General features: G+C 39.3%; 2 protein-coding genes and 1 long non-coding RNA gene across 3 annotated transcripts in view; 1 reads left to right on the forward strand and 2 right to left on the reverse strand.

Moving 5' to 3' along the window:
* Positions 1 to 3,564, reverse strand: part of LOC121510372 (lactose-binding lectin l-2-like) — a 12,223-nt gene extending 8,659 nt beyond the window's left edge. The window contains exons 1-4 of the mRNA XM_041788389.1: positions 3,513 to 3,564; positions 3,008 to 3,091; positions 1,608 to 1,637; positions 711 to 767 (exon numbers count right to left, since the gene is read on the reverse strand). Of these exons, the coding sequence (XP_041644323.1) occupies positions 711 to 767; positions 1,608 to 1,637; positions 3,008 to 3,068 (148 nt within the window). The 5' untranslated portion in view covers positions 3,069 to 3,091; positions 3,513 to 3,564. The remainder of the gene's footprint in view (positions 1 to 710; positions 768 to 1,607; positions 1,638 to 3,007; positions 3,092 to 3,512) is intronic.
* A 26,331-nt stretch (positions 3,565 to 29,895) lies between these two features.
* LOC121510322 lies at positions 29,896 to 30,811 on the reverse strand. The gene is made up of 2 exons (XR_005991930.1): positions 30,515 to 30,811; positions 29,896 to 30,180 (listed from the first exon to the last, which is right to left on the reverse strand). It is a non-coding gene; the product is annotated as an uncharacterized LOC121510322 (long non-coding RNA).
* Positions 30,812 to 39,939: 9,128 nt separating this feature from the next.
* On the forward strand, positions 39,940 to 44,288 carry LOC121510370. The gene is made up of 3 exons (XM_041788386.1): positions 39,940 to 40,062; positions 42,991 to 43,195; positions 43,312 to 44,288. Exons 1-3 carry the CDS (start codon positions 39,958 to 39,960, stop codon positions 43,614 to 43,616), a joined length of 615 nt encoding a protein of 204 aa, XP_041644320.1. The 5' UTR covers positions 39,940 to 39,957; the 3' UTR covers positions 43,617 to 44,288.
* Positions 44,289 to 66,278: the final 21,990 nt, after the last annotated feature.

Here is a 66,278-nt window from a genome sequence, read left to right on the forward strand (position 1 = left end):
TAAAACAAACAGTTTAATATCGTCGTGAAATAAAAGTACTTGAATATTATTCATCCAGTCGTGTTGACTTTGTAGAGAGTTCAGATTATGTTATGCTGTTCACAGTCACATTTCCTCGTCCTGAAGAGACTTTAGGATATAAAAATCTTAATGAGCTCAGATTTATCACAGAGGTTTTCATGTCTTATTCGATGCTCATAACAACACAGAGAACGCACCGAGTGGTGGATGTGACTTTTGTAGTCCATCAACATTAAATTGTAGTTTTTACACAACTAACACACGTCACGTCTGTAACATTCACCTAGGGAAAGTAAAGTCAGATTTCCTAATCACCACAGTTCTTCTTTCCTGTCCTCTTACTCCCACCTTTCCTTGATCCTGTGACATTTTCCTCCAGAGTTAAGGAAAGGGGATAGGAAAGGAAATAGGAGGCAACTTTTTGAACTTATCGAGCGGATCAATGGTCTTGTCTTGGTCTCGGTGCAGTCTGGTCTGCTGATTATGATAATTTAGTGTTAAATCACAAAAAAATAAAAATAAAAAAAAAAGTTTTTTTCTATTTCCTGAAAAAGAGTGATTTTGGAGAGAGTTTATGGCCAAAAATCAAATGAACTTATAAACAGCATCTTTAATCATTATATAGTATATGAACCAGTGATGCTTGGGGTCGTATCATATTATCATATTATCATTAAAACTGAACTCACCACGATGCCGATGTCTACGTAGAGGAGGAGGAGGAGGAAGTCGAGGATGAATGATAGCTGGACACAGTAGGAAACAGCATTTTTAATAGATCATATTTAACTTAGTGATGGAGCTAAAATAGAATAAACTAACTAAATAAATAAATATATTCTTGATTTCTATGATCACTTCCTATTGAAATTTAAAAATGTTTTTATCCACTATGCCAGTCTTTAAATAACAAAAACAGACATCAACAAACCTACTGTAAAGCTGTAAAGAACACATGAGGAAAAAAAGTCAAAACCACAACATTACATCTTCATTCTTTCTTTTACTTATTTACAGCAAAATTTGTAAGATTGACAACTTTAGAACAGAATGAGATCAATGGAGTTTAAAGTCAAGAGGATTAATCGTAATAAAATCAACTAAACATTTACAGGTATGATGACAGTGTGGTATTTGCCATTGTAAATTATATGAGCTGTTTATAAGAAGAACAAAAATATGAACCCCTGGTCTGTCCACAATCGCCCCAAGAATCAGAAAAATCCCCCCCTCTCTTTCTCCACCTTTGAGGAAATGTGTGCTGAAACAAGCTGTTCTCAGATTTTCCCCTCATGATGTCATATGGAGAGTTAGCCCCACCCCCAGGTGTGGTTGGCCCTCCCCGCTTGGTAGAAAATTCCACCTCCTCCTCTCCTGATCATTTTTCATGTGAGTAAATCTGAATGACTTTATTGAATTTAGAGTTTATGAACTAGGAAAGGTGGAGTTAAACCCATAGTCTCTTTTCAGTAGAAGAACATTTACTACACAGTTACTTCCTCTGTATCTTTAATGAGTCTCTACAGTCGTCTTATTTCAGTCACTTTGTGAATCGGCACAGATAAAGTTGTTAAAACTCAACTTACCTGTCCTCCCCCGACGAAGGCGACGGAGAGCTGTACGAGGCAACAGATGATTTTTATTACAATTCAGGGAAATTATTCCATTGAGATGCATTAATCAGCCTCTAATGGTCTGGAAACAACAACAACCACATCTACTGTATAAACCACGGGTGTCAAACTTAAGGCCCGGGGGCCAAATCCGACCCATGGAACAGTTAAATCCGGCCTGAAAGATGATCTGATATTTCTGTTCTAACTGGCCCATCAGTCTGAGGGCTGCAGATTTCCTCAAGTATAAAAATGTGAACTTATCCTGATGGTTTAAGAAATTCTTGTTCAGTCACAAAATCTGAAAAAGTAAGAAGTAAAAATATTTAGATAAGAAGTCAGGAATGTGGGAAAAGAAATTAATTTGTGTTTTAATTTCACATTTTCAATTTGGCATCTCACAGTTAGAACTCAAACTTAGGATTCTGACTTTTATTTCATACTTTGAGCATTTTTTGACTTCTCATATAATATTTTGAGCTTTAAGATTCATAATTTTAATTTTTAAGTGATATTTTGACCTTTTTAACCAATTATTCTGTATTTACCTCACATTTTCAGCTCCAAACTCTGACTTCATAATCCCATAGTTTGACCTTTTAGATTCACAATTTAAAATTGTGAATCATATTTTGACTTTTAATTTTATGATTACAAATTTTATTTCATATTTTGACCTTTTAAACTCATGATTTTGACTTCTTTTTAATATATTTACCATTGAAAAACATTATTTTCAATTTTAATTTCATTTTTGACCTTTTTAAACTAATAAATTTACTTTTATTACATTGTGAGCCTTTAAAACTATCTTTTCAACCTTTTAAATGTGAAATTATATATCATCAGTGTTAGGGTTTGTTTTTTTTTTCTTTCATATTTTATGACTGGTGAAACAAGGTTGACAGTTCTGGTTAAATGTTGACCCTCTTAGGCCCTCAGGTTAGTCCTGAATCCAGAATCTGGCCCCTGCTGTGATTGAGTTTGACACCCCTGGTATAAGCGGTCCTAAAGGTGAGTGATGAGGTGAGTCCTGAGCTCAGATCAGAGATCAGAACTTATGGAGTCAGGACTGACAATTACAGACGCTCAAACCGGGATTCAGAGCTTTTTATGTTTCAGAGGATTTTCAAATAAGTTCTTCAACTTTAATGATTCATCCACTGCAGTTTCTGTGAGACTAGAGCCAGAGCTGCTAGCTTAGCTTCACTGAAATAAAGGCATCAAAGTGAACCGTCATGAGAACAGCACTGAGAGTGTGTTCTGTCTTCACACATATCTCAGCATTAAAGGAAATAAGGAGAAACACTAGAGTTTAGAAAGAAGTCATCAATTATTGGACTAAACTGGCAAATAAGAGCGTTAATGCTCACCAGCAGCTTGGGCCAGAGCGATCAGGACACAGATGAGCAGAGAAACGGTCAGCAGCTTCATGGTGTAAAGATGAAAACCAAAACCTTTGAAAACAAACACACACATATTAGGAATGCACAGCGTTGGATTTTTCCAATATCTGATATTTACAAAATCATTTTAGGCCACATGTAGTTCAGACCTCAAACTTCTTTAAAGTTTTAAAAGAATACATTTTGGTGCTTCAAACAGAAAGTGTAAAAAATGATGATGAATAAAGAAACAGAGCTCAGCTGTAGTCTGTCTGTTTGTCCGGCCTAAATCTTCACTAACCTTTCCCTTCATATAGCCGACAGTTAGAGCAGATAAAGGCCAAAATATCAGCTGTAAATGATACCCATCATTCACTTTGCTGATATTCTACAGATAATAGAACAAATCCTTCAAACATGTGATTAAATCTTTAGCAGCAGACGGGCGGCTCAGACTGATTCTGTCAGTAAGAAAGAGGAAGATGAACCAAACCTGCAGCAGAATGATCCTCTCAGCTGTTCAGTGTGGAGCTGATGAAGTTCACAGAGTCCGGCCCTTAAATGCACCTCAGTGATGAAACGTGACAGCGAGGCCACACCAGCAACACGCCCAGAGCAAATATTTCTCCTACATCAGGGGTGTCAAACTCAATCACAGAAGGGGCCGGATTCTGAATTTAGGTCTAACCTGAGGGCCCAACAGGGTCCACATCTAACCAAACTGTCAGCCTCATTTTCACCAGGAATAAATTATGGAGACAAAAATGAGTAATAATGAAAATTATTTTGAGATTGAAAAAGTCAAAATGACAAGTTAAGGCGCAAAATCTGAGATAAAAAGTCAAACTTATTTGTTCAAAAGGTTCAAACACAAAGTTAGATGTTAAAATAATTTAAAAAATGATTTTAAAAGGCAAATATAAATTTAAAAAAGAGAGTCACAATCATGTTTTCAGGGCAAAAAATATGGCTTTAAATTGAAAATGGGGCACCTGAAAGGTCCAATTATGATAAAAAGGTAGAAAAGATAAATTGAAAAGATCAAAACATTAGATAAAAAGTCAAAATAATCAAATGAAAAGGTTAAAATTTGAAATAAAAAGTGAAAATAATGAATTGAAAAGCCATAAAATTAGATAAAGTCAAAATAATCAATTCTAAATTGTCAAAATATGAAATAAAAGTCCAAATAATAGATTGAAGTCATAATTGTGCAATTTAAAATTGAAAATATGAAATGAAAACAAATGAATTTGTTTTCCCACATTTCTTTTTAACTAGTTATTTTTACTCTTTAATTTTGTCACATTCTTTTGACTTCAGGATATTTCATATTATCAAGGTTAAGTTACCATTTCTATACTGGAGGAAATCTGTAGACCTCGTATTTTAGGACCACTTATAATAAGAATATGATATGATTTTGCAGGCCAGGTGTAAAGGTCTTTACACACTAGGTCCGTTTTTTTCGGATGTTTTTTTCAGATCCGTAATCAGAAAAATAGTCACGCACTTGGACACTGCACACTGGGTCCGATGCAATTTTATTTGCCTTCACTGCGAAAATTTGTAGAAGGTGGCAAATAGTTTTGTACTGCAAGCCTGTATCTGCGTCACTCCTTTAAATCCCGCTGGATCCATACAGAGAGCTTCATTCAGCACCCATTCATGCATCTAAGCGCTGAGCCATGTTGGAGAGATGGAGAGCAACTTTATAATTCTGTCTCTGTTATGAGCTGTGTGTAGGCTACAGATGTATGCCTTTATCTGTTATATTTCCATAGCTGATATCCACGTTACACAGGGAGGGAGGGAGGAGTTGGATGGGGGTGCGTGAGCGAGAGAGAATTAAGTAAGGGGCGCTGATCTGAATCATCAATCACCCATCTATCTGTTATATTTCCATGGTTTATATCCACATAATAAATGAGCAAACTTTGTAAAAGTGAGGTTTCAGGAGGAGATAGAGAGAGGGAGGAGGGGTCCACAAGCGAGGAGGAAGCAGTGGGCACTGTTTTGAATCATCAGTCACCCATTTAAATGACTTGGACTGATGCGAAATTTCGCATAAAATCGAGCCTGTTCCGAAAAAGAAAGGACGGACTAAAATTTCCGGCATCAGTGTGCAACCTTGACTGAAACAACATGAGCTCGATTTTATATTTAATGTGCGAAAAATTCAGACGAAATCATCAGACCCTGTATGCAAAGACTAAGGTCTTGTACCGTACCACGGGCCGGATTTGGCCCCTGGGCCTTGAGTTTGACACCCCTGTCCTACAGCAAGAAAATAAAAACAAGCCTTAATCCTTTCCAGCACAGCAGCTTGGCTGACAGTCACATGGCATCAGTGAGAAGAAAAAGACAAAGAAGAAGCACCAGTATTGAGTTTTTAAATAAAATCTATAACTACATGTACAGTTTTTGGATCATGTGACTGCCCGTTCAGAAAGAAGAAAAGGCCAGAAAAAAGTCCAAGAATTCAAGAATTCATAAAGAATTTTCAACATGGCGCCCATGGCAGCCATTTTTCAAAATGGCCACCAATGATATCCGTTTTGGTATCAGTTTTCTTATCAGGAATGGATATTTACTGATATTAGTGACCTAATTAGTTTAATTTGTCTACCATACCATTGGAGAGGATGGAGGTTAGGTGAAAAAATTGGCGGGGCTTAGATCAGAAATGTGGGTGTGGCTTAAACAGGGGTTGTTTTATTTTTGCAATTTCATATGACACATACACTGCCTGGCCAAAAAAAAAAAGTCGCTACCAAAACCGCCTTTTGCTTTAATTACAGCACGCATTCGCTGTGGCATTGTTTCGATAAGCTTCTGCAATGTCACAAGATTTATTTCCATCCAGTGTTGCATTAATTTTAATATTGATGATGGGAGAGTCTGACCACTGCCCAAAGCCTTCTCCAGCACATCCCAAAGATTCTCAATGGGGTTAAGGTCTGGACTCTATGGTGGCCAATCCATGTGTGAAAATGATGTCTCATGCTCCCTGAACCACTCTTTCACAATTTGAGTCCGATGAATCCTGGCATTGTCATCTTGGAATATGCCCGTGCCATTAGGGAAGAAAAAATCCATTGTTTAAGAAATGAGAAGTTACTCATTGCATCAGCTGGGGTTAAATAACTTGTTGCCAGCTGAAAGATAATCGCCCATGCAGTAATTATCCAGTAGGAGGCTCGTACCTCTTTGCTTAGTTAAATCCAGGTGGCGACTTTTTTTTGGCCAGGGAGAGTAGAAATGGATAGAAAAGGATAGAATGGAAATTGAGTTTGAGGTTGTTGTTTTTTAAGCCTGAAATTGATACAGTTTGAACAAAAGTTGCTACCTGCTATATTTTGTTTATTAGAAAATTAGAGACACCTCAGAATCGAGCTTCAGTTCAATTCTTTTGATCTCAAAGAGAACCATTTCAAATTTACACTACATTTTATATGAACTTGAAACTTGAATTAAGTTTCAGATCAATGTTTTTGATCACAAGAGTAAAATAACTATTTACAATTTACACTAAGTTTTATATAAACTTGAACTTAAAATAATCTTAAGTGAATCAATGACAACATTTTCTTTAGTACTTTTCTCTGGGAGAGGGAGGGAAAAGGAGAGTGAGGGGAGTGAGGTGTTTTTTTAAGTGATGTATAAAACGTGGTTAAAAAATGAAAAGAGAGGGAAAGTGCTTCTGTCTGTCACAGCAGTCTATTCAACATTCTCCTTCACAGAAACAAAGGGATGTACAGTTTAATTCAGCTTTTTTTGCACGTGCACTGCCTCACACAACTCTTCTTACAAAAACTGACCTACATCTAGCCCGATTGTTCATCCAGTGCCATTTAATACTCGTGCAATTTGTACACCATCCCAGTAACTACATGAAGTCATGTAAAGCCCCGTTACCCGTTAGCCCCGCGCTGGCACATCCTGTCAATTCAGGTGCAGCCATCTAAATATGCAACTAGATGAGGGACTAACATTAGACAGCATTTAGGAAACTAAACTATGCTACCACTAAACTATCACTAAAAGGAGTAGATTGATACTGAATACAGAAATAATGATGTTAATGCTTAATGTATTTAGCTGACACTGAACCCGATGCTGAGTTTCACAGCAGTGGTGTCACCAGTGTGCCCTGGCTGTGCCTCGACATCGACTCTATTACATCGTCTGTAACACATGACTCCTGTCATAATAATTATTCTTCATTTTTTTAATTCTTCATCATCCTTTATTATCATCCCTGATAAGATAATTGATGAGAAAACGGTTATCATTGGTGGTCATTTTGAAAAATGGCTGCCATGGGCATCATGTTGAAAATTGAGGATGCCTCCATATTCAGTTTTCTTCTGAATGCCTTTGGCTATAACTGTACCAGATTTCATGCTTGTATCACAAAGTGAACGATTGTTGTGGTTATCTCCTCCACTATTAGGGGTGTAACTGTACAGAAAAATTTTGGTTCGGTACGTATCTCAGTTTTGCAGTCAGAGTTCTGTACGTTTTCAGTACAGTAATTGAATAAAATTTCTTTTTTTTTTTTTTTTAATTAAATTGTATTAAAATAAAAAGGCTGAATAAATTACATTGAAATTTTAAATAATGCTGTGACCTCTTTCCAAATGTTCTTCAATGATTAAAAATAAAAATAAATAAATATATTTTTTCAATTACTGGGTTATTTTTATTGATATATTGATATATTTATACCCATTCTTTAAACACTAAAATTTCCCGGCCAACTTGAACGCATCATCATACAACCTACGTTAGCTTGTTAAGTATGCTAATTAGCATCTATCCTGGTGATTTCAACACGGACTTCAGCACTGGATTACTTTTTTAACCAATGGGACCTACTACAAAGTTTGGGAGAACTTCTCCCCGCCCATCTCGGCGGATAAAGAGTTTAGAGCCGTGTGAAATCTGAGGATAACTTTACCGATGATGCAGCTGCAGACATGATGGAGTCTCCTCTCCCCCTCCTCTGAGGCTTGATAGTTGAGGGTAAAATTAATTTGATTCACAGAACCAGAGCACCATTGTTACAATAAAAACTATCTTAAAGAAAAGGAAATTCCTAACTGGCTGGTGAGACTTTTTGTTGTTCTTCCTTGTTACAGTGACGTTCTTGTTTGAGTGGAGCTTTTTTTTAAATGCTTTGATTCACTGGACGACGTGCTGTCGGCGACACACCTGCTGAATAATGTCAGCGCTACTGTTGTTGGCTTCGTCCTCTGTTGTATTTTACCGGGAAACAAAGTGTTCCTAAACAGGCCACTTTTATCTGGGAATATTCAGGCTGTTGCTGTCGCTTGCTGTGGTTGTGTGGTTGCCAGGACAGTGTGACAGTGAGTTGCGCTCAGGTTTTCTGTCTGTATGTGGGCTTTATTCCACATGTATTCGTTCAGTACACGTCTGTACCGTACTGAGAGGCCTGTACCAAATCAGTACGGTACAAATACACGTACCTTTACACCCCTATTATCTATACAGACTTTAAAATATCTATCTAAAATATCTATTAGTAAAAATTGGGGTTTAACAGGTTAACAGAGGTAACTATAGCTGGAATGGGGCAAAAAAGGGCTGAAAAAGTGGTTGAAAGAGTTAAAAAGTGGCAAAAATCTTTTAAGTGGCAGAAAAGTGGGTGAAATGGGGCTGTTTCAAAAATGAGTAAATTTAGGCAGAATTGGGAAAAATTTAGCAAAATTGGTGAAAAGTGGCAAACAATAGTAGCAATAACGTGCAGGAAAAAAAGTGGTCTAAAGGGGTCTAAAAGTGGCAAGAATGAATATTTCAACATCAGAACCAAGGTTATAATAGTTTTGGATTATTTCTTAGTTTTTTAAATTTTGTTTTTCACTTTCTGTGTTCGATTTCAGTTTAGTTTTTATTAGTTTTGACTGCTGGTTTGTTAGTTTAGTTTTTATTTTGCAAAAATGTTTCATTTTAGTTTAGTTTTTATCAGTTCTAGTGTTTTACAGATAGATGTCGGGGCTGAGTGAGCGTCATACATTTTAAAAAACATATTAAAACAAGTTACTCTTCACTTATCATTTAATTTACTTAATGATGATGTTTGAATACAACTCCAGACATAAAATTACCACTATGTGAAGGAGAGGTCGTGCTAGATGCTCTACTTGTCCGTCAAAATGACGGACAGGGTCGTAAAAATTCCGTCAAAATGGATAATGATCCATCAATTTAAAAAACGATAATGAGACCTATTAATTATTAATTTCATTATGTCATCACAAAAGCAACTCAATTACAACTTGTAACATTTATTATGCAGGGCAGTTTTATTGCTTATTTATTGATAAGGGCAGAGAGAAAAAAATGAATACCGACCCTGCTGTCAATGGCTTTGTAAAGCATAAAATATTCTTTCACCCTCGCAGCAAGAAGAACACGCTTTTTTAACTAAATTGAAAAAAAAAAAACAAAAAAAATCACAGAACTGTATTGATATCAAAACGGTTTTGTTTTTATCTAGGTTTGCCCTCGCTTAACCTTTTCTCCTGGGCCGCACGGACTTAAAGTAGGCGCTCGTTTCGGCGTGATCTAGGTCATCAAGCAAGAGTGCGGCAGAGGAGATTAACATCAGGTTTTGTCTCAGACAGACGACTTCTTGCGGTTGTTTTGATTTTGTTCTGGAGGCTGAAGCCCCGCTCTGCTGCTACACTAGATACTGGAGTAACTAGTGCTACTTCAGCAAGAGTTTTAAAGTCCGGAAACATTTCACCCAGTGAAGTAATGAGAAGTCTTTAAAAGTCTTTAAAAGACGGGTTTCCCGATCCTGCCAGGACCCGCTTCACTGGGAGGAAATCCTGGAGCATGCGGTCCCGATGCACGAGAGAGGCGGCCTCAGTCCTGTGCGAGCCGTAGTGGTCACAGATGCGCCCCAACACATCCAGTCCATAGCTCTTCAGCGCGCTGTCAGGAACGGGAAAGCGAGAGGCATTGAGTACGGTGTCAATGTCTGTGATAATGCCCAGGTGCTCAAGGGGAAATCTCTTTTCTAGAGATTTGATCCCCCCCACGATGTACTCAGTGCGCAAAATGGAAAAGGTTTGGCGTCAGCCTGTGTGAGCGTGATACCACAGAACTTGCCATCCTGCACGGCTTCGTCGAATTTCGTCTCCGCCTCACCTGCAGGTGTGGAGAAAGAAGTCTATTCAGAGCCCTAACTTAAATTATAATGCACGAACTTCAGTTATTTATCTTAAAGTGTAAGTGAACCCCCGGCTCAGAGCCAACTCTGCCCACCTCCATAATTTAAAAAATGCACGGAAAGTGAACAGTTTGGTTCTGAGAGGAGGTAGGGGAAAAGGACGGGGCTTTCCAGATGAGGCGGGAGTGACAGTGATGTCCCCTTGTCAGAGGGAGACACAGAGTCCCACAGCACTGCTGCCTCATAGCGATCTATAAAGTGGAGGAGTTTTCCCCTCTAGAGTCCCCCTGAAGCAGGCTATAGTGTCGGGGTAGACCGTGGTGGTTCTGAGCACGACCTGATCAGTCCACTGGCTCCAGCAGCGGCGTTACAATAGCTGGAGCTCTCAGAGCTGATGCAGTGCAGGTACAGGCAGGAGAGGGTGGGAGTGGTCTCTGAATGGTAAAGTCAGTTAGAGGCGGTAACTCTCTACCTTTTATATAGAGTTGGTGACGCAGAAACCTATAGATGGTTGGTTTCTATGTCACATAAGCCCCACCTTTTAGAAAAGATTTTTCAAGGTAGATGTCTGTTTGAGCTAATTAAAAGCTGTAAAACCCAGATTTTTATCGGTTTGGTGCAAATTTCAGCTATAACACCAACACTGATGTGTTTTAATTTTAATTCAGTAGACTACCCTAGTGTACACGTGAAAAAAAATGTTGAGGTGTTTACTGCCTCTTTAAATATTTAAGGGTATTGTTAATCCCATGCATAACAAGCCCTTTGCTGCATGTTTTTTCAAATGTGGCAAATGCTGTTTAAAATAGGCTATTATTGTTGCTTACATCTTTAAGAGTGTGCTAATATTCATCACTTTTCAGGTAGTGTATTTGACATCATATTTCACAAACTATCATGATGTTTACCAGTAATGACTAAGTCACAGAAAAGGGATTTATAAGTCAAATTTTCATTATAAGATTTGTCTGTATGAGGCTTATGAGGAAAGTGTAGCATGATTTTTTTTTAGATGTGTGAACAATAACTCGAAAAGGCTAAATATAGGACAACCTGCACTAAAATGATCTCTAACACTAGTTACTTGGTTCATTCATCAAGTCCTGTAGACTAGCGAGGGTCATGTTTAGGACAGGCTGGATGGAGGAAATGTTTGCGTCTTCTTTTTGAAAAGTTAAGTTCATTCGGTTCACTACAGCAAAGATGTCAGTAAGTAGAAGAGTCAAGGCAGGGAACATGTGTGTTTGGATGTTCTTCCTCAAACCCTTGGCAACTAGGCAGTGTTTGGAAGCTTCCTCCTCCTCCTCCAGCTCCAGCACCAGAGTTACCCAGCTGGCACGTACACCCTTAACTGCCCTCTCCAGCAACAGCCAGTGTGTAGCCAATGGTTGCTTCAGGCTCAGCAGATCATGTTCCTCCATTTCTTTTTGGAGCTCTTTGAGTCTGTGTGTTCAAGTGAATTCTTGTAGTATGTGTCAATGTTGTTGATAGTGGTCACATACGCACTAATTTCACGCACTACTCCAGAGGCATCGTGGGCAGCCAGTGCGGTTCTGTGGGCACCACAGTGAATATTTACGAGGAAGGGGCAATCATTCTGACGTAATTGCTGTACAACTCCAGCTTTTCCGCCCACCATCACATTGGCTCCATCACTTCCCAGTCCAACGACCCGAGCCATTGCCACACCGCGGCTCGATAACACATCCTTTATTTTTGCTGTGATGCATTCAGCAGTGCCACTGGGTATCATATAGTTACCGATGAATACAATTTACAAATAAATGTGGTTATCACAGATTAATATAACGATAGACCATCATTTTGCTGACTTCATGGCCCCAGAAAGTTCTCCACAAAGTTCTGTTCACCACACACACACGTTTCCTGGTAACTAACTGCCAAAACATTTCCCGGAATGTACTGGCATAGGGTCTGAGTTTACAGACACTACATAACACATTAACTTGGACTGGACTAGGAAACATCTATTCTGTCTCTCAGCTGTAGGAGGCAGGGACCCCAGGATTGGCAGTGTGCAGAGAACACACTACCATGATTTGGTACCAGATTTAGCCAAGAGAATAAATGCTTGGACTAAAGACTAAAATGTCAGGACGTTTTATGGACTAAAACTAGACTAGCGTGTTTTGAGTTTTCGTCGTCTAAAACTAGACTAAATCTAGAGAGGATAGACATGACTGAAATGTGACTAAAACTAAAATGCATTTCATTTAACGACTAAAACTAAGACTAAAAATTAAAAATAGCTTCCAAAATTAACAATGATCTTTTCCCATAATAGGAGTCAGAGGCCATGTGAGGACAGCCAACCATCATTTAAGTATGATGAACTTATATGTAAAACATAATATACCTACATTTGTGCAACCTAAGTCAACAGTCCTAGCTTTATCACATCTACATGGAAACAGCTCAATATCATCTCACCCATAACTGGTTAATTAATGATGGATTATGTTATTATATGTGATAGCTTTGAACCACAAGCACTGTGGGTAGTTTGAAAATGCCCATGGTGCCTCTGACAGCCACTAAAAACACAAGTGGCTTAAATAAATCAATGAGCAAACATTTGCTCAGTTTGATGAACTCGATAGCTAGTTCCTCAGACAGAACAGCAGACACTACAGCAGTGTGACATCCATGAGGGCCGGTTAGAAAAAGTAATAATGCTGTTTGCCGAGTGAAGTGGAGCATTTAGGAATGGAGTAGATTTACATTTGGACTATTCTCTAATAACACTCACTACAGGTGACATGAAATATGACACACTCCAACCACAGAAACTATGAGACTCAACTGAACACAACATCCTCTTCACACCAACAATAAAAACACAGTAACAAATGTACATTTAAGAAATGAACTTGACTTAAAATATCCAGCGTTCAAAAAGAATAAAAGTTAATGTAATTTTACCATAGTAAAAATGTTGCTCATAAATGGGAACATTATGGTTCAACAAATACATTAAAATGCATATATTTTTGTTAAAATGACACCACATGTGTGGCTTGGCTTGCTGGTTTTTGGGGCCCCTGTGTAATATTATTTCTGGGGGCCCTAAATCCCTACCTATACCCCTGACATACAGGGGCATCTCAGGACCCCCTTGGGGGTCATGAGACACTGAGAGGGGGTCGACAAATATTTTTTTTAAGAAACTAAGAATATTTTTTGCACAATTTGAGCCCATTTTTGCTTCTTTTTCCCTTTTTCTGCCACTTCACACCAAATTTGCCAACCTAATCTGTTTTCATCACTTTTCTTATCAAATTTTGCCCCCCTTTTTTTTACATTTTTGCTACATTACTCCCATTTCTGCCACTTCTTAATCAAATTCCAACGCTTTTTCTCCTCATTTTTCCAATTTCAAGACTTTTTCCTCACTTTCAAACCCTTTCCACCACTTTCCCCACCTAATGTTGCCTCTGTTGACCCATTATTGTCACTTTTAACCCCTTTTCAACACATTTTATGCTCATGTTTGCCAATTTAACCACATTTCACTATTTGTCATGCCCATTGTTGCCAGTTTAAACTTATTTTCCCTACTTTTTAATCCCGTTTCACCACCTTTCCCCCCATTTCTGCCACTTTTAAACCAATATTGACACTTGAACCCTTTTTACCACTTTTTATGCCTGTTTTTGCCACTCTAATCCTTTAATGCCCATTTTCCCTGTTTTGTTTTCTACTTTTGTTGAATTTTTGCCACTTTTAACAAATTTCTGTGGTTTTTTACAATCCCATTTCACCACCGTTTCCACCATTTTTGGGTCATTTATAACCCATTTAATTTCTGATTTAAAAAAGTGATTTTTATTTTTAAGATGACTATATACTACAGCACAAATAATGAAGAAAAATCCCACAGTTTTAGCCTTGAAAACAGCGGCAATTATTCAGGTAAAAAAAATAAATGTGGTTATCACAGATTAATATAACAATGGACCATCATTTTGCTGACTTCATGGCCCCAGAAAGTTCTCCCCTCCATCCCCCCTTTATGGACGGCCTTGTCTCCACATGACTATTCTTCAATGTTCATGGCTGTGTTAAATCACCTTCAGTTCCAGTGGGGGTCCCCAGTCTCTGGCACCTTTATTGTGTGGGTTGAGCGCTGTAAAGGTTGAGAACCTCTGATATATTCTATCAGGAAATCACACCTGAGGAGGGCCCACTCTCTGGGTTTGTCAGGGTCCATGACAATTCTGTGGGCAGTCCTGCTTGTGTGTATTAATGGTACTATGTAGAAGCAGATCCCTTCCATCCATGCCTGGGCCCAGGAGTCATACCGCGTCTGAGCAGTGCACTCACACTGGTTCTACAGATGGGACGTTAGGGGTTAAGTGTGGTTGGATAACTGTGTAGTGTTTGTGTTGCAGCTAGGAATTCTACATTAAAAGATGAGTCAGGAGTCAGAGCGAGTTGAATGCAGCTCTGACGTTACGTTTATTGCGAGCAGAACAATAGTACATGAGTGAGACCCCGAATCTCTCTAACCATGCACTTTTATACCTCCCAGTCCCTGTCTGCACGTAGTATGTGTCTATGTGCACCAAACTAAACACTTCTGTTTGTTCACCACACACACGTTTCCTGGTAACTAACTGCCAAAACATTTCCTGGAATGTACTGGCATAGGGTCTGAGTTTACAGACACTACATAACACATTAACTTGGACTGGACTAGGAAACATCTATTCTGTCTCTCAGCTGTAGGAGGCAGGGACCCCAGGATTGGCAGTGTGCAGAGAACACACTACCATGATTTGGTACCAGATTTAGCCAAGAGAATAAATGCTTGGACTAAAGACTAAAATGTCAGGACGTTTTATGGACTAAAACTAGACTAGCGTGTTTTGAGTTTTTGTTGTCTAAAACTAGACTAAATCTAGAGAGGATAGACATGACTGAAATGTGACTAAAACTAAAATGCATTTCATTTAACGTCTAAAACTAAGACTAAAAATTAGAAATAGCTTCCAAAATTAACAATGATCTTTTCCCATAATAGGAGTCAGAGGCCATGTGAGGACAGCCAACCATCATTTAAGTATGATGAACCTATATGTAAAACATAATATACCTACATTTGTGCAACCTAAGTCAACAGTCCTAGCTTTATCACATCTACATGGAAACAGCTCAATATCATCTCACCCATAACTGGTTAATTAATGATGGATTATGTTATTATATGTGATAGCTTTGAACCACAAGCACTGTGGGTAGTTTGAAAATGCCCATGGTGCCTCTGACAGCCACTAAAAACACAAGTGGCATAAATAAATCAATGAGCAAACATTTGCTCAGTTTGATGAACTCGATAGCTAGTTCCTCAGACAGAACAGCAGACACTACAGCAGTGTGACATCCATGAGGGCCGGTTAGAAAAAGTAATAATGCTGTTTGCCGAGTGAAGTGGAGCATTTAGGAATGGAGTAGATTTACACTTGGACTATTCTCTAATAACACTCACTACAGGTGACATGAAATATGACACACTCCAACCACAGAAACTATGAGACTCAACTGAACACAACATCCTCTTCACACCAACAATAAAAACACAGTAACAAATGTACATTTAAGAAATGAACTTTAGTGTTCCTGGGGGGAGGAGCTGACCTTTCATTCATTCTATAAATTAAATTATAATAATATTAATATTAAAGGCACACTCTAGGTTAGCTCACATGAAGGGGAGGAGTTCTCAACCTTTTCAGCCTGCAACCCCCAAAATAAAGGTGCCAGAGACCGGGGACCCCCACTGGACCTGAACACAGCCATGAACATTCAAGAATAGTCATGTGGAGACAAGGCCGTCCACAAAGGGAAGGTGGATGGGAGAACTTTCTGGGGCTCAGCCATGAAGTCAGCAAAATGATGGTCCATTGTTATATTAATCTGTGATAACCACATTTAATTTTTTTACCTGAATAATAGCCTCTGTTATCAAGGCTAAAACTGTGGGAGTTTTTATTATTTGTGTTATTGTGCCATAGTATACAGTCATCTACAACATGTAAATTCTTTTTTTACACTGTGTTCCAAATTATTATGCAAATTAGATTTTCATGTCATAAACATTCAAGGTTTTGTTGTTCAGTTAAACTCATGGATGGTGTTGTGTCTCAGGGCTCTCTGGATCACTGAAATCAATCTCAGACACCTGTGATCATTAGTTTGCCAGGAGAGCCCAATTAAAGGAAAACTACTTTAGAAGGACGTTCCACATTATTAATCAGGCCACAGGTTTCAGCAATATGAGAAAGAAAAAGGATCTCTGCTGCTGAAAAGCCTCAAATAGTGCAATGTCTTGGACAAGGTATGACAATATGAGATATTTCAGGAAAACTTCAGCGTGGTCATCATACTGAGAAGAAATTTGTGACTGATTCAGAGCACAGACGGGTTCATGCAGATAAAGGCATAATGAGGAAGGTTTCTAACAGACAAATTCATGGGATTAAGAGCAGCTGCTAAAATGCCGTTACAAAGCAGCAATCAAGTATTTGAAGCTGCTGGTGCCTCTGGAGTCCCACCAACCTCAAGGTGTAGGATCCTCCAGAGGCTTGCAGTCGTGTATAAACCTTCTATTCAGCCCCCCTTATCAATGCTCACAAGCAGAAACGGTTGCAGTGGGCCCAGAAATACACGAAGACTCATTTTCAAACAGTCTTGTTTACTGATGAGTGCCGTGCAATCCTGGATGGTCCAGATGGAGGAGTAGTGGATGGTTGGTGGATGGCCACCATGTCCCAACAAGGCTGTGAAGTCAGCAAGGAGGGGGCGGAGTCATGAGGAGAGAGCTGGTAGGCCCCTTTAGGGTCCCTGAAGGTGTGAAAATGACCTCGGCAAAGTATATAGAGTTTCTGACTGACCACTTTCTTCCATGGTACAAAAAGAAGAACAGTGCCTTTTGTAGCAAAATGATCTTCATGCATGACAATGCACCATCTCATGCTGCAAAGAATCCCTCTGTGTCATTGGCTGCTATGGGCATAAAAGGACTTGAAAATGATACTGACTGTCATTTGCATCAACTGTTAAGGAACAACAAAGAAAAATATCATTAACATAATAATTAAATTAAATTATCCTCTCGACTTTAACAGGGCGGACAGATCAACCCTTGTCAACCAACAAGCATAATTACACAACACATAAACCAGTGTTTCTAGTCAGACATGGAAGGATTGGACCTCCCAAATCAAGTCATCCATCCATCCATTTTCGCTTATTCTGTTTGGGAACGCAGGGGGGCTGGAGCCTGTCCCAGCTGTCATTGGACGAGAGGTGGGGTACACCCTGGACTGGTCGCCAGTCAATCACAGGGCTGACATATAGAGACAACCAGGCACGCTCACATTCACTCCTATGGTCAATTTAGAGTCACCAGTTAACCTTATGAGCATGTTTCTGGTGGTGGGAGGAAGCCGGAATACCCGGAGAGAATCCACGCATGCACGGGGAGAACATGCAAATTCCGCACACAAAGGCCCTGACCTGACGGGAAGGGAACCAGGAACCTTCTTTCTATGGGGCAACAGCGCTAACTGCTGTGCCCCCATGCAGCCCCAAATCAGCTCAATATTAAAATTTTCAAAATGTCAATAAAAATGCATTACAAAAAAAAAAGACTTTTATTTTCACCTGTTAGCTCAATGAGGAAGACTACAAAGAAAATCTGACAGACACAGAAAAAGGTGATAAATGTTTATTGGGTCCTGCAGTACAGGCTCATGTGAATCAGCTTCATTTCAGCTCAACATGCTGCTCAGCTTCAGTCATGTTTAGGCCACAGTAGATTATACACTACAGGAAAGTTGAATTTCATGGCTCATCTTCACCTTCCTCCTCCTCCTCTAAATCCTGCTCCTCCTCCTCCTCTTCTCTGTGCTGGACCGGCTCCACGGCCTCCCGGGCTTCTTCTCACTCTCTCTATCCTGCTGTCCTCTTGTTCCCCCATGATTTTGCCTGGCAAGAATAAAAGTAACTTACTTTAACCTGAGCCGATGATTTAACCCTCAGATACCTTAAAAACATTCTTACACACAGACTCCTCGGATCCAAAAATGAACCCCATACAGAAACAGCTAAAATATATACATATATTGTCCGTTATTTTTTTTCCCACTTTTTGCACTAATCTTTTCACCAACATAAGACCTGATGAGAAATATAAAACTTTGATATATTTTCAAGAATTTAACCCCTAAACTGCCAGTGTAAAAGCATAAAATCTCCTTGTTTTGTAATGTGGAAAAGAAGACAACACGCTCACAAACTACACATAAATGAGAGAGGTTATAACAGCCTTGGATATATTAATGATGAGCAGCAATTTTAAACTGATGCATTATTATTTGCTCACACTGTAAGACGAAAAAAAAAATGTTACACTCAGGCTCCTCATGTACAAAAAATGGACACCATACATAAAAAGTTAGATAAAAATAAAATGCATCAATAATTTCCCCCTCTTAAACATGCAACCTGATGCACAGCAAATTTTGCAGTGTTAAATCAACACTTAAAGAGTTAAATTTAACACTGTGTCCGAGTGTATTTGGTCCTAACCAGAATTGGTTTTAAATTAACTCTTTCCACAGTTTTAAAATTTCAGAGTAAAATTAACTCAAAATTGAGTAAAAATGTAACACTGGCTAACACTGAACAGTGTTAATAAAACTTAACACTACAGGTTAAATAACTCTGGAGAGAGTAAATATGACTCCCAACAGTGTTGATCATTTACTCTACTGTGGAAACAAATCAACTCTGACACTCTAAACACTCTTTAACACTGCATTGAGTTATAGAAGATGAACACTGGAGGCTCAAATAACTCTGATAAGTGTTAATTTTACACACTACCGTGTAGATGATTTACTCTGCTGCAGTGAAAAACCAACTCAGATAGAGTCAAATCCTAACAGTCTTTAACACAGATAAGCACAGATAAACATGTAGTGTTATTCTTACACTTCTGAGGTGTCAAATTGCATCTATCCTGAATAGCTCAATATTGCTTTTTAAAATGTACCATTAAATAAAAACAAGCTAACACAAAAATGCATTGAATAACTTAACTTTTTATTGTATAGCACTTTTTCAAGATGCCTTTAACAATTGTATTTGCAACTTTTAGTTGTACAAAAGCACTATTAAGGAACTGTTCACCTGCTGCACTTAAAAAAAGACAATAGTTGTGCAATGCATGTGCCTGCCATGCCAAGCAACCCAATACAACAACTTGTTCTCATGCCCCACTTTAAAACCTTTGGAAAGACACAAGACACAATGTAACAGTAATAGTAAGGTTGTGTAATGGTGTACTTGCCGTGCCAAGCACCCAAAAACAACAACTCATACAAATGGGTCACATTACAGGGCTCCAAGTGAACTGTAAATATAACATTTATGAGGTAGATGGTTTCAGGTATGCTTGCCATGCCAAGCAACTAACCTCAAGTCTGCATAAAAACATTATATAAAAAACAAACGCCACCACTTTAAAACATTGACCCTATACTGAAAAAAGTAAAACATTGGTTGATCTAAAAAAAAAAATGAAGTAATCAATCACACAAAACATTTTGAATTGAATCAATTGATTTTTTTTTTAAATTAGGTAAATGTAAATTTTTTAGGTTCATAGACACTATGTTTAAAGGTTTAGAAAACCTAATTATTTTAGATTGTCCTAAACAAAAACTAAAAATTTCCCTTAATCAACCAATATAAATATTCCACTCATTTGAACTTCAAATGTTTAAGTTCATACAACCATTTTATAAAGGTTGGTGGGGGCTGGAGCCTATCCCAGCCAATTTAGAGTCACCGTTTTACCTAATGAACATTTTTTTGGAGGTCGGAGGAGGCCAGAGTACCTGGAGAGAACCCATGCGTGCATGGGGAGGAACATGCTAACTCCACACAGAAAGGCCCAGACTGGGAAGCGAACCAGTAACCTTCTTGCTGTGAGGCAACAGCACTAACCCCTGTCCCCCCATGCCTCCCACAAGTCTTGAAAGTCAACTCGACACATTTTTCCTGAAAACTCTTGCTACTTTGGCCCGATGGGAGAGCAGAAATATATTAAAGGGGACATATTTTGCCCTTTAAGACAAGTTTATATTGGTCTCAGAGGTCCCCAAAACATGCCTGTGAAGTTTATTGCTGAAAAAACAGTAGTATAGGATCCTTGCAGGAAATGGATGTTGCTCTCCTGATTTTTCAGGCACCTCTATCCAAAGTTTCGGACCTAACTGGGATCCCATCCATCAATCTCCCAGTCCAAAGTCAGCAGGGTAACCCATTGAGCTAAACTGGAAGCAGGAAGGACAAGACTCAAAATGTCCTTTTTAATGTTTATTCAGGCGTAACAGGCCACAACAGACGCATTTCGACATGCAGGTCAACGCTGGATGTCTGTGCTGGAGTGTAGGGGGAGAGCCACTCAGAAAGTGACGGCTACTGTTGCATCAAGTGTTTATTGAATCCACTCGGGACCTACGGGATGTTGTTACGAATGCGCATGTGCCCAGCAGGCTTCATGCAATAAAATACATTGATCCAATTTAATTTGGTGTCCAGCTGCCAGTTTAAATTAAAAAAAATATCGGTTCAACTATTAAGATAATTTAGAAGATTTAGATTTAATGAACAAAACAAGAATTTTAGGTTGTTATAAAACAAAAAAATACATCAATCCTACAACAGTATTGTTTTACTTTTTTCAGTTTAGGTCTGCATAAAATGGCAATATGGAACAACATATAAAGAGGTATCTGGTGTACCGTACTTCATTTGAACATCAAATGGTTTGAAGTAAAACAGATCATTTATGTGCAACACCTTTACAACCCTGTCTGGATGCAGCTTGACCTTAAAGGCATGGTAATGGTGATCAAAACATATGGTTTCCATCAATTTTCCACAGAACAAAACACAGTCATATTTTACAGCAATCGTCTCAATCTTACAAAATACAGACATCTCACTTGCTACCTCAGTACAGATAATGAAGTCACGACGGTACTCTGTACCATGATATTTTATCCACTTGGCAGAAAACACACTGGTAGACAACACAGTTCCAAATTTTGCAGCAATTACTGCACCCTGATTTAACTCATGAAGTGTCACCATCTTTCCTGGACCTAAAATGAATCTTTCCTCGCTGAAAGACTCATGATACATTGCCATATAACTTTGGTGCTTTTTGGATAATGTCTTTGTGATGTTTTTTAAGCTTTTTAATTGTTGCTTGAAGAAGTTATGTTTGGCTTTGTAATGCATGCACCATGTGTGCAAAATCAGACCAATGTGCCTTATACTACAGGGATAATGTATCTTGAAGTGGTGCTTTGGAAAGAGATTTATTTCAGGAAATAATTGCTTGAACAGCCGATGATGATCAATGATTAAATGTTTGAGATATATGGTCATGCCTTCTGACAGGACTGGTGGAAATACAACGTTAACAATATGCAAAAGCATAAGTAGGAGATGCCAGTGTTTATCATCCGTCTCAATCAAATCACTAAATAGCAAAGGCATATTGTGTAGCAAGCACCAAGACTGTAGGGCATTCAACCCCAAATCATTAGTTCCATCCAGCAACTTATCTGTTGGCAGAGGCGGACGGTTTCGCAGCTGACTGAAACCATAGTCATAAGCATGTATTCTACCAAACACTTGTTCAGCACTAAGGAAGTTGCCTTGAATGTACTTCAGAATGAGTTTCACTTCAAACTGACCAACCCCCTCTAAAATATCATGCGTTATATCTACAGGAAGTTGTTGGCTGTGCTGAAATACTGAAGTGAGTTTGATGACCAATTTATGCAGAAATCCAAGAAATCTCAAAGGGTTCACATACTTTTTCTAGTGACTGTATTATGCTTTTCCAGCTTTTCAGACTTATAAATATGTTTAAAATGTTGGATACTCATTCTAGGGGACGTGGAAGTGTCATATCATGGCTGAAGTAATCCTTGGGAGCAGTTTCAGGCAGCTCTGAACCACTGCAAACGCTCAGGTTTGCAGAGTTTCTTCTAAAGTCTCATTTTGTGATGTCACAACTTCAGGGAACAGACAACTCACCTGGCTCTGTAAACAATTGTCGCGGTAGTTAAAAAGGTAAGAAGGTTGGGGAAGCAGGTGGCCTAGTGGCTTAAGGCACTCCCCACATACATGGGCAGCCCGGGTTCAAATCCGGCCTGAGGCCCTTTACCACATGTCTCTCCCCTACTCTTGACCCTGTTTCTAACTCTATCCACTGTCCTCCTCTATCTAAAAAATGCCCAAAAATAAATCCTTAAAAAAAAATGAAAAGGTAAGGAGGTTGATGCTTTATTTAACCGTACAGTGATAATATGAGACGTGGTGGAAAGTAGCGTTTACTGGTCAGAGACGTGTTGCAAAAGTCGTTGCTGCGACGGAGGTTCAGGCTTGTCTGGGTCAGTTTCCGGGTCCAAGACGCACAGTTGTATGGATGAAGTCGGCCTTTTTAATAATAAACAAACCAGCCAGTTAGCGGGTGAGACAACTTCTTTAAATGTGAGTGGAGGCAGTCTCTCCTCCTCCCCTTGGGCTGCTGAGCGGAGGTGCCCGAAGCAGCCACGAGCCAGAATGGACGAGTGCACAGACGGCTCGTATGTGATAGTTATGAAGTTTTTTCTTGATCAAAACATTTAATAGTACTCCACTAAGGTCAGAATTGTGAGATTAAAGTCAGAATTGTGAGATTAAAGTCAGAATAATCTCAGAATTCTGACTTTAATCTCAGGGTTCTGACTTAAATCTCACAAGTGAAAAAAACATTTTTGCCTCAAATTTTTTTTTTTTCAGTGGCCCTAATACTCTTCCGTAAATATCATATTGAAATCCCCTAAATTGGGCATAATAGGGCCTCTTTAAAAGGCACCAATGCCTGCATGTTGCTGGAAGTTCATTGTATGTTCCTGGTCATCGTATGTTCATAGTACGTTGTCACTCCTGGGAACTATTACTACCTGGCATACTGACCCTGGTATGAGTGTACTGCACAGTAAGAACTGAACACTAACGTGTACAGTGAAGCACCCATAACAAGTGCATCCAATGCAATGTGGAAAAAGTCATACTTACCAATGTCAACATCCTCTTCAGTGCCATCCTCTGGAGGATCAGCTGGCAGTAGGAGACCTTCAAGCTCACTGGTGGATGGAAGCTTTCTGCATTGTTCGATGATCTTTTTCTTGAATGTGGTCCTCCATTTCTCCAGAAACTTGCCTGAGACATCCTCCCCAAACATCAGAACAAAATCCTGTTCCACATAGGGTGAGGATAATCCGTGAGAACTTCAAGATTTCACAGCCAAATGAATTGTGTTAATTCTTTGACTGTCACTAAAATACACACATACTTTTTGTTTTCTTTAAAAAAACTATTAAACTGTCAAAATAATTAAAAATAATAACCAAGCCTTTGACATCTTTGAACCATGGAAAGACAGACAGTACGTTTTTTGAATGCTGGGGGTCAAGGACCATGCTGCGGCGAAAGTCAAATGTCAGCTTCATCTTCTTCTTGATTGTGTCCTTGTCAGCTGAATCTTTCATCAGTGCAATGGCTTCCTTACACTCATCTTCACTCAGGACAGTCTCTGGAACAAACTGGGGCTCTCATCTGGCAGCTGGTCCTCCAAGCCCATCTTCATGAGATGCTCTTTCAGATGATTCTACATTAATATGAGAAAATACCCTATTTTGACAACCATATAAACATACAGGCAAAGAAAAACAAAGCTTCAGATCTTCTTCCAGTATTAGTATAGCATTACCACCGGATGATGATCGTCTGTCTCTAGCACTGGATCTCTGTATAGTTTTAATCCTCCAGGCCAAGTACCCATGCCACTCTCACCATCATAATAATGCTCCTTGGAGGGTGAAAACATAACAAAAATAGACACTCCATTAATGAGATTTTTTTTTAAAGTTAAGGTGGTTTTAGAATTAGAATATCATGAAAAAGTTAAATATATTTTGTCACTCTTTTCTGAAAGTGAAACCCATATATTATATAGACTTGTTACACATAGAGTGAAATATTTCAAGCCTTTATTTCTTGAAATGTTGATGATTATGGCTTACAGATAAGAAACCCCAAATTTAGTGTCTCAAAAAATTAGAACATTACATAAGATCAATATAAGAAGGATTTTTTAAACAGAAATGTCAGGCTTTTGAAAAGTATGTTCATTTAAGAAAACAAGTCCACAGTCAACACAGCCATCTACCAGGACATTTTAGAGCACTTCATGCCTCCTTCTGCTGACAAGCTTCATGGAGATGCTGATTTCATTTTCCAGCAGGACTTGGCACCTGCCCACACTGCCAAAGGTACCAAGAGCTGGTTCAGTGCCCATGGTGTTACTGTACTTGACTGGCCAGCAAACTGGCCTGACCTGAACCCCATAGAGAATCTATGGGGTATTGTCAAGAAGAAGATGAGAGACAGCAGACCCAACAATGCAGATGACCTGAAGGCTGCTATCAAAGCAACCTGGGCTTCCATTACCCCTGAGCAGTGCCACAGGCTGATCGCCTCTATGCCATGCCGCATTGATGCAGTAATTCATGCAAAAGGAGGCCCAACCAAGTATTGAAGGCATAGAAATGAACATACTTTTCAGAAGCCTGACATTTCTGTTGAAAATATCCATTTTTATTGATCTTATGTAATATTCTAATTTTCTGAGACACTACATTTTGGGTTTTCTTATCTGTAAGCCATAATCATCAACATTTCAAGAAATAAAGGCTTGAAATATTTCACTCTATGTGTAATCCATTGCCTGTTGACTGTGGAAAGCAATACACAACACTCTTTGTACAGATCAGTGCAGTGTGAAACCACACCAGGTTGTTTTCTGAAGAAATTCAAACTCAGGAATTTCATATTTACAATGCTAATAAGGTAATAATACAAACTCAGAAATATTTTGTTGTAACTGATGAAACCAACTATTCTCAGAGGAAAATGAGGTCAGCAAAACACAGACACTAGAGAGGTGGTGGGGGTGCTTTTCTTCGGTTTTTATTTGGTTTATTCATCATGAAACTGAAGAAATTTTGCAGACATGTGAAAATCAACCAATAACGATTTTTCTTGTTTGATTAAAAATGTCTTCCCCAAAACTACATAGTGCCCCTTTAAAGTGCTATTTCACAGTTCCACCCTGTAACTGTAACAGTTAGACCAGTGGTACTCAACCTTATTCTACTGTTGCACACTTAAAGAAGGACTCTCAGTGTGACTTTAAGCAATTTAATGGGTTCATGAGCTGAAAATATAACAGAAAAGCACATTGTTGTGATCAAGCTTCTGCACAGCTTCCTACTACAGCTCAGAGAAACAGTGTGTTGATACTGAGCAGGGCCCAGCAGAAGGGCTCACTCAGTAGCATACTCCTTCTTGTGGCAAAAGTGGGTAACTACACCTAATCTGCGTAATAGTGCTTTCTGCCTGCGGTGTCCGCTTTGGAGCACAATAATTACTTATAACAAAAAATACATGCAAAGCAATCTCTAGAGAACACATAAAATGGATTACACTCTTTGACAGTAATAATAATAATAATGATACGTAAAGGGGGGTGCCTTCTTATGTGCCTGTGAACTTATTATCCTCACACTACCAAAGAGCCACATTGTCTAAAACATACTTTAGCGAGAGCCACAATACAAACCAGGAATGTAAGGTAGATAATAGATCAGTTAATCTGTAGTTGAAATGAAATAAAACAGTGGATTGGTGGATAAAAATGTCTGTATAGAGTCAGAAGAACCAATCTGTCACTGATAATGAAAATATATTTATTTTTATTTATCACTGACATCAGGCTAAAACCTTGTATTTCAATTTTTAATGATTTGAATTTGTTTTTATAAATCATATTTATATTATTTTTATAAATTATAAACTTTTCATTCCCTGAAAAGTGATCATTTTGGAGATACCAATCTTTGGCCCAACACCAGCGTTATGAAAGTTCACCTGGCCTAAAGATTTTTTTAAAGACAGTAGAATGTGCTGAGTTTGAGCTCTGAGATGCTTTTCAAAGAAAATGATGAATTATGGTTGGCTATTTGGGTATTTTATCTCACATTGGGGCATTTACTGGAGTTCTGTGGCTTTATTAAAGAGATGTTTTCAAATTTTTTCCACTAATTATTAATTCTTTAATAATTTAATTTCTTACCTGCAATCAGGAACTCTTTCAGATCTGGCTCTGTTATTCTGACAAATTTTTGGACATCACCTAGTCCTAGCCTTAATCATCATGGTTCCTGCAACACTAATTCCTCATTGTCACAATGTTATATGCTTATTATGATTAAAAAACATAAATATAACAGCTGGTGTATGGTTTTCAACAGAGCAGCCCTGCAGCCAGACCAACTTTTATGACTAATGTTCAATTTGAAAATAAGATAGGGTCTCGTTTGTTTCAGACCACCAAAAAGCAGACGAATGGTCAGCTATTTGCAGAAACGACTATCAGGGGTCAGTTTTACTTATGTCTAATCACGTCAGCTTATTAACTAATCAAATCACATCACAAATGTTTGGCCTGGGACTCACCTTGCCTGTGTCCACCGTCACCACTCAAACAGATAACGCGCCAGCGCTGCCTCAGTAATGTGGGTTTTTAGCATGTTACTTCAAATTAATGTGAACGTGACTGAGAAAAACAAAGTTGGAGACAACAGCTGCTGTGACTGACGGTGCATCACATCACTGCTACAGTTAGCAGCATTCAACACGGACAATGTCTCCTTTCTCCTTCAAAATAAAACATGAGTCTTTGCTGTAACATTACCGTAAGCTAGACGATAAATCACTCAAAAAACACTAATATGATCCCATCTTATGGTCTGCTGAGCGTTACGAGCCGTCTAAACCGATGTATATCACAGAGCATGGGCCACACGTGGTCAATTTCTCAAACATGTGCAAACTGCTTCCCAAAACCAAATAAAGCTTTATATTACATCACATCATTTACTGTAGAATATAATGACTAAAGTTAATATGTTAATGCCTTGGCTGCTAAGTAATTTCAATCACCGTGTGAATAATATCAAGGTTAAACTAGTTATTTACATGAACGTTAGCTAGTTGAGACAACTCTCCACACCAACACAGGCAAATGTTGATTTCATGTGAAAGTAATGAACTTTGCTGGTGGATCTGTTTGGTCACCAGTTTGAAAAAAAGGCGCGCTTGCACACATTCCTACAGTTAACGTTACAGTTGGTTTGAACAGCCATTCAGCCAACAGAGGTTATTTCTTCTCAACCCACGGCAATTTTACCAGAATTTAAGGCATGTTTGACAAACAAAACTATCCCTCAATGTAATAATGTTAAGGTAATTGCCTTTTGTGGAGGGTCAAGTTGGACAAGCGTGCATTTTAAGCTAGGCATTCACTCATCAAGTCATTCACATTTTGAATTTGGTGTTAAGATACCAACACAACCCACTCAAAAACAGTGGACAACACAGTATTCTTCTACAATGCAATTTCTGTTGAAATGCCATCATAAAATTGGGTTAATATATAATAAGAAGAAATTTACCGTAGTTGTGCCTCACTGGGGAGTAATGGCGGCTACAAAAATCTCCCGCGGTTTGAACGAGAAAGAAGTGGGTGGGGCTTTTCAGAGTCAAATTAATACCGCGTTTTTTAATTCTACTCGATCTGTTGTTGTAATAACTCTGAACGAGTCAATGAACCTTGACGCTGCATATTTAACACTGCAAAATTTACTGTGTAGTTTCCAACTCTGCCCTGAGGCCCAAGTTGCCCAAGCAGTTGAAGAGGTAAGTTAAAACTGAGCTAAATATAAAACAAATTCTTTAACTATGTTTTGCTGACAAAAATACTCATCTGTTCAAATTCCATTTCATCTTTAAACTTGTTCAAATGGACAATTCAAATAAAATGGATAAGTAGATGTGAGGGTACACATTATATATCCCAGTATAACACAAATGCACACACTGAGACAGTCACACAGTCCCACTAGGAGGCACACTCATACATACAAATGCACACGCTTATGTACCATCCACATCAGTGTTTGGTAGTTGAAAACCCTTCATGTCACTGTCTTGGAATTTTTATTTTTAAACAATGCTAAGGTTTTTTTGTTTGAAATAAGCTTGTAAAATAAAGTAGGCCTACACTTGCCAACACTTTGAAGTAAATAAATAACATTGCATTTTTTAAGAGACCATTCTACATCATTTTCCAGCCTTACAGCTACATATAAAGATAGTGAACCATTGTCTTTTTGCTGTTGCTGTCAGAGTGGAATCATTACTATATTCAAAAGCACACCATTCCACAGTGTGTACAAGGTTTGTACCTGCATGTACATACATAATCACACGAGTGTCAAGATTTACATAAGTACCTATAATTCTACATATTCACAATTTTCACAGCACAGCTGATTTATTTCTTTTGTTTTCCCTGGAGGTGGATTTAAAAAACATTTTTGCTGTGTGTTATGCAGACTGAAAAAGTTTAGCAGGCAGCAGCAACTGTTTTGAAAAATCTTTTAACTGCATAAAAAGCTCAGAAACAAATTTGTTTTGTTTGGCTATCAGACAGGAACAACTTATGGTCGCTGGCTGATGACTGGATACTTGTCCAGCAAAGGTACATATGTTTCACAGCAACGTGTGGCTGCAGCACTTAGTGTGGTGAATCCACCAAACCATGAGGCAAGACAACAAGTGAGTTTGCATGACACTTCATATTCTGTTAAACTTTCCCCTTAGGTTATTATTTCATTTTCTGCTTATTTATTTCTAATTGCCTTCAATCATCTCATTTGAATTTCTTACACCCTTACACAGTACCTCCCTCTAGATACAACATTTAGTTTCTGAAAAAGCAGTGCAACCCACATGTCTGATAGACATATCTTTAACAAATGCTGAGCCTCATTTTCTAACTCATTACAGGCCCTCTTTAGAACAACAAAGTCCTATATCCCATGCTGTTTTTGTGAGTGTTTCAGTAGGGTTTGCTTTGTTTAACTTGGGCAGATTTAGCAAATTTTTAAAGTAAAGGAAAGCACCTTCATTGTCATTATTCACAAAGAAAAAAATAAAGAAGCACTGCACTGATATAGCACTGCACTGATATATTCCAATATACAACTGAAGACCTTACAATTTTTTTTAACAAAAGTGATCCAGTTCTTTTACTCCTCTTTTCTCTCCTAAGGATTAAGAAATCTGAATCCTGTGCCCTATCATGCTGCTTACATGGGCCACTAACTCCATATGGACCAAAATGAAAAAATGTTTGAGGTGATGTATGTTGGTGCCATTGATGATACAGTGGGAAACAGGTCAGCTCCTCCATCAGCCAGTCAAGAACAACATCTTAATGTATGATGAAGTGTATAGGTGAGTGTAAAACCAGACTTTGAACAAAATCTTACTGTCAAATGATCTAAAATGGCTAATGTCAATGGAAGTGACAAGTTTTTCTACATACAAATTGCCAAGGTGGACTCACAGTGATTTGACATGTATTAATGACATTTCAATCAGGAGAGACCAGTGACTGATTAAAGATAACATTTTATTTTACATGCGATGATGAATCATTTATTAACATAGATGTGATACTGAATTATTGTCAGTCTTTTTGGCATTTGAACTCTACAAGGACATAGCGTGATCAAAGGGTGTCTGCCCTGAGTGGCGGAGAGATCTATCCCCCCATGGAGTCCTGACACTGGTGGTGGTGATGGCTGAAGAAGTCATCTTAGTCCATCTGATGTGATAGACTTGTAGACTTGGCGTGATGGTGAGGTGAAGCGTCGCTTGGAACCATGTCATGAATGAACTGATGGAGGAGAAAGCCACATTTAAAAGGGGCAGCAGTGATATGATAGGCTAACAATGACTGAGCGGAGCAGCGCTATGGGATAGGTGTGACCAGGTGATGTGAACAGCTGATTATGATGTGACAGAACACGAAGGAGGGAGTGCATGAAATAGTGCAGGCATGAACTACTAAACCGGTGTGGAGAATATGGTCTTCCTGACTGAACTTACGCGAAGCTTCATATTGTTATGAATGCAACTTAGACAACCCCAATTCATGGAGTTGCGGTCACTGCATCCAAACGGGAAAACACAACCATGAGCTGAGCAGTAAACCAGAGGCAAATGAATACCTGGTGTGACGTCTGGACCGCCACCATGGCGTCCTTCCTCGGTTACCTGACAAGCACAGTCTTTGGCTCCCATGAGCTGCCAGCCCTGTCTGGTTGGTTTCGTTCAGGTTTTGTTGTGTTGTGGTGGAGAGATGGGGGAAACGGTGGTGCAGGTTTAAAAACGGTGCAGGCTAAACTCATGCAGCTAAGCAAGCACGGTGCGAGCTGAACTACCCACTTCACATTTGTCCATCAGATGTAAGAGTGAAGTAGTCCTTTGTGGCTTCTCTATATCATGGCTCTGCAGCCACTGCAAATCCCCGCTGCTCTCTGTACAGGTGTCCTCAATTTCACAATCAACCGGTTTTCAAACACACAGACCGGAAGTGATGTCTCCCAACACTGACCTGTGTCGCTGGGATTTGTAGTCCTTATTTCCCAGGCTTTACCAGACAATATATTTACACACAGCTGCTTCATCTCCGTTTAATACTAGCTCATAGTTTGAGGGAAAAAGAAACTGAGAGAAAGAGAAAAGACCCCAAACGTATCCGTAACATCCCTCGCCCTTATAAGAAACAAAAGATGCAAAGATTTTGTTTGTGTTTATTTCCTATCTCTCCAGTGTATATATATATAAATTTCTTTTTTTTCCCTCCTTTCTTCTTTTCTTAAAACATCTCCTTAAAATCAATGTCTGTCTTTCCTAGACTCCCAGTCAGCTAAACTGCTGCTGCTGCTAATGTCCTCTATGGAACATGTAAACGTGTCAAACTATTCTTAGGACCTAGGCAACTTCTACTTCATTTCAATCCTACCTTTGGTACGAAAGTGAACCTTAAATGATAGTGAAATTGTTGACTTTGGTCTGAACTCCTCAGTATAATCAGTTCTCTTCAGAACTTATTCTCCTGACTTGTAAAGAGTAGTTTTCCCCTCATTTCTTTCATGAAAACTACCTACTAAACTCATCCTCTGGACAGTGTCCGCTATGACATTCATCTTCCCTGGCAGATGCAAAAGGTTGTAACACCAAGCTCCACCTAAAAAATATAATAAAATAACAGTAAAACAATTTTGAAATGTATGATATTTATAACATTATTTAAAGGTGGACATTTTTTGCACAGAAGGGTGAAAAACATGAGTATTTTAGAATAACTGACCTCACAAAAAAATAATGCATTTTACCCAATGTTGCTACTAATCAATGACCTATGCCAGGCTGCAGTCATCCATAAATAAGTTATTCACTTTCAGTGTAGTATCTTGAAAAAAATCAATTGTTTTTTTTTCATGAAAAATGTTGTTTTGTTTACATTACAAACATGGCAATTAAAGAGTTAAAAGATATGACAATTATCGAGTATTTGTTTTTTTTGTTAATGGCACAAGTTGATGAAACAAGAAAAAAAATTAAACAATTAAAAATAAAATAATATGGCTTTTTTATTTACTGTAATAACCCCTGTGCATTTTTTTGTTTACTAGGAGGAAAATGAGGCAGCAGTTTATAGGGATACCAGAGGGTTAATGACAAAAACCTGAAGAACAACTGGGGGGTGGGGCTCCAAATAACGTGATTTATTCACTCTGTGTAGAAGTTGAGTAAATCTCATTCTTTCATTAATGATACACAAATACATCAGATATAATTTAAACAAAAATCTATATTTATTGTCAATAAGAAAACAATTTTTTGGCATATTTAGCCTATACTTTCTATAAACTATCAGCGGAAAGCCGCATGCGTTTCGTTATTTGGGTGGAGTGGGTGAGGTCCTCCCTCGTGCGGAGCATCTTCCCACAGCGATGGCTCGTATCTCTTTGAGCATGCCTGGGAGGTTTGGTGGTGATGTTGGGACATCTGCTGGTCATGTTAAGTAATGCAGCCTTTTATAGCGCAGCGACACACGTCTAACTGAAGAATCCTTAAAATTCAACATAAGAGGAGGAGTGGGTAAGAAGCATTTCATTTATCCAAAACAACTAAGTACCTCAGATAATCTAAATACTGTTGTAAACATCTGCATATTTGAATGGAGAAGTCTAACTACGTTGGCAAATGTACACCATAATTGTAATGTGTCCACCTATGTTTGATGTTAAATTTGACCTGTTATTCACATTGTACAAATGGGGAGCACTTGGTAAATGGATGGTAGTGTTACCTTATTTGATTTGTCTTTATTCAAATATAAATAGCTCACAACTAGGCCACATTAAATTCAATAGTCTCCTCAAAGTTCAAGACAGCAATCTAAACACAGTTTAGCTGCATGCTTATCTACTCATCAGTAATTGCAATGTTGGCAAGTGAAATGATCTTCCCTTATTCCCCCAGTTTCTCAGAGGACAGCATGAGAAAGAAACTGGAGGAGCTCTTCCTGGCAGCAGAAGAGTTGCCAGCAGTAATAAAAACACTGCAGGACCTGGGACAATATGCCAGGTCCAATAAAATGAATACAATAACCTTGACTGAGGAAGAAGTGACCTCTGTCAAGGCCACATACAAATGTGTCATCTGCAGAGGTTTGTAAGATACACTTTTAATCTATTGCATAAAATCAGTTTGCAAACACACCCTTTTTAGGTCGGCAACAGACTTTGAATGAACAAACCCCATGAGAGGAAGTGGAACTACTAAGGAAACACTGCCAATATATATCACAAATCTGTGTCATTTGTGTGTGTACTGTTTTTTCTCCATACATGATATGCAAACTTTATGTAGTCATATAATTTTTTTGACAGTTTACACCCAGTAAATGGGCTATAGTTTGTGATTTAGACATTTACACTAAATATAACAATCACTGCTAGTTTACAAGGTTCCCCTGAATACACCATTATTTAGCTTTGTACTACACAAAACACTGCATTATTTTCAAAATATGTGGTATTATGTATTTACAGATGTTTTCATAGAGACAATACACCCAAACATACTATACTTACAAAAAAAGGATATCCAATATCACTTTGGAGTTCAAAATATAAGCAAGTTATAATTTATAAACACGCCCAGTGAGTGATTTTCATCCATTGATTTTTTTCTATGGACCATGTAAGAGAATGTTGACATGAAGATACTGATGGTAATAAAGTATTTGTTCTGATAAAGAGTTTATCACGAATCTTGCAGACCCAATGAGAAACGCTATTGTGGGCCCATGCTGCTGAAGCCTGATTGGCTGCCACCTTCGTGTCGATCAATGGGTGGTCCATGAGCCATGGTCGGAGCAGATCTGAGCTCACGGGGATGGAGGAGACTGTAAACATTTTCAAAGAATCAATTCAAGATTAATTTTTTTGTGTTATATGCTTTAGTTCCACAATAAAAAGTATGTTTTGTTTCTGATATGGTTGTTTTCTTTCTCTTGTTTACTGTTTAGTTCCTGCAGTATGTTACCCTCCTGTTCTGTATTTAAAATGACTGTTCATAAATGACTGTTCAGATGTATTCCTTTGTTCCTGAGTCATCTATAACCCCTACATCATGATCTGTTTTTTTCTGTCTCTGTAGTCTTGTCTTTTCTGTTTTATTTTGAAATCCTTGCCCACCTTGTGTTTCTGTTCACTTGCCCTTCCTCCTGTGTGCTTCAACCTGTGTCTGAGGCTGTTTTTGAATTTGCCTACTATACTAGCAGTGTACTGACTTGCCCAAAATGTAGTATGCAGCTGAGTTTCTGTTAGCCGGCATTTGCCGTCAGGGACGTGCACAGACATTTTAAGGGGCAGGGGCTCAAGTGAGAAAAAGGGCACTTTCCTTCATAGAAATATTTAAAGAAAGTGAAATAAATTATTCCCACTTAACCAATCACCAACTTATTTTAACACCCTCGCATTCAGTTGACGAATACTCAACATATACAAAATAAATCGATCACATGAAGACATTGTCCACTTTAGTATTCACTGGGTTTATCACAAGAGTAAGCACAAACAAAATGACACCATGGTCATGTTTTCTATGCTGCTAGTCTCGAGTAAATATTTAGAATAACTGACTGTAGCTGCTAGGGAGAGGGGCATGGTGAAGTAAGAGTTTTCAAGAAAAGAAAAAAAATGCACTATCAATTTGTTTATTTTTGCACAGATAATAAACTGAATTATTTTGGTGTGATTGAATTTAAAAGTACTTCAAAATAAACATAATCTTCTCACTAAACTGAAAAAGACTGTTCTCTACATAAATAAGCAAGCCAACATACCCTCCAAACTGCTATTAGACCAGTGATTAGTTGCAACAATAAGGCTTAGAGCATCTGCACTCCTCTACTGCTAACTTTGTTTATTTTACTGGAGAAAACAGCAGAAATACTGAAAATCACTGCAAAAAAATATTGACAAAATGGAGTTGTGCTGCAGACATGATTAAAACATAAATGATTTGAGTTTCTATAGCCAAGCAACAGAATACAGAATATCCTTACACCAATTATCCATTATTGTTTTTATTATTACCATCATAATTATTATCATTATTATGCCCTTTCCAAACAAGCACACACTAACTGATGGTGACATGATCTTAGTTTTAGTGCATCTTTCACATCTGGAGGAGGTCTGTCTGTCTGATATCAAATATCTAGTAGAGTGAATAGTTGTTAGATGAGGAGCCTTCAGTTAAAATGATGCAGTCGCTGTTTCAGACAGGACTCTAGAGATTAAAACATCATGTTTTCATGTTCTGGTCAATTTACAGATTTTGGTCTATTTTGCATCCATGTCTTCTTTCAATATAAAAGAAAGAAAACTTCTAAAAATACACATTCAGATGGTGTTTAGTTTGACTTTCCTCTGTCTGTTTGCATCTGTAGATTTTTTCCTTGAATTCTGTAATCAAGCTCCTATACTTATTTAAACTTTTCAGGTAAAATACTGTCTGTAATTAACTGCAGAAGTTCGATGGTGATCTGTTTTAGTTCATTTTTTTTATTCTATTAACCTGCAGGGCCACGTAAAATATGTGCAAATTAGCGCTATTCAATTAAAATGCACTAATTTGCATATCAGTGTCACAATATTGATGACGGATTTTTAGATAGGCTACACGTAACTGTATGAATACTGTAGTCTCTCCCCTGATGTACAGTACATTAGCCTGTATGCCCATGAGAAAGAGCCTTAGCTTAAGCAAACTTATCACAGTGGCTCATACGTGTGCTTTAGCAAGACATACATTAACTATGGGCTACTTGGTCTTGTCTTTTGTAAACTCGAGTCCTTGTTGTTCACTCACTGCCACACAAGAGCAGAAACAGCAGCAGGCTGTGATGGGAGAGCTGGACTCTGCTGCTGGTGTCTGTGTTCACAGCAGCTGCAAGAGAAGGGAGAGGAGGGGGGTACAGAGGGCATCAGAACTCGTCATCTCCCGACCTGCTATTTAGAGTTTTTCTACATACATGTTTCTTTGACGGGAAAGCTGTGGAACAGGAATATACAGTACAGAGAGAAAGAGAAGGATTCATTTATAAAAAAAAAAAAAAAAAAAAAAAAAAAAAAAAAATGCCCGAGAAAAAACGGCACTTTCTCTCCTGGAAGAAAAAGGGCAGGTGCTCAAGCCCCCTTTGATGTCTATATGTGCACCTGCCTTTTTGCCGGTCATTGGCTGGTAAAAGGGGTGGAAGATAAAAAATAAAAAATATAACTGGTCAACAATTTCCAGCAGAAAACATGCAAATGACCAGATAATTAAATACTGAATTGCATATTCCATTTTGTGTAACCTAGAAGATATGTTGCGAGAATGCGTTGATATAAACTAAAAGTTGCCTAATCTTACTACATCTATTGTCCTGCGGTGCTGGGGTTGTTTATCTCCTCAGACAGCAAGCACATGGCTAATTATGTATGCACAATCCATCTCTCTGAGCATGCTCAGTACAGCTGGAGACTCTGCAGGGAAAGTTTGACCAGAGCTTTCTTGTAAAGCAGAATTTTAATCTAAGTGAGGTTTTCCTGGTTAACCAAAGGCTTAATATCATCAGCCGTATGGAGGGATTTTGTGTCATCACTGCGAGTAATGAAGAGGCTGAAACAAAGGGAACTGTATAGCTGGACATCATAAACACTGATGCAGCAGCAGAGAGAGAGGCCTACGCCAAGCAGAGTTGTAGTGGACTTCGATAACCTACCTATGACCGATCCTCAGATAAAGGTGGATTGTAGTCAACGCAGAATCACATTGTGCAGAATGGCACGGACCACTCGGAGCTTATAACGTCTCCCTTCAGACGGGTTACAGTTATATCATCATGAGGACTAATATTAGCAGCTGATGGTAAGACTCATTTTTCAATTGAAACCTAGAGTTCTAACGCGGTGTCCAGTTAACAGAGCACTTATGTGTTTGGATGCTTTGTTGCTGGCTGTTGTAAGCTGCAAAGTTTTGATAGTGGTCAATGTGCTAACAGGCTATCGGTGCTGATGTGAAGCTAACTGTTGTTGTTTATGAGTTTAACGTGGGCAGTTATTGTGTAACTGACTGCGTGTGCAAGGAAAAGCGCGCAGCTTTATTTTGATACTTTAAACCACTTGCACAAAAAAATAAGAGAGAGATTTATGCGTTTTGCTGCTGTTAATGCAGCAAATAATGTTAAAGCAAATGTCTGGTAGTTGTTCTAAATGGCCGGAATTCTTGAGGACTGCCGGTCATTTTGACCGGGGATAAAAAAGTCTAGCAGAAACGCTGGTACGCAGTAAGCAAACAAATGAGAAAGTTGCAGTATGCCAAAAATACCTGGATGACGTACTGATTCGGGAAAATTTCACAGTATGCACTGTCCCAGTCTGCTTCGCCTACTGTTACCCACAATGCAAAGCGCCGGGTCAGAGTTCGTAATAGCGGAGAGCGGCGGAACTTTCACCGGAGCGGCTGACAGTTACAAAAAGTGCCATTACCTTTTATCTTTACCTTTTTAACATGTACTATAACGAAATAAGTTGTAATAAGGTCACTGTTGTTTTTGTTTTGCTGTTACAGCTTGTAACAGCCAGAAAGGTGCTGTCAAGTGTGTCTTTCTTCACTGCACCATACATGCCAAGCCAAACACAACAGCTATAAAAAAGAAAGAAAGAGAGACAAATAAAATCAAATAGAAACACTTCCCTGATTTTTTTCTGTACGTAAATGTATGGAAAACACTGTAGCGTCGTTTAATATTGACCAGGGTATGACGTACTTCTGTATACTGGAAACCAGCTAAACCGGGCCAAGCATACTACACAATAACGTCCAACTGGCAGTCATACTTGTAAAAGTGTAATAATTATAAATGTCCACTGGGAAATCAACGTTTAGTCTGAACTTTACTGATGGCTTTGCAGACAGCAGAGAATGAGAACACACCCCTTTGTAGGCAGGCAGCGTATACACACATTAAACATGCTCAGGGAAAACTGCCCCCCCCTCGTGGCCCAATTGTTGAAAAACACATGCTAAAGTGCCCTCTTGGCAGGCAAAACGTGTGTTAAAGTGCCCTCTTGGGAGACAAAACGTGTGTTAAAGTGCCCTCTTGGGAGGCAAAACGTGTGTTAAAGTGCCCTCTTGGGAGACAAAACATTCTAAAGTGCCCTCTTTGGAGCCAAAATGCGTGCTAAAGTGCCCTCTTGGGAGGCAAAACGTGTGTTAAAGTGCCCTCTTGGGAGACAAAACGTGTGTTAAAGTGCCCTCTTGGGAGACAAAACATTCTAAAGTGCCCTCTTTGGAGCCAAAATGCGTGCTAAAGTGCCTTCCTGGTTGGCAAAACACACTAAACTGCCCCCTTGGCTGGTGAAAACATGATAAACTGCCCACTTGGGTGGCAAAAAGTACCCTCCCCATCGGCAAAACACACTAAATTGCCCTCTTGGGTGAGGGAAACACACTAAACTCCAGAAGACCTTTAGGACCAAGATATACTATGAAACATTACTCTTGCAATGACTTTTATGTTGGGCCCTTTTTTGATCCAAATTGAGCCTGAACTATATCTCACAGAACCAGTTTGGATTATCTGGGGCTAACATGGTGTTAAAATGCACTAGCATACAGGAAATGGCTTCTATTTAATTAAAAATGTTAACATAACATTGTACTTAAATAAAAGCGCATTTCATTGTATATTTTCTTTGTAATGATTATTAATTTATAATTTTGAATTTTATTTTGGTAGGGAGTCCATTTACCTCATGGTCACGTGGTCCGTGTACCTTCCGTTCATCCAATTCCCAATTCTGAAACGCAAATCAGAAAACAAAAGAACAGGCATTATTCTTTTTTCAATATATGTGGCAGATTTTAAAACAAACAAGGGTCGTTTTTCATTAAAATATAGCCATAAAATTGGATTTTGTGTTGTTTTCCTTTTATGGATTTTTATATTCCCAGATAAACACGAAAAATCCTATTTTTGTTAATCCAAAATGCAAAAATGCGGGGATATTTGTATGATTACAAGGTGAACTGGAAGCAGTATTTTAGCTTTTTGAACCAGAAGCAGTATTTTAGCTTTTTTTCTGCGATTAGCACATCTTTGGCATAACGTTAGCAGCTACGATTGGCAGGAGACTGGAGAAGATGGTGTCACTCGAGCCCTACGGAAATTTAATCAGAGAAATGATCACTCAAAATCTCTCGCATGCGGACATTTCCACAAATTTGTTACAATTAGGTGTGAAGCAAGGATGTTCTGAAATGTCAGTCAGGAGATTTTGTGCACATCACAACATTTCCAGGAGGGGGCATGTGTCTGACGCGCAATTAGAGGTTGCTATCAGCAGGGCAATAAATCAGGAAGGTTATTTTGGTTTTCTTTGGTTAACAGAAGTGGATAGTAACGAGTTACATTTACTCCGTTACATTTACCTGATTAAGTTTTTGGACAAATTGTTCTTCTAAGATAGTTTTACATCATCTCCATACTTTTTACTTTTACTTGAGTAGACTTGTGAAGAATGTACTCTTACTACGCATCAATTTGTTTTATTTTGTCAGACTGAGAGACTTCCACAATAGGCTCTACCACCTGACTGTGTTTCACCAATCACACTTGGAAATGTGTGTTTCTTGTGCTGTAATTTGTCATTTTGTAAATATTGAATTTATTTTTCATTTTTATTTATTCTGTTTTTTTATTGAATGGATGTACTCAGATTTACCTGAAGATTATTATTTTGTATTTTTGTCTGATTAAATGCATGTCTTCACAAATTACTCAAATGTTACCCAACAATTGCTCAGTACTTGGGTAGTTTTTCCCCCATTCCCCATATTTGGATGACTACTTTTTACATCTACTTGAGTCATATTATACTGAAATAACAATACTCTTGAGTACAATTTTTGGCACCTCTACCCACTTCTGTTGATTTGTTTCTAGACTGTATATTTTATGAAATATAAATCCATGAAGACCAGGCCTACATGTCACAGCTTACTTGTGTTGATTCATCAGACAGGGTCAACATATGGTCGAAAGATGATGACCGGGTACCTGTCTGCAATCGGAGTGGTTGCTGGTGAACGCCGGGTGGGGGAGATTTTGAAAACATCTCATGGTCCCTATCACGAAATGCTCAAACATGTAAGTATCTTTTGCATGCTTTTAATGTTGTGGTATACGGAATAATGTATTTTACTCTGTAACTTTGAATTACTTTTCCCCCAAAGGGTGCACGTAACCTTAACCCTGTCCCCTACAGTGCATACATGGGACACAAAATCGACCAGAATGAAAAACTGGTCATGTTCGGAGTGACACATGTTCTCGCAATAGATGGGTACAGCAGTAAGGTTGTTGCCCACGCAACCATGCCTGTCAAGAATAACCTCACAATATATGAAGAAGTTTACAGGTTAGTCCAGTGCTTCTCAACTTTTTTGGCTTCAGAAAACCCCCCTTTCTCTGATTTCAGAATCCAGGGCAAAAATTCAGGCAGGCATAATTTTTTTGTGAAAAAGTCCATGGAAAAGTTAGTCTTCATACACACATACTTTTTTATGTTAAATGTAATATAAAGACTAACTTTTCTCACAACTTCACTTTTCTGTGAGTTTTTTGTGACTTTCTTTATGACTTTTTAGAAAAACAGTAGAATCCATATAATGAACTATTATATGTTATATGGATTCTACTGGTTTTTGTCTTTTATTTGTGATAGGCATACTGACCCATTATTTCTCAAGTGGGAGTCCATGTACCCCCATAGATTTGAAAAATGAAAATGTTCCCATCTCACCTGTTTACGTTCTTCTGTTAAAGTGAGAATAATAAACAACTCAAAATTTCCAAATAAACATTTCTGTGTATATATACATGTCTGTGACTAGACTTCAAAAGATCGATTCTCTGATTCAGATTGATTCTTTTTTTAAAAATCCAATATCGATTCATAAAATCCAAAGATTGATCTTTTGATATGTGCCTTTTTTCCTCTCCTGTCGGCTCCTCACACTACCAGTCTACTTAAGTCACTCATGCTGCCTGAAGGTTGATCAGCACTCGCGTCTAAAAACGTTTAGACTAATTCAAGGTTTAAATCTCACGCCCAGTCATCTAATTTTGGATATCTGGGTTATCTGGCGAGCAGTGGAGCTCTACAGGTGGAAAGAGCTTTAGCCGCTGCTGCTACAGACCGGGCAGACTCACACGAACAATCGTGATCGTTGGAGATGCTACGTTTAAGAGGAGCAAACCCCGACTGATTTGTGAAACCCTCGTTTATGCCGCTTGATACAATGTGTTTAATTTCACGACCCCCTATTCCTCACGCGCAAATTATGCACGGCCCCACTGTTTACAGCAGGGAAATGACGGAGCGCTCAGTCATTTAGAGAGATATGAGAAACAAACTCGCATCTCATGTAGATTTTCTATCAAGTTAGTATAATTTAACATTCACAACAACATACAATGTACATAATATGCTAGATAACATGATGCATGTTTCTTTTTATCAGCGCTGTGGGTCTTTACATTGAAGAGTAAAGGTGTGTGTTTATAGGACACACCTCACAGACAGCAGACAGATAAACATTAAAGCACCACACTGTATGCACTATATCTGAAAATGTGACTATTACTACTAGTAACAGTTTTTAGTAAAATAATAAGTTAAAAATAATTGACCAAATTTACTTATTTTTATTCTTTAACAACAAGAGTTTCAACTTTGACTTGCAATAAGTGACTTACCTCTGTAAAAATAAACATGACAGAGCCTGGCAGCTCTGCTCCACTAAAGGACCCTCCAAACCTGACTGCATTTTGGATTTAAACACTACAAAGACAGAGGCAAACTGAACAAAAAAAAGACCATATCCAGGATGTGCCACATGGAGGTAAAAAGTGATGTAAATACTACTAGTTTAGGGTCCATTTTTGATGCAAATCCTGAAATTTTTAATAATGTGCCTAGTTAGAACATTTTTTGTACTATTTCCAACTAAAGTTCTCTGAGAATTTCTTAAATGTAGAAGCAACATAGGATTTTTTACTAAAATATCTCTACATGAATTGATATTGAATCGGAATCGAATCGATTCAGGAAACCAGTGACAATACCCAGCCCTATCTGTGACCAATATAGCCACCCTTCTTTTCAATAAGTCAAAAAACACAGTGCACTAGTAGATTGCAATATTGTCTGTGGTCTATCCTACATTGCAGACTCAACATTTGATGAGTCAACATTTGATTGAGTCATGTTTCACTATTTTACAGATCAGCAGTTCTTGAATATGGGATGTGGGACCAGGTCAGGGTAGACCATGGGCGGGAATTTTACTTGTCCCTCTACATGCAGGAGATGCTGTCTAACCACAGACACAACATGTAGAGGCAACCATATCGCCAAACTCAGTCAACAAAGGTGAGGTAACGGCCTCCTTAATGTACAAAATGTGCCTTCTGATGCCTGAAATGAGACTAAGCTTCGGTGATGTTACTCAGATGTTATGTACTGGTACTGAACAACAAAATAACAAACTTCAGCAGCCGCAGTGATCCTCAATTCAAACACACAAAACCTCAAACCTTAGTTAGCCATATAAACGAACCCCCACCTAAACAATGCAATACTGGTGTATATTCACGCACCATCTAGAGAATTTTCAGCACATTACTTTGTCCCAAAACCTCTGATCCATTTGGCTCTATTTCTCTTCCAACCATTGCACGGCCGTAACCTTCGATCACTGGTGAGTTGAATATCCATAGCATATCACTTGATAGGACCCAACTTAATATCACTTATACCAAAATATCACTTTAACCAAATGCACCCTTGGGTGGGGTGCTTGTAGGTACCCATAGGCTTCAATAATCCTGCCCTTGGACTCCTAATCAAACCTCTTAGTACCGTCTGTAAATTTTTTACATCTGATAATAATCCTGTTTCCTCTCACCATGTTGATTTTGCAGACTAAATTGAGTGAGGATTCTCTTGAGTATTAGTTTTACATTATCTACCTTTTAGTTTTAAAAAAAAATCTGCTCTTTTCTTGTCTACAGAATCATACGGTAGAGCGAATGTGGGTAGAGATAAACAACAGGGTAAATTACCCAGTGAAGGAGGCCCTCGTGCAGCTGCAGGATCAGGAAGTCCTCAACATGGATGACAACGTGACTAGATACTGTACATCTAACCTTACTGCTGAGCTGTGCAAGATTGGCATAACAAGAGCTGTACATGCATGGAATGCACACAGAATCCCAGGTGAGTTAAATAAAAAAAAAAACATGCATCACACAATCCAGTTCTTTTTGTGAAATTTTAATTTACAGTGAATTTTAACAGTAATGGCATTTTGGTACCTATGCTTTGCTTCACAGGCAAAGGAACACCCAATTGTTTGGCAGCAGGAGGATGTCCAAAAAAACTGGGGGAGGAGTTGTTGCCACATGCCTCCCAAGCAGCAGACATGTACCAGCAGGATGTTGGCTCTTCACTGACCAGAGTCTCCTGCTTTGGAACTGACCCCTTCTCAACTGAGGAGGACAAAATATCAGCAGAACAACTTTTTGCTGAAGAGTACCCTGATATTTCAGTTTTATTAGATAATGTGGTAAATTATAACTTTGTACCTTTTCAAGATACATTGCTGTATCTGATAAACATTACGCAGCAATATGCATGAACATGTCAAACAAAGACAAGTTGGTTCTGGATATACTGTATATTTTGTTACTTTCCTTTCACAAATAAAAATCAAACACTTGCATGCTAAAATTGCTACAATAGCAATGTTAAACATTACACAATATTTGTCTTAACTGCAACATGAAATACAAAAAATGTTTGAAAATAAAACCTTTCTGTATCCTCTACAGCTGTTGAACAAGTGCAGAATTCCAACTGACTTTAGAACAAAATATTTAGCCAGAAGTAACCAAGGTAATCAAGCTTAAATCCTAGAATGTGATACAATCACACTGAAAGGGTTAATCCAATCTTAATTACACCAGCCAATAAGGAGAGAACATTGTCAAGACTGGTCAGCCTGTGTACACTGACAGAGAACCCATCTGCCCTGCATTTGAGGCACTGGTCGGATGTCAGCATCCACTGGTCAACGCAGTTTTTGCAGCCAACAAAGCTTTTGCAGCATACGGCAATCACAGGCTCTTCCATCAGCCCTGTTTGATGAAAAAAATAAAAATAAAAGGGGCAATATACACGCAATATTAGAGTTCAATATAATATCTTGCCTTTACTTAAAGGAACAGTTCATCCAAAAATGAACATTCTGTCATTATCTACTCACCCTCATGCCAGTTAAAATACAGGTGCAGCTTGTCCATATAACACACAAGGAGGTTGCAGCACTACTGGAGAGCAAGTGGGTCTAGAGTGAGTAGATGATGACAGAACCGTTCCTTTAATCTACATATTACATATGTTTAAAAGCTTGGCAAGGGACAGTTTCACTATAACATGGAAAAACAAAAATTAATGCTTGATTCACTTGAATATTCAATTAGATCCTGCTTAATAAGTAGACTTTAATATTGGTCAAACAACAAATTATGATACAGACCTTTGCATACAATACAACCAAAGGCATCCTTCATGTGTGTTATCATGGTGTTGGTCAGCACCAGCATGGCTTCTCTGGTGTTGCTGGCATGTGTTGACAGGTCCTTCATGACTGTGGTGACTTCACTCAGCCCTTGAGCAGTCAAGATCATTTCTTCTATTTTATCATGAACCCACTGAAGACTTGTGGAGTCCATATGTTTACAACGAGGGTTAAAAACAACAACAACAAAAAAACAAATTTGTTATACAATATTCACCAGTTCTGTTCAGAAAACTTTTTTTTCTAAGACAGATGTTATTTAAAACAAAATAAAAGACAAATATTGATATGTGGTGTTTATTTTGTATTGAGTATTTTATTTTGTCGAACTTCCGGTTTCCGGAGCTGGTTGCTGGCTGCTAACTTTCCTTTGCTTCTCCTGAGGCTGTCGCCCTGCCCCCCTGGTGCTGTGGAGAGTCACACCTGCAGCGAATCTCTAATTGACGCGCACTACTTAAGGCAGCTCTCTACAGCGCCTGAGTCTTGTCTACCTTACCACACGTGCCTCCTGCTCAGATCACCACAGCCAGCTCCAGCACACTCTCACTCCCTCTTGGACTCTTGGAATCCCCCTCCCCTCTTCACTTACCTGCACAATAAACTGTTTAAAACTGCTTCCGTCTCCGCACCTGAGTCCTACCACTACACAAACATCACATGATAGGCAGTAACTAAAGTGTTTACCTCAGTTTCTTTCCCTTTGTTCCATGCTGGAACGCATGGAAGATCTGCTCTGGGACAGCAAGAAACTTTTTTGCATTCTGCTTCCAATACTTGGATCCTAGCAAGAGAGGAAGACAATCATGTAACAGATATAATGTAAATACACTTACAGCTAAACAGAACACTTTGTGGGTCAAAAAAAAATTAAGACAAAGAGCACAGTATTGAAGTAGATGAGGCATGTAGTTTATCAAACAAAGCATTTTCGTTTACTACTATGCAATTATTCATTTTTTCAATTAGTACCTCTTGTCCCTTCAGAGTCCACAATCTCATTTCCCTGGGCATCAGTCAGGGTGAGAGGGTCATCACTAAGCAGAGCATCATGTATTTTTGCAAGGATACCTGTGGTTGTGGCTTCAAACTCAAACAGTCTGAGTACAACCATACGGGCAGGCTTCAGTTTCCCCTGGCTGAGCTCAGCAATGAAAACGGGCCCAGAAATATAGTTGTAGGAGTGGTTTGCATCAAGTCAAATCAATTAATTTAATCTCAAACACACAGCCGACATTACTATTGATTCAAGTTTTAAAATTATCTTGATTACAAGGATCTTTAAGGGACTGTGAGGAGTTTCTAAGTGATCTTGTAAATGTCTCACTTCTAGATATATGCCTGATCATGATCCACAACTCAAAATGAGATTATCAGCACCAAAATATGTTATTTCTAAATGCTATTTTTCAGCTTCCTGATCTGGTCAGACAGAACCAAATGGATTTATGGCACATCAAAGTCTCTGACAACACCGCATCAGCAAGCAAAGTTTAATAGTGAGAAGAGAGATCTGTTTTTTTCTCTGCTGAAAACAATTTCTTGGATTAATTTTGTAGTAATGGTGGACACTGGAGCTGGACTGTCGGACAGAAAAAGGACAGAGGAGCAGAAAAAAAAGCTAAACAGGAGAGTGATAGAGCATGGGCTAAAGGCTAAAATAGGGGTTAAGCTGTTTGTGATAATGTTCATTCCAACCTACATGCAGCAGTTATACTGCAGTGGTCTGTTCAAACTTGAGAGTCTTTTAATAAAATAAAAAGCCAGGTTACGTTTGCACAGCTTGCTGAGGTTGTAAGCACTGGCAGTACATAGCGAGGATTTGCTAACATTACAAGTTACAGACACGTCTCTGAGCACTGGCCTGTGAGTAAATATGGCCGGCTACTAAACTACGCTACAAACTGAGTTTACAAAGTTTGCATGTTGTCACGTTTCAAACAATAGCACTACGTAACTACAATACATTACTTCGTTGCTTTCTATGCAGTAAAGAGTTGTCTTGAACAAAGAACAGTGTTAAAAAGAAGATCCGATCTCCATTCATTTTCAAAACAAACACATGCCTTGGTTCGAGTAATGTACTTACAACAGTGGGGAGCAAGTGCTCATGGGAAACGGAGTCTTTATCGTTAGCTTTATCCGCTAAAAGCATTAGCTTTTCCAGAAAGTCATCACAGTCCCTTTAAGAATTACGAAAACAAATACAGTAATGTTGATTTATTCTTATGTAGCTAGCATTGGACCAAGACGTTCATTGCACGAACGTCTTGAAAACAAAACTCCTCTTTAATATGTAACTTGTTGGTCAGTTGTAGAGTCTCTGAACTGATGGAACTGGGGGTACCTTTGGAAGGTGTTATTCATGCTTACTCGGGGTGGAGTGGGAGAAATGGCCTGAGCAGGTGACCCTAGAGCAGCAGTGGACTGTGCTGTACGGTGGAACTGGAAACGGATCTGGCCTGACAATGGAGGAGTGTGCTCCGCGACTGGTAGAGCAATATCATCCCCATGAACCTCATAGTGGCCACGAGGCCGAAGGTCCAAGCAGCTGAAATGTCCAGCCGATCCCAGGAATATCGCCACATTATCATCATCAGTTATGTACAGGCTAGGAGCATATACCTTCGAAAGAAAACATTGAGGAGCCTTAATCAGTCGGCTATTTGTGTGCTATGCATAGCATCCTTTGATCTTAACGCATTCTCCAACCAAACGAAAAATGTTTCACCTACCTGGAATATTCTGGCGATTTTATCTCCAGTCATGTCGTCCTCCTTAAGCATTAGCCTTTTGTTTCCTTTAAAAAGGATATAACTGGTTGAATCCATTGCGCACAAGGAATTGTTACCTTACCGACACCAAGTTTACGTTAGATGAGCACCGCGACCGACACCAAGTTTACGTTAGATGAGCACTGCGACCGACACCAAGTTTACGTTAGATGAGCACTGCGACCGACACCAAGTTTACGTTAGACGAGCACCGTGACCGACACCAAGTTTACATTAGACGAGCACCACGAACCTTCCTGACATGTGGACCAATCCGCACGGTTATTTATCTATTTCCGGGCCACAGACTGAAAAGTATAAAAATTGAAAATTGAAAATGGAAAAACAGATATTTAAGGCTTTTCCCCGAAAACTAAAATTTGAGTCAGAAAATGCTATTGTAATTTTAAACAGTGTCATTAAATAGCTGTCCGATTTTTGTTCCAGGAATGAAAGTAGGAAAAATGGCCCTAAATTTGTTTTTTGATTTGCCATTCAGAATTAAAAATAGAATGAACAGAAGGTACACGCACCTCACATGCTTCCGTTTCTTCGTTTCCGGACCTAAAACAACAGTGTTACTCTCTCTAATCATGATTACATGAACACAGTCACACTGTAGTGTTCCTCTCTCTAATCATGACTACATGAACACAGTCACACTGTAGTGTTCCTCTAATCATGACTACATGAACACAGTCACACTGTAGTGTTCCTCTCTCTAATCATGACTACATGAACACAATCACACTGTAGTGTTCCTCTCTCTAATCATGACTACATGAACACAATCACACTGTAGTGTTTCTCTAATCATGACTACATGAACACAATCACACTGTAGTGTTTCTCTAATCATGACTACATGAACACAATCACACTGTAGTGTTCCTCTCTCTAATCATGACTACATGAACACAATCACACTGTAGTGTTTCTCTAATCATGACTACATGAACACAATCACACTGTAGTGTTCCTGTAATCATGACTACATGAACACAATCACACTGTAGTGTTCCTCTCTCTAATCATGACTACATGAACACAATCACACTGTAGTGTTCCTGTAATCATGACTACATGAACACAATCACACTGTAGTGTTCCTCTCTCTAATCATGACTACATGAACACAATCACACTGTAGTGTTTCTCTAATCATGACTACATGAACACAATCACACTGTAGTGTTTCTCTAATCATGACTACATGAACACAATCACACTGTAGTGTTTCTCTAATCATGACTACATGAACACAATCACACTGTAGTGTTTCTCTAATCATGACTACATGAACACAATCACACTGTAGTGTTCCTGTAATCATGACTACATCAACACAATCACACTGAACTGTTCCTCTCTCTCTAGTTGTGACTACATGAACACAACCACACTGTAGTGTTCCTCTCTCTCTAGTTGTGACTACATATACACAATCACACTGTAGTGTTTCTTTCTAATTATGACTACATGAACACAATCACACTGTAGTGTTTCTCTAATCATGACTACATGAACACAGTCACACTGTAGTGTTTCTCTAATCATGACTACATGAACACAATCACACTGTAGTGTTCCTCTCTCTAATCATGACTACATGAACACAATCACACTGTAGTGTTTCTCTAATCATGACTACATGAACACAATCACACTGTAGTGTTTCTCTAATCATGACTACATGAACACAATCACACTGTAGTGTTTCTCTAATCATGACTACATGAACACAATCACACTGTAGTGTTCCTCTCTCTAATCATGATTACATGAACACAATCACACTGTAGTGTTTCTCTAATCATGACTACATGAACACAATCACACTGTAGTGTTCCTCTAATCATGACTACATGAACACAATCACACTGTAGTGTTCCTCTAATCATGACTACATGAACACAATCACACTGTAGTGTACCTCTAATCATGACTACATGAACACAATCACACTGTAGTGTACCTCTAATCATGACTACATGAACACAATCACACTGTAGTGTTTCTCTAATCATGACTACATGAACACAATCACACTGTAGTGTTTCTCTAATCATGACTACATGAACACAATCACACTGTAGTGTTCCTCTTATCATGACTACATGAACACAATCACACTGTAGTGTTCCTCTCTCTAATCATGACTACATGAACACAATCACACTGTAGTGTTCCTCTCTCTAATCATGACTACATGAACACAATCACACTGTAGTGTTCCTCTAATCATGACTACATGAACACAATCACACTGTAGTGTTCCTCTCTCTAATCATGACTACATGAACACAATCACACTGTAGTGTTCCTCTAATCATGACTACATGAACACAGTCACACTGTAGTGTTTCTCTAATCATGACTACATGAACACAATCACACTGTAGTGTTCCTCTAATCATGACTACATGAACACAATCACACTGTAGTGTTCCTCTAATCATGACTACATGAACACAGTCACACTGTAGTGTTCCTCTAATCATGACTACATGAACACAATCACACTGTAGTGTTCCTCTAATCATGACTACATGAACACAATCACACTGTAGTGTTCCTCTAATCATGACTACATGAACACAATCACACTGTAGTGTTCCTCTAATCATGACTACATGAACACAATCACACTGTAGTGTTCCTCTAATCATGACTACATGAACACAATCACACTGTAGTGTTCCTCTAATCATGACTACATGAACACAATCACACTGTAGTGTTCCTCTAATCATGACTACATGAACACAATCACACTGTAGTGTTCCTCTAATCATGACTACATGAACACAATCACACTGTAGTGTTCCTCTAATCATGACTACATGAATCACACTGTAGTGTTCCTCTAATCATGACTACATGAACACAATCACACTGTAGTGTTCCTCTCTCTAATCATGACTACATGAACACAATCACACTGTAGTGTTCCTCTCTCTAATCATGACTACATGAACACAGTCACACTGTAGTGTTTCTCTAATCATGACTACATGAACACAGTCACACTGTAGTGTTTCTCTAATCATGACTACATGAACACAATCACACACATGTTACTCTATATAAACATGACAACATCATCACAGTCACACTGTAGTGTTCCTCTAATCATGACTACATGAACACAGTCACACTGTAGTGTTTCTCTAATCATGACTACAAGAACACAGTCGCTCTTTAGTTTTACTCTCTCTAATCATGACTACATGAACACAATCACACTGTAGTGTTCCTCTAATCATGACTACATGAACACAGTCACACTGTAGTGTTCCTCTAATCATGACTACATGAACACAGTCGCACTGTAGTGTTCCTCTCTCTAATCATGACTACATGAACACAGTCACACTGTAGTGTTCCTCTAATCATGACTACATGAACACAATCACACTGTAGTGTTCCTCTAATCATGACTACATGAACACAGTCACACTGTAGTGTTCCTCTAATCATGACTACATGAACACAGTCGCACTGTAGTGTTCCTCTCTCTAATCATGACTACATGAACACAGTCACACTGTAGTGTTCCTCTAATCATGACTACATGAACACAGTCACACTGTAGTGTTCCTCTAATCATGACTACATGAACACAGTCACACTGTAGTGTTCCTCTAATCATGACTACATGAACACAATCACACTGTAGTGTTCCTCTAATCATGACTACATGAACACAGTCACACTGCAGTGTTCCTCTCTCTAGTCATGAGAAGATCCTCTGCTTAGACGTCCTTGGAGATGATTTTCTGAAGACACCAAAGCTTTGCAGAATGATGAAGACTTTTTAGAACATCCAGCCATTGTCAACAGTGTTGGTTCCCAACCCGGGGCCCAGGGAGCTCTTGGGGGTGCACCAAAGATCTCAAGGGGGGGTGTGGGATCCTGTCTGCTCTGACGTTGTCCGAATTAGATGTGCATATAATTTTTTTAAAATCATGTTTAGAAACATAATGTACAACAGTGTAGGGCAAACCAAAAGCATATAAACATTTTTTAAAGAGAATCCAATACATTTTTTAACCAAAAAAGTAAAAAAAATTTGGGGGGGGGGGATAAAGTTGTCCATTTACAAGAGAACAGTCTCAGATTTTCAGAATTTGAAAAGTAAGAAATTTACTAGAAAAAAGTGAACTGTCTGAGTTAAAAAGCCTAAAATTGTGACACTAAAAACTCAAAAAATTTTAAAATCATAAACTTACAATAACCCAAACCGAAAACACTGTTATGGTTTTTGTTTTTTTCTTTTTTTGACATTTCCAATCGAGTGTCTCAAAAATTCGAAGTTTTGGTACATGTATAGCCCTGACTTTCAAGTAAAAAACATGTGATTCTTGTAAATGTATGACTTTTTATACGTTTTCTTTAAAATGAAAAGATAGTATTTTATTTCCTAGAGTGGCCCAAACACACCATAGTAAAAATGGATAGTTTAGATCTTTTGTCAAAGACACATGTATGTAGGCCTATTATATTGGGATTTTTTTTATGAAAAAAAAATGTTTTTTTTTTATTTTTTTATTTTCCAAGTGGGTCTTAGGGCAGCTTAGCTTTTCTTAGATACGAGTAGGGGGGCCTATGGAAAAAGGTTAGGAACCACTGATCTACACCACTTATCCTGTTCAGGGCACAGAAAGGCCCTGGCCCAGCGGGATTTGACCCAGGGACCTTTTTGCAAGAAAAACAACTGGGCTCTTCCCCAGCTGTCATTGGGCGAGAGGCTGGGTACACCCTGGACTGGTCACCAGTCAATTGCAGAGCTGACATATAGAGACAGACAACCAGGCATGCTCAAATTCACACCTATGGCCAATTAACCTAATGTCACTAATTAACCTAATGAGCATGTTTTTGGTGGTGGGAGGAAGCTGGACTACCCAGAGAGACCCCATGCATGCACAACTCCACACAGAAAGGCCCTGAGCAGGGACCTTCTTGTTGTGAGGCAACAGCGCTAACCTCTGCGCCACAGTGCAGCCCTTCATATTTTGTTAACATGTGAGTATTGCCTAGTGTGCTGCCAGCCCAAAGGGGCTAATGACAAAGAAACAGGATGATTTGAGATTTAAAAATTCAACCCAAAGATTTAAATCAGACACTAAAAACATCAGCTTTTGTCAGTGCTTAACATTTTAATGTGCTAGATGCAATATGAAAGCACAAAGACACATTAGTCTTTCTAACACATGAATGTAGCCTCTCTCTGAGCTCAGGAATCACTGTGGAGTCGTACTACAGACGAACGGGAGCTGAGCTTCACAGGAATCTCCATACATACATCGCCAGTTTTCTGTGAAAATGCACAAACACACGGAGTCAGTCAGCACAGCTCAAATTTACCTAATCCACACTCAGTATCATGGCGGAACTCTACAAGTAAACATACTCACTGATCACTTTATTAGGTACACCTTTTCAACCACTCATCAATTCAAATATCTAATCAGCCAATCACATGGCAGTGACCAATGCATGACGGCATTTAGACCTGGACCAAATGACCCCCTTTAGAACTACCAGGTTTGAAATGATGACCCCCCCACCCCCCTTGAGAACTACCAGGAGTCTAAATGATGACCCCCTTCATAGACAGACAGACAGACAGACAGACAGACAGACAGATAGACAGATAGATAGATAGATAGATAGATAGATAGATAGATAGATCGATCTTAGTACAAAAAGTAAGGAAATTTGTGTTTGGTACATTATTTCTCTGTTGTAACAATGCTTCTTGGCAATAAATCTTACACCGTTGGAAAGCCTGCTTATTTATGAAGCCACATTTGTAAGGAACATTCATTTGTGGGATGAGCAGCAGAGCTGAGTATGTGGGTTGCGCCCATGAAGAATGTGCCAAATCTTCTCTGCCAATGCCAAAAAGCTGATTCTGCTGTTGCTATTGACTCTTGTTCGGTGTTTTGTGGACTGTATGATTGAAGTTTGGAGAAACAAGATATATTGGCAATTCAACAATGTAATCATTTAACAAACAAAGATCCTCAGTAGCGTGTGGAAGAACCATACACAGCCACAACAGTCTGGCTCCTCCTCCTCATGCTGGTCACACACTGCTGTGGGATGGCATCCCATTTTTTAAACAGCATTTGTCACCAGTCAGCCAACATGGTTATGTTGGTCACTCTGGCACCAACAGCACGCCCAAGCTGATCCCACAAGTGTTCAAAGGGGTTAAGGTCAGGACTGCTGGCAGGCCATTCCATCCTCTCCGCTCCCAAATTCTGGAGGTAGTCTCTGATAAACCCCGCTCTGTGGGAGTGAGTGTTGTCAACTTTGATGATAGAGTTCAGTCCCAGACTGGGGAGATATGGGATTGCCACTGGTTGCAGAACCTCATCTCGATGTTTCTCTGCATTGAGATTTCCTCCAATGATGACAAGCCTGGTTTTTCCAGTGAGGGAGATGCCGTCCCACACCATCACACTGCCTCCACCAAAAGAATCAGCATAGCATTCTCCACGTCTTCTCCACTCTTTGACCCTACGATCAGATTGCCGTAGGCAGAATCTGAACTCATCTCTGAACATAACGTTCCTCCACATGTTCAGGTTCCAGTGCACGTGTTGCAGACACCAGCACACACAGGCCTGATGGTGAAGGGCAGTCAAGGCAGGCCTCCTGGCAGTCCCATGAGACCAGAGCTTGACTGTGTGCAGTCTGATCCAGATTGTCCGGGCAGAGAGCCATCGGCTATATCAGCCTGCAAAGCTTGACTGCAAATCTGTAGAAGACAGCTTATGTTACCTCAGTGCTGACAGGGTGAGGAAACGGTCTTCTTGGGGTGTCGTCTTCTTGGGACGCCCACTTGGCGGCCTGTCCCTGACATTCCCCGTAATATGGAACTTGGTCTTCAGTTTGGAGATGGTACTAGGGTTCACTCTAAACAGTGCCTCACCTTGGTTTTGAGGAACACCAGCTGGACACCAAGTTGCTCTATTGCACAGGCCCTATCCAGATCAGTCAAAGACACCTACTGACCCCTGTAGCAGGGCCCATGTTCACAGGTGCTGCCAATCGGGTGCCTGATTGGCAGCATGAGGTACCAGAAGCTCAAAACAAGAGTCAGTAGCAACAGTAAAATCAGCTGTTTGGCATTGGCAGAGAAGATTTGGCACATTTTTCATGGGCACAACCCACCTCCTCAGCTCTGCTGCTCATCCCACAAATGCATGATCCTTACAAATGTGGCTCCATTTAAAAGGGAAATAAGCAGGCTTTCCAACAGTATAAGATTTATTGCCAAGAAGCATTATTACAACAGAGAAATAATGTACCAAACACAAATTTCCTTACTTTTTGTGCTAAGTCTAGATAGATAGATAGGAATCAAAAATCAGTTCAATGTTCTTAATTTACCTTCAGGATTTTCCCGATAACAGATGTTTTGTCTTGTTTTCTTACCATCAGTTACTGAAAATCGCTGTAAGAAAAAGAAGATGGCAAAATGATTACTTTAAAATAATCAAAGCCTTCTTTTTTCAAAGAAAATGAGAGAACTTGAAGGCTCTCAATCAAGACAACAAAAGTCTGTGAGTAGAGCTGCACTGATCTCATCTCTGCTGTTTACTTCAACAGAAACTGTTCTCAGTGAGGGGAATTTACTCAGCAATAAACCACTGTTTTGGTTTCATGGATGAATTTCACATAATGTTTGAGAAGAGCTGTGGCCTTCTGGGTTATTGCTGCGAGGTAGACCACTTTCTACTCATCTATGAAACCAAAACACTGATTTTGGGTACAATGATAAATTGGTATCAGTCTTTATGTACACTATATGGACAAAAGTATTTGGCCAACTGACATTGGACCTATTGGCAGCAAGAAAGATGCACCCTTGAGTTAAATCTTGGACTTGTAGTGTTTTTTCACAATTAAGTCAACAACATATGTTGAAACCTATGAAAACAAAGAAGATGAATGGTCCAGGACACCTTTGAGAGAAAGAATGCGAAATTTCCATCAAGAAAAACCCTAGAAAGGTGAAAAAGAATACCTCAGTGCCAGTAAATGCCATGGAACACTGCCTGATCAACAGGAGACTACTGAATGCTACTGAGATAGCATGGGGAGCGCGTATGAACGCAGCGGCCTGGCGCTCCATCACTAGCAGCAAAACAAAGACCTATAGGTGCAGCTCAAAAAATTTGAATATCATGAAAAAGTTCATTATTTCTTGTCACTCTTCCGAAAGTGAACCCCATATATTATATAGACTTGTTACACATAGAGTGAAATATTTCAAGCCTTTATTTCTTGAAATGTTGATGATTATGGCTTACAGATAGGAAAACCCAAAATTCAGTGTCTCAAAAAATTAGAATATTACATAAGATCAATATAAAAAAGGATATTTTCAACAGAAATGCCAGGCTTCTGAAAAGTATGTTGATTTCTATGCCTTCAATACTTGGTTGGGCCTCCTTTTGCATGAATTACTGCATCAATGCGGTGTGGCATAGAGGCGATCAGCCTGTGGCACTGCTCAGGTGTAATGGAAGCCCAGGTTGCTTTGATAGCGGCCTTCAGGTCATATGCATTGTTGGGTCTGGTGTCTCTCATCTTCCTCTTGACAATACCCCGTAGATTCTCTATGGGGTTCAGATCAGGCCAGTTTGCTGGCCAATCAAGTACAGTAACACCATGGTCATTGAACCAGCTTTTGATACCTTTGGCAGTGTGGGCAGGTGCCAAGTCCTGCTGGAAAATGAAATCAGCATCTCCATAAAGCTTGTCAGCAGAAGGAATCATGAAGTGCTCTAAAATGTCCTGGTAGATAGCTGTGTTGACTGTGGACTTCAGAAAACACAGTGGGCCAACACCAGCAGATGCCATGGCAGCCCAAATCATCACTGACTGTGGAAACTTCACGCTGGATTTCAAGCAACGTTTATTCTGTGGCTTTTCGGTCCCAGAGTCTGGAGGAGTAACTTTTTCATGATATTCTAATTTTTTGAGATGCACCTGTACACTTACACCAGAACTGACAGCTTGCCCATGGAGTTTACATCTTTCCTGATGGAGATTATCCGGAGAACAGGGTGCTCCGAGACTGAAAGGAGGATGACGCGGAGCAACACGACACGTACAGCCAGGGGGGAGGAGGCAGAGACGGCATTGTGCAAGATGGCAGGAGCAAGGCAAACAAGTCGGGCTGCAGGCTAGGCTAAGAGCAGCCCCACACAAACCTGTCGTACCAAGCTTCTTTCACGCAGGTGCCTGCTCCCTCGCCAGCAGGATGGATGACATGAGGCTGCAGATTTCCAACCACCGCTTGGACGACTGTGTTTGCTGCTACAGAGGAGACTGCCAGATGTAATTTTGTTGTGTTTTTTACAAAACAATGTCAATAATCTATCTATCTATCTATCTATTACACCCACAGGGACTCTATTGGTTCTAATACACATATTTAATATGGAGCCCCTCCACCCTGTGGGAATCGGTGCCCATTCACTCTGCAGAGCATTTATGAAGTCAGGCACTGATGTTGGACCAGAAGGCCTGGCTCACAATCTCAGTTCCAGTTCATCCCATAGGTGCTGGATGGGGTTGAGGTCAGGGCTCTGTGTAGTCCAGTCAAGTTCTTCCACACTGGACTCATCAAACCCTGTCTCTATAGTCCATCTTTGTGCTCTGGGCCACAGTTATGCTGGAATAGATAACAGCCTGTCCCCAAACACAGTTTTAGTGTTCACATTAATGCCAGTGAAAGATCAGAACTCTGTAGTTCTGGAATCAGCGGAGGGATGGAGACTTTTACCCAAAATACGTCTCAGCAGTTGTTGACGCCGCTCTCTGATCCTATGTGGTCCTCCACTTCATGGCTGAGTTGCTGTTTTTCCTAAACTCTTCCTATATCCAAGTACACTAATATTTGACTGTGGAATATCTTGCAAGGATGAAATTTCACCAACCTTCTTATTGCAAAGGTGGCAACAATCACAGTACCACTCTTTAAGTCACTGAGCTCTTCAGAAAGACCCGTCTACGACCACAAATGTCTGTAAATAAAGACTGCATGGCTAGATGCTTGATTTCAAACACCTGTGGCAATGGGTTGTTGTTAATTTTAATTTTTTTTTTTGCAAACATGCTTCATTATAAATCATTGGAAAAATAAATCAAACTCACCTGGGGTTTTAGATGGTGCCTCAGGACTGCTGTTGTTTCCAGAAGGTTTATTTTGTCCTCAAGTGTTGACAGCTAGACACAGGAGTATGCAGCAGTCAGTTGTTTTTCTACAGGAATAATCCAACTTTGTATGAATAATCACTCATGTCTGTGTGCTAAGTATGAGGCTACAGCTGGCTCAGCTGGAAAGGAGGAGAAAAAGCCAACCCAGGACACAACTTCCTCAAAAACAGCTGATTCAGATTTTACGCCAAGATTGCAACAAATTAAATGGATTAACTGAAGAGTTTCTATTAGGAATCTTTAAACATAGAAAACATAAAAAACATAAAGGTGCTGCACAGCTACAGCACGGAAAATGCAAAGTGAATTTTTGTTTCTACACTTCATATAAAAAATTCAATGTTGTGCACATTGCATTCTGCAGGCTACGTTTCCTTTATGTGTCCTATTCAGAGTTTACAATAGACAGCATTCACTTCAATGTTTTTCCCTTCTCTCTGTAGATAGTTTAACATTTTTAGATCTGTGGCAAGCTGTCAGTGACTAATAAACCAGTGAAATATCTCCCCTAACTTCATGTAAGTGAATCTGCAGCTGATCAGACAGAGGAAGACAGAGGAGGTTGTGCATCCCTTTGAGAAAGGGAGACTTCTAAAATTCGATATGAACCTCTCCTGTTACCTATAGCAGTTTTAATGGAGGTGAGGCTGTGAATATTACTGTGCACTCTGTAAATTTGGGATTTATAGAGTGCAGAATAATCATATAACTTCCTTGACACGTTTAGAATCGTCAGACCCACCCACAGAAGCATCTGGGCCCCTAAAAAGCCAATTGATTGATAATATCAGTGAATGTGTTGGATCAGTAGCATTAGTGCTAGCATCCTGGCTAACTGTTTCCTCATTTTGGAGCTGAAAAGTGTGTCGAGCTATGATTGGGCTCTGATGTTGGCATGATTTGTTTCTGGTACTTCTGAAACCCTTTCACAACTTTTTTCATCCATTATTACAGAACCTTTTTCCACTTTTTGCCCATTTTTTTGCTGCTTTTTACCAATCTTGTCACCTTTCTGACATTTTTTTCAACAATTTCTGTCACTGTTTTAAACACTTTTTTTGCCCATTTCTGCAGCATCTGTTTGCAACTTTTTGTGTAATTTAGCTGCCTTTTGCCATTTTTGTCTGTATTGTCACTTTTTCTGACTTTATTCCCATTTCCGCCCATTTAATGCCAGTTTTGGAAAACTTTGTTGCCACTTTTATCCTGTTTTTCCTGTTTTGATCCATGTATGTTGCTTTTGTTGCCACATTTTGTCCCTTGTTGTGTCAATGTCTCCAATCTTCATGCATCTTTTTGCTTTAGCCACCTTTTGCCATTTTGTTGCCAATATTTTGCCACTTTTACAAAAACTTTGTCTCCACTTTTATCCTTTTTCCCATTTTGATCCATGTATGTTACTTTGTTGACCCACTTCTGCCATTATTCATTTGTTTTTGCCATTTTTTTCCACTGTTTTCTACCTTTGGTCAATTTCTTCACCCATTTCTGTCACTTTTTTACCACTTTGCCCCTTTTTTGTACATTTCTGCAAACCATTTCTTTGCTGCTAATGCCCATTTCTTATCCCTTTTCACACATATTTTTTTGCATCTTCTTGCCTTTTTTGTCTCTTTTACTCCAATGTTTATGCCCCTTTTTGACATTTTTGCAACCTTTAACCCATTTCTGCCCCTTTTCACCCATTTTAGGTCTTTTTTTCACAATTATTCAATTATTCACTGTATTTCTAAAAAAGTTTCATCTGTATTATTTTCTGGCATCCTGACATTTGTGCACATCATGTCCTAGCTATGAAGTCTGGCTTTACTCTCCTAATAGTTCAATGAGTCCATCCACATTAACATCACTAATAAAAAGGTAAATCTGTTTGATTCAAAGGGTTTACATTTTGAAAAAGGCTGTATTGTACTACAGCATAAATAAATGAAATGAATTTATTGTTGCTTTAATTAGAGAGGTAATATTCAAGGTAAAAACTAAACATGGTTTTCACAGATGAACTTTAAACTGGACCAGGATTATTCTGATCTCCATGGGTCCCCAGTTTGGCTGGGCCCCAGAAAGCTCTCCCCTTTATCCCCCCTTATGAGCAGCCTAGTGAATCGTTCATTGTCTTATGCATGAAATGTCCTTCTAAAGAATACTGATAGAAGATCAGACCCTAGCAAACAGAAAGAGTTGGAAGCAGAGCAGAAGCTCTGTGCAGATGAAGAGAGCAGCTATGCACATGTGCACAAGAAGAGTTTAAATAAATAAGCTGAGTAAAATAAAGCCATGGTTTTACACATAAGGTGAAACTGACTGAAAGAGAAGCAGGATTTAAAACCTAAATGTGTCAAACTTTGATAACAGTCTCCAGCGCTTGCTCTTAGTTTTTTCAGAAAACAGAGCATAAAAAGCCTTTAAAAAAACATAATTACTACCCTACACTAGTAAGATGCTGATTCCTATGGGAGTAGAATTACCTGTGGACCTCTGTGTGCTGAAATATGCTCTGGGATTTTACTCTGCAAATTACAGACATGCTGGATTCATACAGGCTTAAAACACAGTTCACTAACAAAGACCACACTAGCCAGATATTAGTTTGAATAGTTAAATATTGAAATGATGAAATGGTAGAGAAATGGAGGGATGAGAGGATGAAGGAATGAGGTTAAGGGTCGAGGGACGAGGGGATGAGGTTAAGGGGCGAGGATGAGGGGAGGGGCTAAGGGAAGTGGGATGAGGGGATGAAAGGGTGAATTTATGAGGAACTGAGCCGATGGCTGTAGAGATGATGTGGGATATCTTTAGCTGGTCCGATCTAGGGAAAGCTGAAGGTTTGGGACTTTCGTTAGTAGTGAAGGTTGATCTAAGACAGATGATCAAATGGCTTGAGCTGGTGATGGCGTAGCTGAAGGGAGTTTGAGAACTTGAGACCTGGACAGAGGGGGCCGATGACTTGCTGGTATCTGCAGCTGTTGGTACAACGTCCGGGAACCACAGGGGTAGAGACTCTGGGTGGGGGGACATCTCCTTGTCACTCTCAGTAAAGAGCCCCCAAAAGATCTCCATGATTAAGATTTAATGAACTCCAAAGGCAGCGGCCCTGTAGGGCAACGTAAGAATTCTGTTCAAAAATGAGAAATGTTTAAATATCTAGGTCGATGACACATTGATTTGAGCGTAGGATCAAGGAAGGTTGCACTGAACTAAGTTGAACAGGTTAGTAACTTATAAAAGGAGTTATCGGCTGGGGTGAGGTGGTCTTACTTATGAAACGGTAAATAAGTCAAGAATTCTTAACGATAGTGTCGAAATGGCGTTGAGCATGCTGATTAGTAAGCGAGAGCTCAACGAGTGCTGAAGGTTTAGACAGACGTCTACGATAACGGTATGAGGGATGAATGGATGAAGGTTTGGAGGTTGGGTTCCTGTCTTAACAACTGAATGGTGCAATTCCTTAATGGATGAAATGAAGAATGAGAAAGAAGGAAGTTTAGGTAGAAGCACTGCTGTGGGTCACATCAATGGCTATGATGTTTGTGAAGTGATAATTGCAGGGTTAGAAGAAGGGGGAGGGAGGGAGCTGAGATGAAGAATAGATAATTGATTACGCTGCATAAAACCAGTAGAGGTGAAATGTGTTTCAGAAACCAGTAGTGATTTTTCAAGGTTTAATATGACCTGGCGCTCTGAGAGGGCTGATGAGTGCAGCGTTTCATGTCATTGTATGCGTGATGATGTCATTGGTGATGTCCTGCCCTGACGCCGCTGACATGGAAGTGTGGAGTGGGAGATTGGAGTTTGTCACAGAGCTGGTAGAGAGTTAAACTCAGCATGTGTCCAACGACGATGAAATTCTTCTGTTGGAGCCGTGTCAGTGTACTACGAGGGCACAGCTGACAGCTTAGATGTGACTGTAGCCTGAAGGTGAGTGAGAGATGGACGGAGGCGCGGGGTGTTTGATTGTTTGTTTCTGGTGTTCCAGCGTTAGCTCATGTGAAAGCAGAGTCAGAGGCATATGAATGATGAATTACATATGAATGAATTATATACATTGGGCAGCAGAAATGGGATTAGGCAGAGGCGTGGTCTTAGTTCCTGAACTTAGTTTTTTAAAACAAAAACTACATATATACTGCACCATTCTTATAACCAGAGGTCCCGAGGTAATTCTAGTCTAGATGAGGGCATAAATCTATAAAATGTCAGAAAAGCTCCAAAGAGGAAACCTTCAGAAGTCACACTCTTTAACAAGCTGTTCATGTTGCAGCAGAAAGTTCAATAACTTTAGATGAGCAGTTTCACTACCAGTAGATACTTACAGATTGTTTGGGTTAGAGCTGCCATGAAGCACACAAACAGTCAGCAGGACCATGGTGATGTTCAAGGCGTGAAGGTGATGATGGTAACTTCTGAATAACTGCTGGATAGAATAATGACCGGCCTTTAAATACACTCAAGTTACATAAAACATCACAGAGGCCACGTGCACCAACCCCATGCCCTGGGACATGCAAATATGCCTCTAACTGGATGTTCCAGGTCAGCTTTATTGGTTTTTGAAGAGTGACAAATAATAATTAAATTGGAATCAAATTTAAATTGCTTTCCTCAGAGCAAAGTTGCTAAAGGTCTGTGACTCTGTTGACAGCAAATACAAACACTCAAAGCTTTCATTTCTCCCATTAGCAAACATTTGGGCAGCGTCACCAAAGACACATAGGTACATGGAAGTGTGGCAGAATCACACTACCTCTGATGTCTGAAGGCTGATCAGGATAGACAGTGTTTCTAAGGAAAGTGGGGCATTAGAGGACAAGAAGTAGACTTCCAAAAGACAGCCATATCAGGCCCCTAAAGACCCCCATATGGCCCCCAAAAGATAATTACATTCAGAAAATGATGATCAGTTTTTACAGAAATCTGCCTGTCAGCCATTATTAGTAATATGTGCAGGTCCATTACGCATCTCAAAAGTGGGATAGGATAAGAGGGACGTGCATGAATATCGGTACACAAATGTATCATGACTGGACAAAAACCAGTCTCATGGGTCCATTCTCTGAAATGTACAGGGCGTGCACTACAAACAGCTAAAGGATAAACCTTTTTGGTCCATTCACAGGTGTCATTTTTTAACAAACTAGTCTGAAGGATTTCATCTGATTGACTCCAGAATTTTTTGGCTTATACTAGGCAAGCTGCAGATCTAAAGCTGTGAGAACTGTGAGTTTTTTCCATAGGGCAGAGCCGTGACTGGAGCCCAAATTTAAACTACTTCTTTGAACACTTGTTGCAGTGAAAACGCACAAATAATGCCTTTTAGTGTTTTAGCCCTTTTGTCAGTCATCAGCAGACTTCACAAGGAATGCATTCATACTTCAAAATCTTTACTTTGACACAGCGCCCCCTTCTGGCAATGGAACATTTCCACCTTTGATTTTTAAATTTCCTCTTTAAATACAATTCAATACAATACAAGAACTTTATTTATCCCCGAAGGACAATTCAATATTATATTAATACTAAATATTCGGCCCCTGAGCACCCTTCAGCCTATGATTATGGTTTTTGATCTGCATGCGGGTCATCATAAGACCTACAAAAAGGCCTCTTGAAGCCATGCCAAAATCCGGACAGGAAGAAAAAATGGGTCAAAATGGTGATGTTAAAATAGTAAAAAAAAAAAAAAAAAAAAAACAAATGGCATGAATGGGTTAAAAGTGGCAAAAACGGCAAAAGGTGGCTAAAACAGGTTACAAGGTGCAAAAATGGTGCAAAATGTGCAAAAAGAGGCAAAAACTTTCATAAATGGACATTAAATGGCAAAATGGGTTAAAAGCAGCAACAAGTGGCAAAATTTAACAGAAAGAGGGCAAAATTGGTGAAAATAGTCAACAATGGCATGAATGGATTAAAAGTGGCAGAAAATGGATACATACGGCAATAATAAGTTGCAAAAATGGGCAAAATGTTGCAAAACAAATGGACATAAAGGGGAAAAAAGTGGCAACAATGGGGTAAAGGTGGCAATAAGAAGTGGCAACAATGGAGTAAAGGTGGCAATAAGAAGTGGCAACAATGGGGTAAAGGGGGCAGGAAGAAGTGGCAACAATGGGGTAAAGGTGGCAATAAGAAGTGGCAACAATGGGGTAAAGGTGGCAATAAGAAGTGGCAACAATGGGGTAAAGGTGGCAGGAAGAAGTGGCAACAATGGGGTAAAGGTGGCAATAAGAAGTGGCAACGATGGGGTAAAGGTGGCAATAAGAAGTGGCAACAATGGGGTAAAGGTGGCAGGAAGAAGTGGCAACAATGGGGTAAAGGTGGCAGGAAGAAGTGGCAACAATGGGGTAAAGGTGGCAATAAGAAGTGGCAACAATGGGGTAAAGGTGGCAATAAGAAGTGGCAACGATGGGGTAAAGGTGGCAGGAAGAAGTGGCAACAATGGGGTAAAGGTGGCAGGAAGAAGTGGCAACAATGGGGTAAAGGTGGCAATAAGAAGTGGCAATAAGAAGTGGCAACAATGGGGTAAAGGTGGCAATAAGAAGTGGCAACAATGGGGTAAAGATGGCAGTCAGAAGTGGCAACAATGGGGTAAAGATGGCAGTCAGAAGTGGCAACATTGGGCAAAAGTGACAAATAATGGGCAAGAAGTTGCATAAATGGACATAAAATGGCAAAAAAAAAAAAAAAAATAGATGATAAGCAGCAAAGAGTGGCAAAATCGGACAAAAGGGGGCAAAAATGAGTAAATGTATAAAAAGGCATCTAAAATGGGCCAAAAATTGCAAAAATAAATAAATAAATAAATAGAAAATAACAGAAAGCAACAAAAAGTGGTAACTTGGACAAAGGCTGGGTAAAAAATAGAGGGAGGTGGCTAGAACCATAAAAAAATGAAAAATATGTTGAAGAATTGGCAAAAATGGGTAAAAAGAAGCAAAAATGGTTTAACAGTGGCAGAGAGATGTGGCAATAATGGATGGATAATACCAACATCTGATCCCAATCATAGCAGGACACAGGAGGGAACTGTTAGCCAGGATGCTAGCACCAATGCTACTAATCCAACACACATGCGCTGATATCATCAATAAATCTAAAGCAGTGAGAGCCCACTCTCTGGATCTTTCAGGGGCCATTTTTTCCATTTTTACCAGTTAAAACCCATTTTCCCCAGTTTGCCTCAACTTTTTTCCTCTTTACACAACTATGTAAATATTCTCCATTAAAGTTATCTCAGTTTTATTCTGCTTTGTTTTCTGGCATCCTGGCATTCGGGCACATCATGTCTTAGTTTTGAAATCTGACATTACTTTGATAACATTCCAGTTAAAGAAGACGATTCTGTTTTGAGAAAAACTGTTTACATTTTTCTTTTACTTTTTTGCCATTGCTTTGATAAGACTGGTTATTATTCAGATTAGAAATAAAAAAATCAAATCACTGTTGAACTTTACAGTGGACCATGATTTCGCTGACCTCCATGGGCCCCCAGTTTGGCAGGGCCCCAGAAAGCTCTCCCCATTGTCCCCCCTTATGGGCAGCCTTGGTAGATGATATAAATCAGCACAGTCTCAATGAGGGACAAAGAAATGAAAAACAAAGAAAAATATAGAAATGACTAAAACACTCAGCAACACTGACAATCTACTGTTTGCATGTTTCTACAAACTGGATGTTCCATGAAAGACTGCCACGGAATGAAGTGGGAACTGGAAGCTGCTGTTCTTTTGTTGTATCCATAGGAAACAAACAGTCTGACCTCAGCACCAAGGTCCAAGCCCCCCAAAATGATTCAGAATGATTTCATTTCAAACAAATGACTGTTTATAAATCTAATGAGATATATTTAAACAATACATTTGTTCATTTCTAATGGCAAACAGTGAAGTAACAGGAAAAAGCAACTCAAACACACCTGGACCAATGCAAAAAAGTCCTCGTCACCCTTGTGAAATCGTAAATTAACTGTGAATAACCACGTTTTTTTGAAAGTAGTTTCACTATCCACACCCAGGCTGGATTACTGCCAGACCTGCTGGATCCAGAAATCCCTTAAATCCCTCAAAAAGCAACACATCATGGCGCCATCTCAATAAATTCATGAACAGATGAGAAACAAAGTCACTGACATCTATCAGTCTGAAAGGGTTACAATGACATTTCTAAGGCTTTGGGAGTCCAGCCAACCACAGTAAGAGCCATTATCCACAAATGGAGAAAACTCAGAACAGTGACGAACCTTCGCAGGAACGCATGGAGGACTCATCTAGGAGGTCCCTGAAGAACCCAGAACAACATCTAAAGACCTGCAGGTCTCACTGACTCAGTTAAGGTCAGAGTTCATGATTCAACAATCAGAAAGAGACTGGGCAACAATGGCATCATGGGAGAGTACCAAGGCCGAAACCACTGCTGACCAACAAGACCACAAAGGCTCGGCTCACATTTGACGACAAACATCCTGATGACCCCCAAGACTTCTGGAAAATTATTCTGTGGACCAGACAGAAGGTGAACTTTCTGGAAGGCATGCATCTCGTTCCATCTGGAGTCAAACTAACACAGATTTTCATCAGAAGAACAGCAGACCATCAGTCAAACATGGTGGTGGTAGTGTGATGGTCTGGACCAGGATCTGGACCACTAGAAGCAGAAAATCCTGAAAGACAATGTCATCAATCAGCTTATGACCTCAAGCTCAAGCACA

This window comes from Cheilinus undulatus, linkage group 5, assembly GCF_018320785.1.
Source record: "Cheilinus undulatus linkage group 5, ASM1832078v1, whole genome shotgun sequence".
In the NCBI taxonomy this organism is placed as follows: Eukaryota; Metazoa; Chordata; class Actinopteri; order Labriformes; family Labridae; genus Cheilinus; species Cheilinus undulatus.

What these genes read in the sequence shown, in the direction of transcription:
- LOC121510370 (XM_041788386.1), top strand. Translation starts at nt 39,958, where the DNA reads ATGATGACCGGGTACCTGTCTGCAATCGGAGTGGTTGCTGGTGAACGC. An exon ending in ATCACGAAATGCTCAAACAT is followed by an intron (nt 40,063 to 42,990) that starts GTAAGTATCTTT and finishes TCTTGTCTACAG; the next exon opens with AATCATACGGTAGAGCGAAT. An exon ending in GAATGCACACAGAATCCCAG is followed by an intron (nt 43,196 to 43,311) that starts GTGAGTTAAATA and finishes TTTGCTTCACAG; the next exon opens with GCAAAGGAACACCCAATTGT.